General features: G+C 32.7%; 7 protein-coding genes and 1 non-coding gene across 9 annotated transcripts; 4 read left to right on the forward strand and 4 right to left on the reverse strand.

The window, feature by feature from the left end:
• Positions 1-6673: 6673 nt before the first annotated feature.
• LOC114189715 (putative mediator of RNA polymerase II transcription subunit 26) lies at positions 6674-8504 on the forward strand. The gene has a single exon (XM_028078373.1). The coding sequence runs from the start codon at positions 6971-6973 to the stop codon at positions 8393-8395; it is 1425 nt and encodes a 474-aa protein (XP_027934174.1). The 5' UTR covers positions 6674-6970; the 3' UTR covers positions 8396-8504.
• A 61-nt stretch (positions 8505-8565) lies between these two features.
• Positions 8566-8638, reverse strand: TRNAR-UCU. The gene has a single exon. It is a non-coding gene; the product is annotated as a tRNA-Arg (tRNA).
• An 826-nt stretch (positions 8639-9464) lies between these two features.
• LOC114191953 (pyruvate kinase 1, cytosolic) lies at positions 9465-16613 on the reverse strand. The gene is made up of 16 exons (XM_028081428.1): positions 16310-16613; positions 16134-16230; positions 15909-16006; positions 15456-15611; positions 14972-15049; positions 14588-14719; positions 13846-13926; positions 13649-13720; positions 13433-13522; positions 12755-12899; positions 12256-12344; positions 11438-11533; positions 11245-11312; positions 10750-10849; positions 10221-10280; positions 9465-9929 (listed from the first exon to the last, which is right to left on the reverse strand). The coding sequence occupies exons 1-16, from the start codon at positions 16376-16378 to the stop codon at positions 9777-9779; spliced, it is 1584 nt and encodes a 527-aa protein (XP_027937229.1). The 5' UTR covers positions 16379-16613; the 3' UTR covers positions 9465-9776.
• Positions 16614-28526: 11913 nt separating this feature from the next.
• On the forward strand, positions 28527-29075 carry LOC114190441. The gene has a single exon (XM_028079326.1). It carries the CDS (start codon positions 28527-28529, stop codon positions 29073-29075), a length of 549 nt encoding a protein of 182 aa, XP_027935127.1.
• Positions 29076-33902: 4827 nt separating this feature from the next.
• On the forward strand, positions 33903-38284 carry LOC114191776 (uridylate kinase). The gene is made up of 7 exons (XM_028081162.1): positions 33903-34781; positions 35568-35709; positions 35853-35906; positions 35989-36080; positions 36977-37212; positions 37362-37532; positions 37820-38284. Exons 1-7 carry the CDS (start codon positions 34129-34131, stop codon positions 37915-37917), a joined length of 1446 nt encoding a protein of 481 aa, XP_027936963.1. The 5' UTR covers positions 33903-34128; the 3' UTR covers positions 37918-38284.
• Positions 38285-38881: 597 nt separating this feature from the next.
• Positions 38882-41743, reverse strand: LOC114191684 (leucine-rich repeat receptor-like protein kinase PXC1). Its single transcript, XM_028081029.1, has 2 exons — positions 39998-41743; positions 38882-39799 (listed from the first exon to the last, which is right to left on the reverse strand). Exons 1-2 carry the CDS (start codon positions 41364-41366, stop codon positions 39120-39122), a joined length of 2049 nt encoding a protein of 682 aa, XP_027936830.1. The 5' UTR covers positions 41367-41743; the 3' UTR covers positions 38882-39119.
• Positions 41744-61546: 19803 nt separating this feature from the next.
• LOC114192818 (auxin-responsive protein SAUR50-like) lies at positions 61547-62168 on the forward strand. Its single transcript, XM_028082638.1, has one exon. The coding sequence runs from the start codon at positions 61583-61585 to the stop codon at positions 61955-61957; it is 375 nt and encodes a 124-aa protein (XP_027938439.1). The 5' UTR covers positions 61547-61582; the 3' UTR covers positions 61958-62168.
• A 685-nt stretch (positions 62169-62853) lies between these two features.
• LOC114190688 (probable 3-deoxy-D-manno-octulosonic acid transferase, mitochondrial) lies at positions 62854-67952 on the reverse strand. 2 transcript variants are annotated; one of them, XM_028079668.1, is made up of 11 exons: positions 67607-67952; positions 67386-67428; positions 66455-66577; positions 66060-66179; positions 65900-65978; positions 65599-65675; positions 64762-64827; positions 63922-64012; positions 63596-63715; positions 63458-63528; positions 62854-63375 (listed from the first exon to the last, which is right to left on the reverse strand). In XM_028079668.1, the coding sequence occupies exons 1-11, from the start codon at positions 67891-67893 to the stop codon at positions 63178-63180; spliced, it is 1275 nt and encodes a 424-aa protein (XP_027935469.1). In that variant the 5' UTR covers positions 67894-67952; the 3' UTR covers positions 62854-63177. The 2 variants fall into 2 exon arrangements, with proteins under 2 accessions (XP_027935469.1, XP_027935468.1); XM_028079667.1 differs by having other exon boundaries at positions 64762-64859; positions 65559-65675.
• Positions 67953-72089: the final 4137 nt, after the last annotated feature.

The raw sequence follows: 72089 nt of genomic DNA on the forward strand, positions 1-72089 counted from the left end.
GTCTTGAGATGAAAATTCTCCCATGAGAATTAATGCATTTGTATCCCTTATGTGAATTAATGTAACCTAGGAACACACACATAGTTGTATGAAACTGAAGTTTATTTTGGTTGTATGGTTTGAGGCAAGGGAAATAAGCATAACCAAATGGTTTTAAATTTTCATAGTCAGGTTCTTTCTTGTAGACTAGTGAGTATGGGATTTTGTTTGGGTTTATTGAGGATGGTAGTCTATTGATTAGGTAAACTGCAGTAGAGAAGGCTTCCCACCAGTAGTGTCGAGGCATTTTGGCTTGTGCTAATAGGGTTAGACCAAGCTCAACAATGTGTCTATGTTTTCTCTTAGCCCTGCCATTTTGTTGAGAGGTGTAGGGACAAAACATTCTAAAAATCGTTTCTGACTCTGAGGCAATCCTTTGGACAAGTTTATATTCACCACCTCCATCACATTGAATGACTTTAATTTTTGTGTTAAACTGATTTTCAACCATAGCTTTGAACTAAGTGAAGGCATGTGTAGTTTCAGATTTTTGTTTTAAGGGAAAAATCCATGTGAATCTACTGAAATCATCAATAAAGTGAACATAATATTTGAAACCAGATGGAGACACAATTGGGGCAGGACCCCAAACATCAATATGAATCAAATCTAAAATTTCCTTAGCATGTGAGGAAGAGTTTTTGAAAGGCAACATATGTAATTTTCCAAATTGATAAGCTTCACGGAACATGAATGAATCACTAGGTGATGTTTTCACATTGCATTCCTTCAAGACCTTTTCCAGTACTTTATTGTTGGGATGTCCAAGTTTCCTATGCCAACTTTCTTTAAGAGACATGTAGACATAGGAGTCTTTATTGTCACATAGTTGATATAAGCCATTTTTAAGTTCCCCCTTTAGAAGTGTCTTCCTTGTCAGCTTGTCCTTCACAAAGCAACAATTTTCATCAAACTCAACAAGTATATTGTTGTCAGCAGTAAACTTTGAAATACTCAATAAATTTTTGATGATTTTTGGAACATAAAGTACATCGTGCAGATTTAGATTATTCAATTTGGTTGATCCTGAAGCCATTACTTTCAGTCTTGCACCATTACCAACTAGTAAAGAATTTGTACCATTATTTTCACCAAGCGTTCAAGCGTACAGCTCCTGATCTTTAACCTAAATAGCCATGTCCTCTGCTGCCAACTAGAAAAATGACCTCCCATATGCAATCTTTGTCAAGTTGGACAGAGACAATTACACACTATGGAAATCTTTTGTCCTACCAGTAATCAAAGGCTGCAAATTTGATGGATATATGCTAGGGACAATAAAATGTCCAGAGAAATTCGTCGTGGCTGATAGCACAACAAATATAATCAATCCTACATATGAGGATTGGTAAGCTCGTGATCAAGCCATTCTAGGATGGTTGATGAATTCTATGTCAATAGACATTGCAACTCAATTGCTGCATTGTGAAACTTCCAAACAACTTTGGGATGAAGCTTAAAGCCTTGTTGGTGCACACACCAGATCCAAAATTATGTACCTGAAATCAGAATTTCACAGCTCACGGAAAGGAGACATGAAGGTGGAGCAATATCTTGTTAAGATGAAAAACCTTGTTGATAAGTTAAAACTGGCAGGTTCACCAATATCTAATTCTGATTTGACGATTCAGATCCTAAATGACTTGGATTCTGATTACAATTCAGTTGTTGTTAAGCTGTTTGACGAAATTGACATTAGTTGGGTTGAGTTGCAAACTCAATTACTAACCTTTGAAAGCAGACTAGAACAACTCAATAATTTCAGCAGCCTTAACCTGAATGCTTCTGTAAACTTTGCTACCAAGAATGAGTCCAGGGGCACCAAATTTGGATCTCAAGGTGATTGGAGAGGTTCTAACTTCAGAGGCATGAGAGGTGGCATAGGAAGAGGTAGAATGTCAAAACCAATAGGCCAAGTATGCAGAAGGAGTGGTCATACTACTATACAATGTTATTATCGATTTGATAAGTCATATATAAGAAAAATTCACTCTAGTGAAAGTGAAAAGCAAGGAACATACAGTGCATTCATAGCTTCACCTTATCAAGGTCAAGACCATGAATGGTATTTTGACAATGGAGACAACAACCATGTGACTCACCAAAGTGACAAGCTTCACAGAACATGAATGAATCACTAGGTGATGTTTTCACATTGCATTCCTTCAAGACCTTTTCCAGTACTTTATTGTTTGATGTCCAAGTTTCCTATGCCAACTTTCTTTAAGAGACATGTAGACATAGGAGTATTTATTGTCACATAGTTGATATAAGCCATTTTTAAGTTGTAGTGCTCCAATAGCTTGTTTGAACATGATTGGGTCCGGTGATTTCTCCCCTTTAGTTGTAAATTGTTTGTTGGTTATCATAGGTGTTGGGCAAGGTGAAACATTTTCCATGTTAAATTTTCTCATAATGTCCCTTATGTACTTTGATTGTTTCAAATACATACCAATTGTATCTATTTAAACTTCTATACCTAAGAAGTAGTGTAGGTGACCAAGATTCATAAGTGAGAACACAATATTTAGTTGTTTGATGAAGGACTCCAAAATTTTGGTGTTGTTTCCAATGAAAACACAATATTGAGTTGTTTTTAACTATATTATGTATTCATTGTAAAGCTCTATTCAAACCTATGCCCCCTTCCTCTCTTGTAAAGGTAACATTTGTTTTCATCTCAAGTAGGTTGGTTTGCTCTCAAATTACATCTTAAAGATGTAAATGACCATAAAGTTACGAAGATTGTAGTTCATGTACTGAATTAAATTCAATGAAAAAATTAAAAAAAATCCTTTATTGAATTGTTACGAGATCAAGGTGAATGCATTGTGTATAGAAGGGATACAATACTAAAGAATCAATAAGATTAAGAAAATAATTAAAGAATGAATATTGAGTAAATACACAATTTTTTATTTAATCATTTTATATGTGTATTTTTTTTCTTTGAATTTTGTTATTCTTCTATTCAAAATTTTCAACTCTACTACAAATTTGTTGAGGAAAAATTGAATTGCTCAACGAAAAATGCAAAATTTATATTTTTCCTTTCTTTGTCTCAGTTTGCTGCATAGTTGGTTCAAGATATTTGGATTCATCAAGCAAATAATCTTTACTACACAATTTCAATTTTTTCATGCTTCTAATTATCCTTCATAAAATTATTTTTGCCCATTCTTGCCATTTTTCTCTATATTCACCATTTTAATTAAATTGTTTATTTTCTTTATATCCTTTGTTAAAAACTAATATTAATTAGGAATAAAATTGGGTTGAACCTAACACGTGAACTAGGTATGAGCATTACCTAATTAAAAGTTAATGTGGATGGGTTTGAATTTGAAAATAGACTCAATATATGTTTTAGGACGAGTCATTTTGAGTCATTCCAACTCTTTTTGTATTAAGATACTTTTAAAAATATAATATTAAATATTTTATATCAATAATAAAAATTTTATTTAATAAAAAGTTTGTATAACATATTTTATTTATAAAATTAATTATAAAATGTAGTTTGATTTAAGTTTTATATTTCCTTTATATATAATTTAACTATACATGATCATGAAAGTTTTATATTATTTTACAAAGTAGGATTGGTTCCATTTTATTTAAGTTTTGAGTGAATCAAGTTCAAACATAAACTAAATTATTTTAAAAAAAAAAGTCAAATAAAGTTAGAACAATGATAACTTAGTCAACACTTACCTTTACTACTAACTTGATCAAACTAATTCAAGTTTATTACATTTATGAAGATTGAGTAGAAACTCAACTAATAAAATTGAATTGAGTAATGAGTTTAATAATATATTTTATACAAATATTTATAACTTTTTTTAATACCGAAAACACTTTTAATATGCTTTATTTTCAACTTTTAAGTAATTTTATTTTAGTTATAATAAAGCGAGTCTCGTGTACATAATTATATTAATTTTTTATTTTGAGCTTGTTAAGGAAAAGTCCAACACTCATTACTTTTGTTAAGTGTTGATTTCTTTTCTCTCTTGAACAAAGAACTAAAATTGTTTTTCTTTATCAATTCCTTACATTAATATTATCAACCCTAGAAAGATTATCTGGTTCGTATGACTTTGCACTTTAAACAAATTAAAGTAAAGACACATTGCCCAAAAATAGATATGTACATTTAACTATTAGGATGTTTTGTAAAAGAATAAAAGAGAATTTAATGTTATATCGAGTGCACTTAATCTATCTCCCACAAAAGCTCCTTAGATGAGAGAGAGAGAGAGACTAAAACTCTATTTATAAAAGCTTTATAGTGAACTTTGTTCATGCTCACTTAGATAACTAGAAGAAAACACATAAATCTTGTATATGTCAATAAACAATATGTCTCTCTAGTGATAAACTCCATGATATATTGATAACTACTTATATAATCTATTTATCTCAGTTAGAAGTGGTTATTTGACAAAGAATATTTCATTATTTGTCTAGAGCGACGATTGTTGAAAGGATACCTAATTAAGCCATAAATGACTTGTTAAAAGAATACTCGATTAAGACATAAATGATTTATTGAAAGAATACTTGATTAAGATAGAAGTGGCTTCTTGAAAGAATATTTTATTAAGTCATAAGTGATTTGTTGAAAGAATACTTGGATGGGGCAAATAGGAGTGGTTATGATTCAAAAGAATACTCATATAGGATAAGCCAGGAGTAACTACAACATGAAATAATACTCAAGGGGTTATCCAGGAATTGTTATGAACCCAAATTATACTCGAGGGGTTAGTCAAGAGTGGCGACGAGTTCAAAGAATACTTAATTTGTACTTCGCAACGTTAATTTGTATTGTTTATTAACAATTGTATGTAGTCTTTATGGTCAAACAAACTAGTATAAAATTATCTTAGGTATTTTTCTTTATTCTTATCTATTTACGTTGCATATCATTATTATTTGCACACTTGAGAAAGTTATTCTAAGAATACTTATCTAAAACACTTTAAGCAACTGATTTAGCTAAATTATAAATTTGTGTTTATTGTAATTCATATCCCAAAGTCTAATTGACCATTTGTCACACAAAACTATTGTTTGAGTATTCATCATCATATGACATTTAAAAAAAATTAAAAAAGATATTAAAACATAATTAAACCTTTCCTTCTTGTATTTTTTTCCTGTTTCCCACACAACTAATATGATATTTGCTTACTCTTTTGGCCATAACCTTTTCTATGAATGTTATTTTTTGTTGATTCTAGTTGTATTGCTAGATTTGGAGTCCTATGTTATTTTCTGTTGTTTTTTAAAATTGAAGATTTGTTGAAATTTCATATAAAAACTTGTATTGAATTGTTTTTCTTTGTTTTATCTTGAATTTTTGTAACTGAACTTATGGACCTGATTAGAATTGACATTTAGGTTCATGTTTAAAACAAAATAAATAGTACAAACACATATAGCCAAATGTGCTATAATTGCATAGGCCGAAATCGTTTGTTTAATTTTTCAATTTTAGAAATTGTGTCTTCCTCTATTTTTCTCTCAATTTCATAATTGTCTTATTGTTTTTCTCACTCTTTTTGTTTTCATTCTTTATCCATAAAAAAAAAAAAATCTTAAGATTCAATTCATAAAATAAAGAATATACGCTTTGAATGGAGTGTTATAATAATCATGTTTATGATAAGAGGAAGTGTATGATTTTGGAATTGACCTTTCATTTTCTTTCTTTTTTCTTTTTCTATCTTTGCATTTTTGTAATAATATAATCCTCGAATTAATTTGTAAAAAAAATAATAAAAATTAAATAAAACATATATTTATCATTTAAAAATCAACCTAATTTATGCTATATTGCAAAATTATTAAAGAAAATTTACATACTTTGATTTCAAGAACACTAAAAATCAGAATTCATAAATTTTAAATTCGATGGACCAACCCAACAATATAATGAAAAGTAGTATTTATCTCGTAATTTTGTCATAAAAAATCCTTTTATATTTTATACTATTAATAAAATTTAATGTCATCTATTATTTTTATGTATTTTATTTTAGGAAGTGCCAATTTTTTAAGATTATTTAACCCGAAGATTATTCTAACTCTATCATTTTTATGCATTTTATTTTAAGACGTGATAATTTTTAAAAACGATTTTATCCAAAGATTAATATAATTCAATCAAACTTTAATGCAATTTATTTAGACTAGATAAATCATATTAAATTAAACCCAATTAGTTACTAATATTATTTTGTTATTCTTCTAAACGCATAATAAAAAGCTCATAACTATCTAATTACTCTATTAAAATCAAATCCCTCACTCTACTTGGCCCTTTTTACACAACCAAATCCTCCTCTTTCATATGCATGAGTTAAGTTAAGATAAGAAAAAATTTATTGTATAAAATAAAATAAAATAAAATAAAAGTTAAAAGAGAAAGACAGCGCGCGCACATAGTAAGATTTTATGGTTTTAGTTTTATGGTATGATATCATTGTTGGCGCTTTGAAACGGCACATACAACATATGTCGGCGTGGCGTGGCATGGCGTGAGTCCCCAATTTTAGAACAAAACCTGTGGGTTGGTTAAACCCTCACTCCAATCCAACCCAACCCCAAAACCATGGGCAGTTTTTCTTTTTTTCTCTGTTTCATCAACAAAACCAGTTGCTTCAAAAACCAACGTATTACTACACTCTCTCTTATATTATCTTTACTCTTCTCTTTCCCCGACAACACAATCTATCATCAACTCCTATGTAATCCCATACTAAACTGCTGTTTCACTTTCTGTCCTTCCTTCCTTTTCTCTCTCACTTCATCTTCTTCCACCTTTTTCTTCAACTATTCGATTAAGGGTAAGCGCATTTATTCCAAAGTTTGTAGCTTTTGCTTGTTTTGTTGAGTTTTCAAGAGTTGGGGTTTCTTGTTGATGGAACCCAATGGGCTAGGCGCGGGAATGTTTTCTGGGTTGGTGGGAGTGGAGAACGCTTTGCCACCGCAGCAACAGCAAAACCCTCACCATTTGCAAAACCACCCCCAGATGGCTGTTCCCTATGCCTCACTCCACGACACTGATCCACATCATCAGCACCATAATCAATCGATGAAGCAAGGGTACCCTCAATATTCTTCGGTCAAGACCAAGCAGCAGCAGCAACAAAGTGCTGCCGTCAGTGACGATGATGATGACACCTCGGACCCCAAGAAGAAGGTGTCGCTGTGGCAGAGAATGAAGTGGACTGCCACCATGGTGAGGCTTTTGATAATGGCGGTTTATTGCATTGGTGATGAGGGTGGCTCGGAAGGGACCGATAAGAAGAAATCCTCGGGAATGTTGCAGAAGAAAGGGAAGTGGAAGTCGGTGTCAAGGGCTATGATGGAGAAAGGGTTTTATGTTTCTCCTCAACAGTGTGAGGACAAGTTCAATGACTTGAACAAGAGGTATAAGAGGGTGAATGATATTCTGGGGAAGGGAACTGCTTGCAGGGTTGTGGAGAATCAGAGTTTGTTGGAGACGATGGAGTTGTCACCAAAGATGAAAGAGGAGGTTAAGAAGTTGCTCAATTCCAAACATTTGTTCTTCAGGGAAATGTGTGCTTACCATAATAGTTGTGGCCATGGGAACAACAATGCTCCACAGCAAGGAGAGACCGGGGGTGAGTTGTCTCAGTCTCAGGCTCAAGTACATCAACAGCAACCTCAGCCGCAGCAGCAGCAGCAACAACAACAACCACCTCAGCAACAGCAACAACAACGTTGTTTTCATTCATCAGAGGTGGGGAATTTGGGGGGTTTGAGGATGTTGAAAGTGGGAAATGGGGAAGAGAATGATGAGGATTCGGATTCGGATGATGATGAGTCTGAGGATGATTCGGATGAGGAGGAAGATGATTCAGGAGAAGGTGGTTCAAGGGGTGATGTGGGGCATGGACATGAAGATATGGAGGATGAAAATGATGGAAGGTCAATGAGGAAGAGGGCAAGGAAAGTGAGGGGAGTTGGTGTGTCAGAAGTGATGATGCAGCTGAGTGCTGAGGTGAGTGGTGTGTTCCAAGATGGAGGTAGGAGTGGTTGGGAGAAGAAGCAATGGATGAGGAACAGGATTCTGCAGTTGGAGGAACAGCAATTGAGCTATCAGAGTCAATCATATGAGTTGGAGAAACAAAGGTTGAAATGGGCAAGGTTTAGCAGCAAGAAGGAGAGGGAAATGGAGAGAGCCAAACTTGAAAATGAACGAAGGAGGCTTCAGAATGAGAGAATGATTTTGCTCATTCGACAGAAGGAGCTTGAGCTCATGAGTTTTCAACACCAACAACTGCATCATCAACAACAACAACAACATTCTTCTACTTAGATCTTGGAGGAAACTAGTTGTTATGATTTTGTAGGGGTACTTGTGAAGTTAGTTCTTATTAACGAAAATCTAAATACCATTTTGTGTATTTTTACACATGTTTTGGTAATTTGGTATGGAACATTTTTGTTTTAGAAGAAAAAAATAAAAACAAAAAAATAAAAATAAATCACGCCCGGTGGGACTCGAACCCACAATCGCTTGATTAGAAGTCAAGCGCCTTATCCATTAGGCCACAGGCGCTTTACATTTAATTAAATACAATTATACAATAAACAACACACTGTGTGAATGTTATGTTGCTGTGCCACTTTTGCTCCTTTTGTTTTTACTTTGCGGCACTATAGAAACCCCCTTATTTACGTCTCCACAACAATCCTCTCCTAAATACATAATTCAAAATCAAATTTATGATTTTCACTCTTATATTCATTGTTTAATCCAACGTTTACCACTAACTCAATATCTATAATAGTTAGAATACAACTTTTATATATATATATATAAAAGAGCATAACAACCCAAACAAGATTTTTTTGTGATTCAATTGACTTAACCTCCACCATAGAACGTTCAATTCACTTAACCTTCACTATAAAATAATTGATTTCCCTTGCAACAATTTTTTCTCTAGGAATTATCACACTAAAAATCAAACTTTTCAATTATAACTTGATCAATTTAGCTTGTCATTATACAATTACATAACCCGACATATCACTAATTTAGGTTGTTTACTGCTATACAGCATTATAGATATTGAATTCCTCAAAGTAAGCCTAATGATTTTAGCGGAGTCCATTTGGTATCATATTTCAGTTCATTCCATAAAAAACGTTGCCATGAATAATTAGTTTGTATAAATGCTGTTTACAAGAAAACTAAGATCAAATCAACTACCGTTATACTAATTCACTAAACTCTCCTCCAAATAGTTAAAACGATACTTACCAAACCTTAATGAATCATGGCAGTTTAGGCACTTTCAGTCGTGAAAATCAGTTTAATACACACTCTGTTCATTATATACTCTTGCTCATATGATCATAAAGACAAGACAATAAAAATATGGCCATAAACAATTGTTGTCTGAAATAACATGCTATTAGCATCTCATTTGTTTGGTAATCCGATTCAATAATCACATTTTCGAGCTGTGTTCTAGTATGAATAATACTAAACCCAAAAATTGGCATCAAGGGCACATTCCCTTGATTTTATGTTTTACAGCCAGCAATAATTTGCATCCAAAATTCGTTTCATCAAAACCAAGTAGAGCTAACAACCTCTACTTGTGGCAGAATGACCTGCATCTTTGAAAAACTAGGGAAAGATGTAATACAAATAAATAACACTAAATCTGTTGTTGGTTAAATGCTCCTTAATCTTCAAGCTCAATAATCTTAACCACAGATGCATCACCAAGTTTCTGGCAAACAACTACCCTGTCGTGTGACTTTATTACTCCCAATGCTTTTCCATGATCAAGGGCAACCTTAAGTATAGACTCATTTGTTGCACTTGTTGACTCAGCCTGAAAGCATAGAGTATGTGATTAATGGGGTGCATGTTAAGTAAGATGCATAACATTATTGTACATGTTTATACATGTCAGTGCAACTATAGCACTAAGCATATCATGAATACAAAGTCCCATGTTGTGTGAAGATTATTGTAGAAAACAATCAAACCTTGGACTAAGTAGAGTTACCATGATATTGATTCAGCATCTAATGTCTACCCCAAAAGAACAATCTCGACAGAACAATGCTTATGAACTCAATAAACAATATAAATGACGAGAAATCCCACAACAAAAACTTACTGGATGTCGAGGATCTGCTAGCATAGGAAAGAGACCCCTCACAATAAGTGATTGTCTTGCCTGTGTCACAAAATTGAATAAGTATGGTAAACAAAGTAAGAAAATGTAAACACAATGCGTTTTGGTGAATAAAATTTTCTAGTAAATGGGAATAGGGGTGCCTATATCCAAGTGTAAAGTAATAACTTCCAATTACCAATACAATAAATGCTTGCATGTATTTACTTTACACAGAATAAATCAATTATGATATGCTGAGAATACTCAATAATTTAAACTATATTATGATAAATGTTATTTGAAAAATATTCAGTTTCCTTAGACATAAACCTCCAAGAACAAAGTTGGCAGTTGAACTCGGAAATGACAATAAAAACAACAGAATAGGTTGTTCTTTGGAAATAGAAGAAAAAAAAAACAGAGCACAACTTAATTAGCAATTGTTGGCACCCCAGTTACTCATACGTATACATTCAACCCAATAACAGTCAGATATTAATAGAAACAAGCAGAAAAATCAAAATTCAACCTCAAAAGCTCCACTAAAGCTCCACCGTAGCTGATTCGTCTTTAGTCGAGGTATCACGACTGATAGAACTGGCATCGTCGGCCTATATTTAGCGATCAATCTGGCAGACATATATAACATTTTTAGATAGACAGTTTTATGGATAAAGGTTAAATGAAAATGAAAGACAGAAAGAAAAAAGATACAGACATTATTAAAGGATAGTGTTAGGATACACCGAGAAGAGAAATAAGTTAAGATAGTTGGAATATTCATGAGTTAGAGGGGGGAGGAAGTGAATTTTGCAGACTGAGCATTTGAGTGCTCTCCTAATTATTGTTCTTTTCATTCTATTCAATATAAAGTTTTCTTTTCTTTCTCTTTTCAATTCTTGGTTCCTAACAGATAGTGTTTGTTAACCAAGTCTAATCCAATTTAGAGCAACTGGTTTTCTATTTCCAAAATACTAAATATGAAGACATCAATATCTAGTACTCAAAGAAATTGAGAAAGTACCTCGCAGCCCTTCCAGATGAAGTAAAACAAATAATAACAGATGCCTTCACTTTAATTGCAGCTCGTACCTAACAAGTAAAGATTAGCCTGTGAGAATCTACTTTCAAAAAATGAAATCAAATCAACAACCATGTAAAAAAGTAAATGAACAAGCATACTATTAAAGAAATGAGACAAAAGCAAATGTAACTACCGCAGAGGATGCAATAGATTCCAGGTGGGACATGGGTTCTCCAACATACTTGACAGTCTTCTTAAAATAAAGGTCTTGATTGAAAACTTTCTCAGCCTACAAGGACATGAAATAGGAGGTACAATTCAGCCAAAATTAAGACATTTCAAATAGGAGAGCATTTCGTATGGCATTTCATATAAGGAATTCCCAACAATGGATTTGCAGAATAAATGCACACTGAGTTTAAACACCAGAAGATAGAAAAGAAAAAAAATAAAATAAGTAGGGACCCAGAATAGAAAACAGGAAAAAAAAATGATTTAGTTTCTTAATATAAGATGGACAGTACAACTACAATGTCAACAGTTTCCCTTAACAACAAAGCTCATGCTCAGTTGTCAACAACAATATAAAACAGAATGTCACTCTCATCTACCTCTCCTATTTAAGCTGTATTCCTGTCTTTCCTCCCTCTAACTTATTGTTCTATCTAACTATTGATATTTGATACTCTCCATCACAAACTGTTGATATTTGAGAATCTTTAACAGACAGAATAACATACTTTTCTTGCTTTAATTCAAGATTTGATACAAAAGCACCTTAAAATTTGAATGGACTCAGATCCCCAATTTTCCTAAACCTTCCCCCAAAAACACCTTAGACAGTTGTAGGAGTCGATCACTATCAGTTTACAAGAAAGCTATCAACCCAAATTAGGATTCACCAAAGTAACAGAGGTCCAACAAATGGAGAAAGTACTTTGGCCATCACATCAATAGTTCAAATAAATGTAATGAATTGAACAAAATCAATGAGATATGAAATGAACTTACCTCGGAACAAATTCTGCCGACAGTAGAAATAGTCTCAACAGGGTACAATCCACGTAAAGTCTCAGCACCCAGAAGTATAGCATCACTTCCTGTAAATTTGTTAACAGTTTAATGGACAAACACATCAAGTAGTTCTAACTTAAACACAGTGGACAAACACTGATAAAAGAAACAACACGTCAAGTAGTTCTGAAACACGGTCGACAAGCACTCATTAAAGAAACAATCATTCAAAAAGGGGATGGGGATGGGACCTTGTCAAATACTTGCAGAAGATCTTATCAATTAAGAAGCAACCCAATATTACCAGACAGCTTCAAGACCTAGATTAGAACTACCGTAGAAAAATGACATCTCTATAATTTGAAAACCAACTAAATATATAAGAAAAGAGAAATATCCCGAATGTCTTTGATGAATAATGAATAACTATCATGTATCTAAACAGCTTGGTACTACTGGTTACCGACCTAACAAGTGGCATTATATGAAAACTTACCATCTAAAACAGCATTGGCAACATCAGTGGCTTCAGCACGGGTTGGTCTCAAGTTGTCGGTCATGCTATCCACAACACGCGTAAGCACAGCAGGCTTCCCAGCCATATTACACTTATAAAGGGCAGATTTTTGAAATAAAAACACCTACAAAAGAAAATGGAAAATAATTAATACAGATATCTGTGCAAAAGTCAGTCTTAGAACTATTCAGCATCCCCTTAATGAGGATAGTAACAAAGATATAACTGTCTTAACATAGGCAGCAATTCATTAAGCTGATTCAGCTAAAACATATTACATTTTCCTCACAGCATACTCATATTAAAGTTTAAAGTTCCAAAATTGAAATCTAGATTCCAGAATAATTTTGCAAATACCAAGTATTGGAACCAAGTAGTAAAGACTGAAAAAGTGAAATTGTATTTCTCACTCTATAAAAATGAGAGGGAGTACATTCACATAAACTCTGAGAATAATCTCGTGCAAGCTATACAAGGTGCTCAATAAGCACATATACAACAGAAATAATAAGGGTTCTCTTTCATAGAGACTACAGTAGTATTGTACAACCACTATATGTCTAACACAGAATTAGTCCTACCAAAACTAATCTTATTTTGGTAGGATCCTGCACGGCAACAAAAAACTACAAAACAAATTTTTGAAAGGAAATTTACCTTCTCTGGTGGAAGATCAATACCCAAATTTCCACGGGAAAGGATAATTCCATCAGCTTCTTGTAGAATCTCATCAAAATGGGTCAATCCCTAAGAAACAAGACAGATGCAGATGTTCATATATAAAAGAATTGGCATAGCCAGTAATAATATAAGTTTATGAAAAAAAAAAACTGAAATTGTCACAGTACATTGCCAAGATATATGCAAACTCACCTCAACATTTTCAATCTTTGCAAAAATTTGAGTCTGACTGATATCACCTAACTTTGAAAGGAATTCACGTGCCTGCATTACAGACATATAAAAGTTCGTTAACACAAAGTCTAAAAATAAAAGATTAAATTTAAATACCGAAAGAGAATTTGACTTTGAGGTGACAGATCAAAGTAAAAATTTTGAACTCAAATTACCTGGCGAACATCTTCAGCGTGTCGAGTATATGACAATGACAGAAAATCAATTTTGTTTTTAACTCCCCAGGTGCTTATAACCTGAAAACAAAACAAACTGAATAAACAAAAATAAAACCAAAACAATGTCTTGTCTATATGTCCGACATGTGTCTAAGACTGACAACCACACAACACCCATTCGACACATCAAATTTAAAAAACATTTTTGTGAGGGAAAACATGGTTCAATACAACATTAATGAGGGCAAATACAGTAACCTCTTTAAGAAGTTATAACGAAAGAACTTATGGTGTAAGTTTCTCTTTCTTCTTTAAAAAACAAACAGTCTAGTTCATATTAACATTTTGTATTTAAATTTGTCTTTGGATGAATCTAACTTAGAGGGTGTCTTTTTCAATGATGGTGATCAACAAGGGGTGAAATGTCTTATACGAATTAGACCCTCTTTTCAAATTTTGAATTTAAGATGAATGGACTGGATCTGTTTTTGTATTAGGAAATAATGTGTTCGGATTGGTATATTTGACTAACCTTTTTATAGATGATTCTGAATATAATATTGATTATCAGTTTAAATAATTCATAATAATGTTCAATATATATATATATGTGTGTGTGTGTCTTTGTCCGTGCTTCATAGAGCAAAACTAAGGAAACCCATTTCCTAGGCAAAGACAAACACTGCATGCACAATGAAAGGTAAGTTATTCAAACATGCTATTAAAAATCATAACTTACCTCCTTGTCTTTCTCAGTGAGAGTAGGCAAATCAATATGAATTTGAGAGGCATGCAAAGTGAACAGTGACCCAGCCAAGGTAGCCGTATTCTTTATAATGCAAACAACATCTTGCCCTTTGACCTCGGATACCTGAGAAGCCATCATACATATAGAAGGTTGAATATTTTTTTTATGCCTAAGGTCACACTTAGATTAAGAACATATCAATTCAGTAAATTGCAATTACAAGAAATCTCATTTTACAATATACAACACAAAACTCAAAACCCAAATGAAAAGGACCAATGTGAATCATTTAAATAGATACTGGAGAACAATGAAGTAACAATAACAAGTGACATATTGGAATAAATTTTACATCTGGGTTCAATAATAGTTTACCTCCAGCCATACAGAAGTAGTTTCACTTCCTGTGAACAAGTATTGACCAATAAAAATGGTGTCTCCCTTCTTCACAGCCTATAAACAATGAGAATGAAGATCAACAATAAGGTTCAACGTCAACACAAAACACAGGTCTGAAACAAACAAGCATTCGTCCAACAAGATTTTTACAAAATTAAGCAAGACACAAATCATAATTCAAGCAGTCACAAAAAGAAAATTTACAGGTAGGAATAAAGAAAAATCAGAGTAAACTATTACTAAGATTTAGGCAAGAGTCAAAGTACACAGATAAAATTTATAGCTAATTCAAGCAAGTCAGCTTAGAAGGAAAGAAGAAACTGACTCAAAGCATGAACTGCATATGCAGTAAAAGTGTAAAAAGTTAATTAGAAGAAACCATTTGAGTTAATTCCGGGGAAACAGTGCACGTGAAAAAAAGTCGCATCATATAACGACAACAAACAAAATATCAACGTACCTTAGCCAGCCCATCAAAATTGATTGGCAGTATTTCAGAAGAAGCTTCTTGTCCGGCATCAGGAGTTAGAACAACCTGACCATTTGCCTCGAGAGAGATAGCTTTCTCACTTTTGTTAACAACTTGCATCTCTGCACCCACTGTGTCCAGCATAACCTGAAAAATCAAATAACAAACTCTCAGCAAACATAATTCCCAACAGAAATGGAACGAAAAAAAATACAAGAACACAGAAACCAAAGATTCCTTAAGCAGTTACTAAAAAGCTCCACTGCACCTTGACAAATCAGACAGTAAACATATACAAAAAAAAAAAGTAGGTTTCAGTTTCTATTCTTTTAACCAAAGCAACCAACTTTCAAAAGGGAAAAAAAGGAAAAATTGATTTGTCACATCACCAAGGTAACAAAGCCACTACAATACACGAAACCACGGAGAGGGAAGAAAACTCACAGCACAGAGCTTCTTGGTACTCTTGATAGCAACCTTCAAATTTTCCAAAGTCTCCTGATGATACTCAGGGTCATGCCACGAAAAGTCAAATCGAGCCACTGCACCCAACAACAATAAATATCAGACCATCAACAACAACAACAACAAAAACCCACCCACAAAACCCCATACCTCCACAATCTGAGAAAAAATAAATAAAAAGGGAAAAGGTGTGAAATAACATACCAGACATGCCAGCTTTGAGACAATTAGAAATAGTTTCAACGGATCTAGATTTAGGACCCAGAGTACCAACAATCTTTGTCATTGCGGGGAAAAAACTCTGCCAAAAAAACAACCTTTTTATAATATTCATAAAATAGATCCATTGATTGAAAAGAAAACGGCGGAGAAAAACTAACAGGCTTGGATGGCTCAAGGATGGAGACCATCCTAATGGGTTCCTCGAGAAGCAAGTGACTGGAAGGCATGTTTGAAGATCGATCGACGAACACTACTTCAGCCGCAACAAAACCTTGAGAAAACCAAAACGCGAGGAACACAGTTCGAGGATTGAACAGTAGCGTTGGTTGGTTTTCCCTGGAAGACCAAACCAAACCAAAAAGGCAAACACAAACGGTGTTCTTGGAGTGAATGAATAATTTGGAAGAATATGCTTTCAGCTTTGTTCTCTCTTTAATATATTGTTGATTTTCAACTCTCGTAGTTGTGTGTGTGCGAATGTTTTTGTTTTGTTTCGTTTCGTTTTTTTATTTTCACAGTGCGTGGTGAAAAAGAAAATGGGAAAAAGGAAATGACACGTGGAGAAGCCAGCTGTCAGATGGGGCCCACCCCGTTTGAGAACCGTGCCTTTCTTGCTATGGACCCGCCGTAACGAAAAGTACTACGATGACTACGGTCTTAGGTTGTTTTTTTTTTAATTTGTTTGTTTTGTGTGTTTGTGTCGCTTTTAGAAGAGAATGAGGGGTGGGTTGGGAGCATATTAGGTGAAAGCCATGGTTACTGGTTGAGGCACGTGATGCTGAGGCTGCATTACTGTGACGGCACGTGACATAGTGGTGGCGGAGGAGTTAGGTGACGCCACTACAGCGGCGTGGAACGCATGGTGGTGTCGCGTGCGAGGTGAGGTGGTTTTTAAATTAGGTCATTGACATTGACCTTCCATTATTGATGAATTATTTTTAAAAGTTTTAAATTTAATTAATAAATCAGTAAATACTTATATAAAATGATGGAATATTTAATTTTATTTATAAAAATATAAGGAGAATCAATTAATAAACGAAAAATATTTAAATATAAAAGACGTTATACTTCAAAAACCTAAAAGTATGTGTACAGACGTAAAACACACAAAAGTACAAGTAAAACGAGTTAAAGTTATTCATCAGAGCCTAATCAATTATGTATTTGAAATATAATATAATATGTTATGTCATCGATTTTGTACTTCCTTTGTTGGTAGTAATGGGTTATGCATTTGTTTATGGGAGCAACAATATTCTATGGACTTTGTTTCCATTGTTGATTTTTTTCCCATGCAGCACACTTTTTTCAAAATATTTCCTGGTTAGTATATTGTGCACAATATTTACATGCATAGCATAATTTTATTTTTCGTTGAGAATTCGTGTAAAATATAGTTTCTAGTACTAGTGACTCTGCAAAAACAAAATTTTCTTATTTGACAATAAATTTCATGATGAATAACATTCAGAAATATATTGGTAGTTACAGTTGTAATCTCATTAATGTTTTAATGATATATGTTTGTTGGAGTTTTATTTCATTAATTTAATATTTAAAATTAATTTAATTAATTGAATACGTGACAAAGATAATAAGCAAAGAAAGTTTATAGTAATTTATATTAGTAAGAATGTTAGGATTAATTGACGAATTAATTCTATTAGTGACTCATTTTAAATATTATGATGGACACAACTGTGATTTAATAAAAAAAATATAAAGACTTATTGGTTATTATTATGGGAAGTGATAATAAAATAAAATAAAGATAAAGATAAAATAAAACCAACTTGATGGACGTTGGTATAAAAGGATTTTGGGGTTCTGTCTCTGGCCATAAGGTTATTTTCACGGTAACCCATCAAGAACGTGTGAGAAGAGAAAGAAAGGCAAAGAGATAGATTGGGAAACGGTGGTTGAAGAGCACACAAGATTACAAATTTGAAGAACGCATATTCACAGGATCTCTCATGGATCAAGGTTAGTGCTCTATTATGTTTTACGGAGTGAGAATCATAACTCTTAAAGATCCTTAATTATTTTACATGTGGTATCAGAGCAAGATTGTAGGATTTATGATTCTCCTATTATGTGATCCCTTATGATGTTTTCCCCTAATGTTATAAACCCTAATTAAAGATTTAAGGGTTTAATTGTTTTTTGTTGCGTTCATGTAAATTATAATCGTTTCTCTTTTTGATGGGATAAAGCAGCGTGTTAAAACGTTGTCACTGTTTTTGGATCAAGCTTCTCCATTACGTGCGTATGTCAAAGGAGATTTATCTTTTTCCATGATTTGAATAGTGCATGCGTGGAGTCACATGATATGGTTTTTACGTGAATGCATCAGTTGTTTTTTCTTTTGGAATCAAATATAATAAATGGAATAATATGTGAACGTGAATGGGTAATGTGTGAATGTGAATGTGAATGGAATGAACTGCCAATGTGTGCATCGTGCATCAGTTAAGTTGCAATAATATTTATTTTAATTATTTTATTTATATAAATAATATTAATTATTTTATTTATATAAATAATTAATAATTTATTTTAATTTGCAATAATATTTATGTTTGTTATTGTTAAATTAAAATTAATGAAGATGCTATATAAAGTTTATAGCAATTAAATGTGTATTTATTTATTTGAAATTAAGTATGATAAATTTTGTTAGTCACCAAAGTGGCCAAAATTTTAAAGTTTATATGATTTCAAATTATTAATGTTTTTTATTTTAGTTACCCATAGTATGGATGCTAAATTATGAATAATTAAATTTATGGGTTAATTAAAATTCATTAATTATAAGACATTTAAGGATCGCCCAAAGGTTGATTAATTGTTCTCATAATTAATGAACATGATTGTAGATAATTTTGTATGTGTCACTAGTTTTATTTATATACCCAAAGGTAGTAGGTGATTCTAGTTGATGCATATTTTAATTATCAATAATGTTATAATGTGATTAACATCATTATGTTTATGTTTGTGTATTAGTGGATCTCCCAAAGGAGAACATTAGTATACATAGAATGATTGTTTATATTTGAATCTGTTTTTTTTTACGTTTAGTTTTATGACTCAAAGCATTGATGTTAGGCATGTGTTAATTGCAGTCTCTGTTCCGGTATCTTTACACTCGCATGCTTCATCTGTTCTAGTCTTTAATGGGTTGAATTTCCCTGACTTGAGTGAGCAAGTCCAATTTCACTTAGGTGTGTTGGATCTTGATCTAGCTCTTCTAGTTGAAAAGTCGGCTGCTATCACGGATGCTAGTAGCAATGAAGAGAAAGCCCATTAAAAAGTTTGGGCAAGATCAAACAGACTTAGCTTAATGTTTATGAGAATGAGCATAGCAAGCAATATAAAGTCAGCTCTTCCCAAAACTGATGACGCAAAAGAATTTATGAAATTTGTGGAAGAGTGCTCCCAAACTGCTGATAAGTCTCTCGTTGGGACACTGATGAGTACGTTGACCACTATGAAGTTTGACGGTTCGCGTACTATGCAAAACTTAAGTCTTTAGGAATGGTAGTGGATGAAGGTTTTCTCGTGCAGTTCATTCTGAACTCATTACCGTATGAGTATGGTATGTTCCAGATGAACTATAACACCATGAAAGACAAATGAAATGTGCATGAGTTGCACAGTATGCTAGTTCAGGAGGAGACCCGACTGAAGAACTTAGGAACCCACTCTATTCAGTATGTGAAGAATCAAAGAGCTGTTGGAAAGAAAGTTGCTAAGAAACATGGAAAGGGTAAAGGACCACTGAAGATTGACGAGTCCTCAACCAAAATCCAGAAGAAAAATGACAAAGGTCATTTCTGCGGGAAGTCTGGACATTTCCAGAAGGACTGCATAAAGCGTAAGGCTTGGTTCGAAAAGAAAGGTGAGCATAATGCTTAAGTATGTTTTGAATCAAACTTAACTGAAGTTCCCCATAATACGTGGTGGATTGATTCTGGATGTACGACTCATGTTTCTAATGTGATGCAGGGATTTCTTACAACCCGAACCATAAACTTATGACTTTGCATCACAATGTTGGCACTAAACGTAGTTTAATGGATGAACGATCTGCTTACTTGTGGCATAAACCTTTGGGACATATTTCCAAAGAAAGAATGCAAAGATTAGTAAAGAATGAAATCCTTCCGGATTTAGATTTTACTGATCTGAATGTGTGTGTGGATTGTATTAAAGGCAAACAAACTAAACACACAAAGAAAGGAGCCACGAGAAGTACTCAGCTTCTTGAAATCATACACACCGATATATGTGGTCTGTTTGATATAAATTCTTTCAATAAAGAAAAGTACTTCATCACCTTTATTGATGATTTTTCGCGTTATGGATGTCTATCTACTGCATGAGAAATCTCAGTCAGTAAATGCCTTGGAAGTTTATATAAATGAAGTAGAAAGGTAATTAGACACAAAGGTGAAAATCATAAGGTCTGATAGAGGTGGTGAGTATTATGGAAGATATGATGAAAGTGGACAACACCCTGGTCCGTTCGCTAAGTTCCTTGAGAAACGTGGTATTTGTGCTCAATACACAATGTCAGGCACACCACAACAAAATGGTGTATCAGAAAGGCGTAATCGAACCTTAATGGATATGGTTAGGAGTATGTTAAGTAATTCATGTTTACCTGTATCATTATGGATGTATGCTTTAAAAACTGTCATGTATTTGTTGAACAAAGTTCCTAGTAAAGCTATTCAAAAGACTCCTTTTGAGTTATGGACGAATAGGAAACCTAGTTTGAGACACTTGCATGTTTGAGGTTGTTAGGCAGAAGTAAGAATATACAATCCGCAAGAAAAGAAACTGGATGAAAGAACAATTAGTGGATTTTTCATTGATTATCCAGAAAAATCAAAAGGGTATATGTTTTACTGTCCTACCCATAGTACAAGAATCGTTGAAACTGGAAATGCTCGGTTCATTGAAAATGGTGAAACCAGTGGGAGTGAAGCTTCACGAAATGTGGAGATCAAGGAAGTTAGAGTACAAGTTCCTATAACTAGTACTTCTTTATCAAGAGTAGTTGTTCCACATGTTGTAGAAACTCAGAACAATCAAGAAGAACAACAAATTAATGATCCCGAGGTTAATAATGAACCGATAGTAGAACAACCACAAGAAATAGTATTAAGAAGATCTCACAGAGATAGAAAGTCTGTTATTTCGAATGACTATGTGGTTTATCTACAAGAGTCAGAAAATGAATTAAGCATTCATAATGATCCAATTTCTTTTTCAGAAGCCATTAATGGTGATAATTCTAATAAGTGGTTAGATGCCATGAAAGATGAGCTTAAATCAATGACACATAATGACGTATGGGACCTTGTGGAATTGCCAGAAGGATGCAAGAGAGTTGGGTGTAAATGGGTCTTTAAGACTAAGCGTGACTCTCAAGGCAATATTGAACGTTACAAGGCCCGTCTTGTTGCCAAAGGTTTTACTCAAAATGATGGCATTGACTATAAGGAAACATTTTCGCCTGTTTCTAAGAAAGATTCTTTTAGAATTATCATGGCATTAGTAGCTCATTATGATCTTGAGTTGCATCAAATGAATGTTAAAACTACTTTTCTGAATGGGGATTTAGAAGAGGATGTCTATATGGACCAACCGGTGGGGTTCGCTGAAGAAGGAAAGGAGCACATGGTGTGTAAACTTAAGAGATCGATATATGGACTTAAACAAGCTTCTCGGCAATGGTATCTTAAGTTCAATGATACTATTATGTCCTTTGGATTTAAGGAAAACACCGTTGATCGGTGTATATATCTGAAGGTCAGTGGGAGTAAGTTTATATTTCTGATTCTGTATGTTGATGACATCTTGCTTGCGACTAGTGATCTTGGTCTATTAATTGAGACTAAGGTTTCTCTCTAATAACTTTGAAATGAAAGATATGGGTGAGGCATACTATGTGATAGGAATAGAAATATTCTGTGACAGATCACAAGGACTGTTAGGTTTGTCTCAGAATGCATATATTAATAAAGTTTTAAAGAGATTCAGAATGGATAAATGTTTAGCATCTCCTGCCAATACATAAAGGAGACAAGTTTAGTCTCATGCAATGTTCAAAGAATGATTTGGAACGAAAACAGATGGAAAATATCCCTTATGCATCTGTTGTTGGGATTTTGATGTATGCTCAAACCTGTACGAGGTCAAATATTAGCTTTGCAGTTGGTATGCTTGGTAGATACCAAAGTAATCCAGGTCTCGGCAATGGTATCTTAAGTTCAATGATACTATTATGTCCTTTGGATTTAAGGAAAACACCGTTGATCGGTGTATATATCTGAAGGTCAGTGGGAGTAAGTTTATATTTCTGATTCTGTATGTTGATGACATCTTGCTTGCGACTAGTGATCTTGGTCTATTAATTGAGACTAAGGTTTCTCTCTAATAACTTTGAAATGAAAGATATGGGTGAGGCATACTATGTGATAGGAATAGAAATATTCTGTGACAGATCACAAGGACTGTTAGGTTTGTCTCAGAATGCATATATTAATAAAGTTTTAAAGAGATTCAGAATGGATAAATGTTTAGCATCTCCTGCCAATACATAAAGGAGACAAGTTTAGTCTCATGCAATGTTCAAAGAATGATTTGGAACGAAAACAGATGGAAAATATCCCTTATGCATCTGTTGTTGGGATTTTGATGTATGCTCAAACCTGTACGAGGTCAAATATTAGCTTTGCAGTTGGTATGCTTGGTAGATACCAAAGTAATCCAGGTCTGGAGCATTGGAAAGCTGCAAAGAAAGTTTTAAGATACTTACAAGGAACAAAGAATCACATGCTTACTTATAGAAAATCTGATCACCTTGAGGTGATAGGTTATACAGATTTAGACTTTGCCGGCTGTGTGGATACAAGAAAGTATACATTTGGTTATGTGTATCTTTTAGTCGGAGGAGCGATTTCATGGAAAAGTGCGAAGCAGTCTGTCATTGTTGCATCCACCATTAAAGTTGAATTTGTGGCATGCTTTGAGACCACAGTTCAGGCTAATTGGTTGAGGAACTTTATTTCAGGACTTGGAGTAGTCGACAGTATTTCCAAGCCGCTGAAAATTTATTGTGATAATTTCGCAGCAGTCTTCTTTTCTAAAAACGACAAGTATTCTAAAGGTGCTAAACATATGGAGTTGAAATACTTTGCCGTTAAGGAAGAAGTTCAAAAACGTAAATTGTCAATAGAACATATTAGCACAGATCTTATGATTGCTGACCCTTTAACAAAAGGGTTACCGCCCAAATTGTATGTTGGTCGTGTAAAGAATATGGGCTTTATGTCTACTAGTGAATGTTAAATGTTAAATGTTAATGTTTTTTAATGTTTATGTGACACTCTAAGCTCCCTAATGTATAAATTTCTGAAATCTGTGTTTTCTTCTTTATGTTTATGCATGCAAATTATGATGAAGAAAACAAATTATGTTATGTTATTGCTTTGTAAAATGACATTATGTTTGAACCCATTATGGACTTCTCATTTTTTAAGGTTATGTTAAGGAGAAAGGGATGATATAGTAGTACATGGAAGGGATCATGTCGATCAAATTATGTGTGACCGTCATAACTCTTATTATTTCTGTATCTTTAATTATGAATAATGATGGAACCAATTTATGCAAGGTCTTTTATTACGCATTATGTTTATGTATTAAATCATATAATGTTATATGAGTCAAGTGGGAGAATGTTAGAATTAATTGACGAATTAATTCTATTAGTGACTCATTTGAAATATTATGATGGACCCAACTGTGATTTAATAAAAAAATATAAAGACTTATTGGTTATTATTATTGGAAGTGATAATAAAATAAAATAAAGATAAAGATAAAATAAAACCAACTTGATGGACGTTGGTATAAAAGGATTTTGGGGTTCTGTCTCTGGCCATAAGGTTCTTTTCACGGTAACCCATCAAGAATGTGTGAGAAGAGAAAGAAAGGCAAAGAGATAGATTGAGAAACGGTGGTTGAAGAGCACACAAGATTACAAATTTGAAGAACGCATATTCACAGGATCTCTCATGGATCAAGGTTAGTGCTCTATTATATTTTATGGAGTGAGAATCATAACTCTTAAAGATCCTTAATTAATTTTACAAAAGCATCCTTCCATTGGAAACTGGTCACGTCACCAACATTCAAAATAGGCTTCCTCCGATTCCAAATAAAACTCACAGAATCATAAAAACATGTACCAACTAAAATCACATCCATCCAAAAACACCAAATTCGAACAATTATGAAACAAAATGGTAAGCAGCGAATCTGATAGAGACTAGACTATAAAGATAAAGGGATTAAAACAGGGGATAGAGAGCAAGGCCAGGAGAGGATCGGGCTTACCTGAGAACGGAGGCGGATTGTTCTCATCGACGCCGGAAACGGTAGAGGCAGGCCCGAGCTCCGACGCTTTATAGCGACGCCGAGAGGAGAAGCGAACGGGCTAAGGCAAGGGTGACGCGCGGTGGCTTTCGTCGGGAAGTAGCCACTCCGGCAAGGGTTAGGCGGTGCGGAGAAGACGAACCTTGATGGTGGAGTGTATGAAGAGTGAAAATGGAGTGGATCTTGGATCTGTGTTCTGGTACGTTATAAGAAGAGAAAACTGAAAAGGCGTTAGAGTGTAATGATAAGAAGTTATGTATGGTCTCTGATTATGAGTGATGGTGCCCATGTGTTGTGCCCGTGACAAATTTCACAATTGCGGGAAGAAGAAAGAAAAAGTAAAAGAAAGATTGTTCCCCCAAAATTAGCTTATATCTCTTTCTTTCTGATTTTTTCCCATGTAGCACACTTTTTCCAAAATATTCCCTGGATAGCATACTGTGCACAATATTTACATGCATAGCACAGTTTTATTTTTCGTTGAGAATTCGGTTTCCGGACAACTGAATTCTAAATTCAATTTTGCAATTTTTTTTTCTTATACCAGTATGAATTCGGTCCTAGGGACCCGAATTCTGTACTGTTTTTTTTTTAAATGATGAAAACATAAAGTTTTTTTAAAATAAATATAATTAATTTTTATTTTTGTTATTAATAAAATAGAAATAATTAAATAAATTATTTAATATATAATGTTTAATGCGGTGTTGTATTATTTATTTTTTAATGTTTATTAAATATTTTAAATTAAAAAATTTGTTTGAAGTACGAATTATTTTTTATTTATATCTTTATATTTTGATTTGTTTATAAGAATTTTATTGATAAAATATTTATTTTTACACAAAAATAAATAATGTAAAATTTATTGTTAGAATTTATAGTAGGTATTAAGTTTAAGGAAAATGATATATTAACATCCATTTATTGAGAACTTCACTCACAACTTGACGTTTTATTGTCACTTTCTATTTTTTTTTTAATTTTTTTTAATTTTCACGTTGGTTTTCTTTGGAAGCAAGCAAAAAGAGAAAAAACAAAAGGTGGAAATGCAAATTGGAAGGGAAAAAGCAGAAAGTGTGAAAGGATGTGTGAAACCACTGTGCAATATTTTTGGTTACCCATGGCTACATAAGTGCTAACCTATGGTATACATTTTGAACATGTGTGAAAGGATGTACAAAACTTATTTCAATTTTCACTCTCTTCATTATCAGTGGTGAGTATATGTTGGTGAGTCAAGGAATAAAATTTTTGTAATTTAATTAACAACATATGAATTCATTCCCTATGTGCCAACCCGTGACTTAATAAATGGTAACCCAGGTGCAATGTTTTGCACATGAATTTTTTCTGTCTTCAATAACTTCAATAGTGGCACTTTCATGCCTTGAGTTCATATGATAAAGTTAAATCTTCATACTCATATTCCTTCAAGTGAGTCTAGTTTGCCCCTATTTGTTGTTTGGAAAAGGAAAATAAAGGTGTATATATTTCTTCTTCACTACCAGTGTGTAGTATTTTTGGTTACCCATTGCTACATAAGTGCTAACTTGTGGTATACATTTTGAACATGTGTGAAATGATGTACAAAACTTATTTCAATCTTCACTCTCGTCATTACCAGTGAGGAGTATATGTTGGTGAGTTAAGGAATAAAATTTTTGTAATTTAATTAACAACATATGAATTCATTCCCTATGTGTCAACCCGTGACTTAGTAAATGGTAACCCAAGTGCAATGTTTTGCACATGAACTTCAATAGTGGCACTTTCATGCCTTGAGAAGTGTGACAACTTTTTTCATATTTAGTTTTCTTTTATATGTTTTAACATTGTACTTTAAGATGGTTGAACTTGTTCACTTTATCTAAAGAAGTTGTTGTTCACTATTTAGTAATGAAGCATTTCACTACAAAAAAAAATTGAAATTACCGACGAAATTTTACCGACGGATATACTTCTGTCGGTAAATTTGAATTACCGACGAATTTTATCGACGGATTCTCAAATTTTAATTACCGACGGAAAAATTCGTCGGTAAAAAAAATTTTCATTTACCGACAAAAAAATCTGTCGGTAAAATCAGTCGATAATTCAAATTTTTTTTACCGACAAAATTACCGACGGATTTTTCCGTCGATAAAAGAAGCGGAAAATTTCTCGCCCAAATTTCAATTACCGACGGATTTACAGACGGAAAAATCCGTCGATAAAGAAGCGGAAAATTTCTCGCCAAATTTGAATTACCAACGGATTTTTCCGTCGGTAAATCCATCGATACTTACATAACTCAAAATCCGTCGGTAAAATCCGTCGATAATTTAAATTTTTTTTTATCGATGAAATTACCGACGAAATTATCCGTTGGTAAAAGAAGCGGGAATTTTCCCGCCCAAATCTGACCTTATAAGAAGACGAGGAGAAGAAGAAAAGAAGAAAAAGAAGGAGAAGAAGAAGAAGAAGAGAAGAAGGAGAAGAAGAAGAAAAAGAAGGAGAAAGAGAAGAAGAAGGAGAAGAAAAGAAGGAGAAGAAGAAGAAGAAGAGAGGAAGAAGGAGAAGAAGAAGAGGAAGAAGGAGAAGATGAAGGAGAAGAAGAAGAAGAAAGAGGAAGAAGAAGACGACGGTGGCGGCGACGACGATGGTGGCAGGGGCGACGACGATGGCGACGGCGACGACAACATTGACGGCGACGGGGACGGCGACCACGAAAAAAAAACGAAAAGAAAAATTGAAAGAGGTAGGAAGAAGAAGATGAATAGTGTAACAAATTTACCGACGGATTTTTGGTAATTACCGACGGATATTTTGGTCGATAATTAACGACGGATTTTTCCGTCGGTAATTACTGACAGATTTACCGACGGATTTTTTTGTCGATAATTACCGACAAATTTATCGACGGATTTATCCGTCGGTAATTACCGACAGAACATGATTTTCGTCGGTAAAATTTTACAGACAAGCATTTTACTGACGAATTTTTGACTGTCGATGATCCGTCGGTAATGTTGATTTAGCGACAGATTTTGGCCATTATCGACAGATTTTGACCGTCGGTAATAATGGTTTTTCTTGTAGTGATTTGGAATGATTAAGTTCTTGCATTACTGATATGCGAATTTGTGTTAAACATGGCAAACTCTTACAAACACATAAATACGACCTAATACATATGTAATACAATATTAAAGTACATATTTGTCCTTTTAATCACCGTAGTGGTGTCTAGTTCCACACCGAGGTCGACGCCTGTTTCTGGTGGGGTTCCTCCTATGCACTTCAGGTCTAGGTTCTTCAACCAGTGAAGATTGTCGTTCATGTTCCTCATCAGGTTCATGATCATCATTTGCAGCAGATGATGATGCTTGTGTGTAAGGATTGTGGACGTAGTAAACTGAGTCTTGTTGTGGCTGATGCAGACCTTCAAAGAAATTTGGACTTTGGGAATATGTATGCAACCACGGTTGTGCAGAAGGTGGAGTTTCATCATAAGTTGCAAACATACTTGGTATGCCTAGTTCTGAGTTTGGTGAAACTGAATTCCTTGTTCCCTCCATACCTTGTGGTAGAGGAGGAGTGTTTAAGTCATTCGTAGTTTGTGGTGGTGGAGGGACATTTGTCGATGTTGATTGACGATGCATTCTAGGATCATTTAACATTTGTGGAACTGATAAATATAAAAATGAGTTTGAAGTATACCATGACATGTACTCCATTGTGTGTTGAAGTGGCCCAAGGGAACAATGGTGTCTTGCATATGATCAAGGAAGAAGGTAGGGTCACGTAACAACAAATTTGGCTGAAGCAATAAATTATGTCTTGAAGAAGACAAGAAATTTGCCAATTTCATCCATAGTATTGGCCACGTACACCAGGTGCAACACATACTTTACCAAAAGAGGTAGACAAATAACTGCAATGCTTAGTGCTGGTCATGTGTATTCTGAATATGCGACGAACTTCCTACAAGATGCAGACTCCAAGTCCAACACGCACCACGTCCTTGAATTTGATAGAAATACCACAAGATTTAGAGTGGAGGAGATGGTCAATCCCAGAGAGGTTCGTCCGGTAGGAAAATTTGTAGTCAGGTTAGATGAAAGGTGGTGCGATTGTGGAAAGTTTCAAAAACTACATCTACCATGTTCACATGTTATTGCAGCTTGCAAGCATGCACATCACGACTTCAGCATGTACATAAGTCCACATTACAGGTTGGATGTCATCGTCAAAGTATATGGCAATTTATTTGGCGAGTTAAGACATGAAGAATATTGGCCACCATACCAAGGGCCACAGGTTTGGCCTCATCCTGTCACAAAAAGGACTGAGAAGGGTCGTCCTAAATCAAGTAGAATTAGGACTGAGATGGACATTAGGGAAGGAAGACAATCAAGAAAGTGTTCCTATTGTAGAACTGAAGGACACACAAGAAATCATTATCCTAATAACCCTCTACTTTCATGATTTGCATCAAACCACTTAGTTTATGTTGTACTTTGATTTGTTTTCAATAAATATAAACTTCATTCAATTCAATGGCACATCTTTTCTTATTATCTTTTATTCTTACTTATTTTACATAAACCAAAAACATATAAAAAATTAATTTCATATACAATAATAAAATCGTTTTAAATTATTTTAATTATTTCCTTCATTTCTAAATTAATTTAGACAAATTTACAATGTTTAAAATATAAAATTTTTAACAATTATCCAAAATTAAAAGAAGCTTATAATTCCAATTTTTGTTAACACATATTAAAAAAAAAAATTCATACTTCACAAATTATGAAACAAAATTTAAAATTAAATTGAATTTTATATTTTGAAATTACACATAAAATCACTTACTATACAATACAAATTCATTTTTTTAATTTACAAATTCATAAACACAATAAATTATTCTTTATTTTACTATTTTTTCAAATAACACCTCAAATAACTAATAAAACATTACTAATTCGATTTTTTTAATTTTTTTTACTCTTATCTATTTTAAAAAAAAATAATTATATCAATTTTAAAATCAACAAATTCAAAAACAAATAAAATTATTATTTTTTCTAATAACTAATAACACATTTATAATTCTATTATTTAAAATAATTTATTTAATTATTTCTATTTTATTGATAACAAAAATAAAAATTAATTATATTTATTTTAAAAAAACTTTATGTTTCCATCATTTAAAAAAAAAAAAACCAGTACAGAATTCGGGTCCCTGGGACCGAATTCAGACTGGTATAAGAAAAAATATTGCAAAATTGAATTTAGAATTCAGTTGCCCGGAAACCGAATTCTCAAAGTAAAATAAAACTGTGCTATGAATGTAAATATTATGCACAGTATGCTATCCGGGAAATATTTTGGAAAAAGTGTGCTACATGGGAAAAAAAATCTCCCATTGTTTTCCCTGTTAAATAGTATTGTTTTTTTTTTATTGAAGTTAATACTTTATTTAATTTTTATTTTCAGCACGAAAGAATTATAATTTTTAATTTAAAAGTTTAGATTTTTGGATAAATTTTATATAATTTTAGAAAATAAAATACTATTATTATTATTATTAAGTTTATAATACAAATCTACAATTACTACGCAAGAACTATGTTTGATATTTATTTTTTAAGCATTAAATGAAATTCCCTCTGTCAAATAAAGAAAAAATAATTAATATAATTTTATATTATTGTATAATTTAAAAAGTATATAAGCATAAAATAAAATTTTATTAAGCCTTTTAATTATTTATATTATTTATCCAATCATTTATATTTTAGTCATTATGCAATATTAGGATAAAATGATGTGAATAATTTAAGTAAGTAAACTATATGTGTTATGTAGAAAATAAACTATGTGAATTAAAATTATTTTTATTTAAAGATTTAATTACTTCATAACTATTCACTTTACAATATTTTTTATACGTATTTAATTTATTTTTAAATTATCTTCATTAAAAAAATTAATTACTTTATAATTAATATTTTTAATTTAAGTTTATATTTCATCTTCTTAAAATATAAGCAGGAACATTTTGGTTGTTGATAATATAATTCAATTTAATTTAATTTTTCTCCTTTAAACATCAATTAAATATATCATAGCTTTTTTATTAATTTTCACTTGCTCTATCTTAATCAAAACAACATTACCTTTCATTTATTTAATTTTCTCCTTTCTTTCCCCTTTCCTCCCCACTCTAATTCAAACAAGATATTTGGTTAAAAGAATAAAAATAGGTCAAAGAAAAAGTAAAGTGAAATTTCTACTTTTTTTTTCTTTTTCTTACAAAAGACTAACAAAATTAAGATGGGAGAGTAAGGACAAACGAATGGTCTAAGGATGTCAAGGAAAGAGAAGATTCACCGGTTAAGATAGAAGCAAAGGCACTGAACTAGCTTGCGAAGACAAAGACACCTTCAATCAACCATGAAATGTACAACAACAACCAACGAACTAGGGGTTTTGTTGTATGTGAAATAAAGATGAGAGAGTGGTTTGTTATGAAGTGAACGAAAGAGGGCAACGATGGTGGTAATACTAGGGTTAGAAAAGGAGTGTTTTCAATCTTACAAAATAAGATAGTTTAATGTTATGGGTCGAGTCGGGTTTTTCTATTTTTATTTTTCATATCCATACCTGATCGTTAATATCTATTTAACCCGCTTTTGTTTATCCATTTATACTTGCCTCCATAGAAACTTGACCGTCATCAAAAAAATTTATCGGTTCATTCGAGGTCGATTTGGGACATTTTGCTCACCCATAGTTTTTATAAATTAGGTTCTTATCTAATCACATGTGTGAAAGTTATATAATGTAAGGATAGTTTGTTCTCATTTTTGCTAGAATAGTTATGCCAATATTTTACAACCAATATGGGTGAATTGGTTTCTCTAAAAATGTTGTTTGTTCTTTCACTTTAAAACAATTTTTAAAAGATATTTAATCAATTGACATGGTGTATACAAGAATGCATAGTTTTTAACCTTTTCAATTAACAAGATAGTAAAAGATGATGAAAGAAAAGCATAAGACACACCAAATTTTATACTGGTTTGATTCTAATGAATATATATTAAGTCTTTAGCAACCCTAGATAGAAAATCCACTAAAACATCAAGAGTTAGGAGTACAATATCCACCTATATAACACATACACTATAGATATACAAAACATTGAAAAACCCTTCAAGAAATTCAACCAAGGTAATGCTACATGCAAATACCTAATCTTGTCACTAACATAGTGACAAAAATACAGAAAAACAATACCAAAAAGATATGAAACGAATCCACCTGGACATTATGCAGAATTTTACATCACGATCCTAGGCCAAGCAAGGAAAACCTTAGAACCAATTCAGTCTTCTTTTAGTCTCGATGGAAACTTGAAAAACGGTGAAGAACAATGATGAACTCTCCAATAACCCTCTAGTTTATCTTTCTCTAATCGTTGATAGAAAAAAAACGTTAATTGAGAATTGATGTAGAGGTTTAATTTGTATGCTAAATAGTTTTTTGACAAAATTAATATATTAGGTTATCTATCTAATCAATTAACCTGATTGTAGTGTTAATGTTCATTTCTAGACTTAATTTAATTGATTAGATTAACAGCCTAATCAGTTAATGTGTTTGCAGAATCATCAGTGATCACTTCCAGAACTTAACATAATTGATTAGATTAACATAATTGATTAGATTAATGGTCTAATCAATTAATATGAAAACAAAATTAATGATCACTCTCTAGACTTAGCCTAATTGATTAGATTAACAGCCTAATAAATTAATATGACAATTTTAACATCTTTAGCATCCATTACATTTGGAAATGATCTAGTTCATGTCATACTGTCTCTGCAAGGATTGTAGCTTGACCTTCTTGATCTTTTCATAATTCCCATACACATTCGTCAAAATGTCCCATGTCTCCTTCAATGTAGCGGCCTTGGATATTTTCTGGAAAATGGTCGCTGACACACTAATGCAGATGCACTTTGGCTTTACAATCCAATCGTCTTTTCTCCTTGTAAGCATTTTTCACCTCATCTGTTGCATCCTTGGAAGGTTCTTGAAACCCTTTCTTTACAATTTCATCCACTTCTTGGAAGCCCAAATCCGTTTCCATTTTTACGCACCAATCATCATTATTCTTTCCATCAAACTTGGTAGATTTCCAGGAACCAATCCTCCAACAACCATGGAAGTAGCTTCACACGCAACAAGCTTCTCCTTGGTGGTTTCTTTCTAATACTAACCACAACACACGGTCCTCCTAAGAACCTGTCGTTCTCGATACCACTGTTAGTCTGGAAAGATTACACAGAGAAAGAGAGAAAGTAGGAATTGAGAAATAGAGCAATTTCTCATTATTGACATAAAGGTGTTTTATATAAGTGTTAATGTAAACAACTCAGGGACAATTAACTAAATTAAGCTGACCATTGTAAACAATTATACAAAATAACAAACATAACAAAACAATTGAATTTATACAATACATATAACCCATAGATTAAGTGAGATGAACTTGTTTAGATCCGTAATCAACAAAAAAAATTAAACTTTCAAAACCTGACCCAATTCAAATCCTGTAGTGAGCCAAATTAACTCACATCTATCTCATTTTAATTTTAACATCTCTACTCATAAACACTGAATGTTTACTCAAATAGAGAAATAAGCATATTATATATACATCATCACTTTACAAAACCAATACCATCTTACAGTTTATCGTACAATTTTATAGTCTTGATTGGTTGTCTAATACGGAGTTATTAATGTTTTTAATGTCCTCATGTACTATAATTGCCGCTTTTACTTTTTTACATTTAATATTTTCACCTTGTTAAAGAGTTGAAGTAAATAACACTTTTCTTTTTAACTTTTTAAAACACTTATTAAATTTTATATTTTGAAATATAATATTCATTAATAAAACCGATAAACTAAATACTAATTGATAAACTGTAAAAACACAACCAAAATACATATTCGTTAATAAAAGCGTGATAAAATAACATTATTAACTTGTTAATCTTATTTTTGTAATGATTTTAACCTTAGAAAAGAGTATTTTATAATTTATAAGGATTATAAACATTTTTTAGAATTTATGAAGATTATATATATTTTAATAGAAGAAGTAAAACTGAGAACAATAATTATTAAATGAATTAAAAATGTTTATTTATTTAGAAATATATTTAACTTTCGTACCAAACTTATGAATTTGGCCCAAACAAAGATTTGGGTTGGATAAACATGGCCTGTCACCAGTTGATCCAAATTCCCCCCACTCCAGGACTAGTAAAAGTGCGTGTAATGCACTCGCTCTTGGCACTTAACGGGACCGTCACCCGCGTGACGGCAGATACCAGACCCACTCACGGAAGGCACGCTCCGTCAAACCCTCCCACACACACCTTCTCTCAACGCTCCATTCTCTTTCCCTAACGTCCCCGACGACGCCGTAACGTCCTCCCTCACCGTTATGGCCTCTTGCGACGACGACGACGACTTCTCTCTACTCCGTGACGATAACCACCACCTCCACCAACCTTACGCCCCGCACCACCACTTCTCCCCCTCCGCCGTCGCCGTCGCTCCTGTCCCACCCAAATCCGTTGCCGACGACGCCGACGACTATGGAAACCCCTTCGACGACGACGGTGGTAGCGAGAAGCGCAAGGACCGGGAAGAGATCGGCGAGGGAGCCACGTCGTACGGATTCAACAAGAGATCTAAGGCTCCGCAGTCGAGTGCAGGTAGCGCGGAGTACCGGAAGGACAGGGAGGAGTGGAGCGACACGGCCATCGTGTGCCTCCTCGAGGCGTACACGGAGAAGTTCACACAGCTGAATCGGGGAAACCTGAGAGGAAGGGATTGGGAGGAGGTTGCGTTTGTGGTGAGCGAACGGTGCGAGAACCAATCGAAAAGCGTGGAACAGTGTAAGAACAAGGTAGATAACCTAAAAAAGAGGTACAAATTGGAGCGACAAAGAATGAGCAGTGGCTGCATTTCTACCAGTCACTGGCCTTGGTTCAAACAATTGGAGCAGATCGTCGGGAATTCTCTTCCAGCCAAATTCTCAGATGAGGATAAAGCGGTTGTTTCTGCCGGAACTTCGCCCAGACAATCGAAGAGGTATTCTATTCAGCATGCAGCGCAGAAATATTTAATAGTTGTGTCACTGCTTTTGCTAACGAGTATTAGTAGTTCATGTTGATAGTTATTGCCTTATTATATTCACCATAGGCTTTGTTTCTTTTTTTTTTTGTTTGTTTTCTGATTTGGTTTGGTACTCTAGTGCCCGAATCTGTTTGTTGGCTGCATCATAAATACTTAGTTTAACCGAGATGCTTGAAGACTGGAATATTGTATAGCTTTATGATATTACTTTGCGGTACAACTATGCAGATGTTATAGTTAGTAGAATGTAGAATGTTTGCTTTTACATCAAGTAGTTTTTTTTTTTTTCATTTTTTTCGTGGACTAGACTTTAGAATTGGTTCTTGTAATAAATATGGTTGTTGTTTGAATTGAATCAGAACTTTGGAGGTATTGCTGCATTTTAACAAGTGTTACTGATACGCTTTTAGTTTAGAAATCACATGGAAACTTAAAATGGTCATGGCGTTACTTTAGTTACTGTATTGTGTTATTGTCTCGATGTAGTGTCCGTTGGTAACTCAAGTTTTGTTTGAAGTTATCTTCAGTGTTGTTGCAAATAAGCTAATGCTATCTTCACTCACACACTTCTGAATCAGAAATCATACGGGGATGACATTTCCAATTTATAATGCGGTGGTGTTACTATGATGGGATTTTTTCTGTTGAATCTCATTCAAAATGAATTGTTTTTCCCTTTTCTTTTCATTTTTTTTGTGATAATGACTAGTGAGTGTTGAGCTTTCCCCTGCTTTGTGTTAGATATGGAGTGGCAACACCCAGCACAGGTCAAGCGAATAGCATTAGGTCAAAAGCACTGACAAACCTTAGATGGCGGAGGGTAGTCTTCAAAATTAGTGGAGCAGCTCTCACTGGATCTGATACCTGCAACATGGACCCTAAGGTTTGTGGTTTGGTTACTCTATGTGGGAAGTTTTATAATATTATTTGACTCATGACCTAAGTTCTTTACTGTGTACTAATTCATATCTAGATCTTGTGACAATACTTATACATTTGTTTGTTCAAATTTAAATTAATTATCAGGTGGCTATGTTAGTTTCAAGAGAAGTTGCCATAGCTTCCCGCCTTGGTGTTGAGGTATCAGTTCTCTTCATTGTTCTCTGAAGTCTATCGTTCTGCTACCCTTTCAGTTTAGCTGAAGCAGCTTCTGATATTTCAGGTTGCGATTGTTGTTGGAGGATGTAATTTCTTCTCTGGAGATGCATGGGTAAATGCAACAGGTTTAGAAAGATGTACTGCATACCAAGTTGGGTAAGGTTAATCACCAAATTTTAATGCAAGTTCTATTTGCACCACTGTAATTTTACTAGAGTTCAATACCAAAGAAAATAAATTGAAAATAGATTTAGGTATCTGTGCAACCATCCATATCCTGATAAAAAATAGACAATCCCAACCAAAGAAAATATGTTTGTGAAGTGGTATAGAAAGTACCTTAGGGGTAGAGCTGGAGGAGAAGGCCACATCTGTGAACTGAACTTTGACTTACTAGTATCGGGTATTGGTTGTCAATGTAGGGCACATACCTTACCCAGGTCATAAGGCTACAAATGTTAGAGGACAAATATTTTTGTCATTATAGAAATCTAAATTGGAGATCTGATATTTGAAGATCTGAATGGGGCTAGGTTAGACTCACCATGAGAAATTTTTTATTCAGTTTCTTCTGTGATGATACTTATCATTCTTAACTGTATGTGCCTCTGCCGACTGTATAAACCCATTTCCCCCTTAGAGTTGCACTTCCGACCTTTCACATTTAGTCCCATATTCAAATATGGTGAAGTTTTGATCTGCGATGAATGAATTTATATTGAAATATGCTTAACGATTATTTCTGTTGTAACAGTTTAAGCTTCCAACTTATGTTATTCTTATCTTTGATTTCTCTGTTTCTTTTTATTGAAAAACATGTCTTTTGATGCTTTAACTTTGAGACATTCCATTACGCTCTGGCAAGTATCTTATTGATGCCTTGCACCTGGGTAGTGGCCATCACTTTGTTGCTTAGGTACATACGCTGCCATGAGATATTTTTAATTGTTCTGGTTAATACATTAGCTTTAGAAGTGATTTACTGTTGTTTATACTTTTCTTAAAAATACTGACCTGAATAAGTACGGTTTTCTTGAACTTCAATTTGCCAGCATGATGGCAACAGTGATGAATTCAATATTGCTCCAATCGACTCTAGAGAAGATGGGTGTTCAGACTCGTGTACAAACTTCAATTGCCATGCAGGAGTTTGCTGAACTATACAATAGGCAGCGGGCTATAAGACATCTTGAGAAAGGAAGAGTTATTATATTTGGTGGCATCAGTTTTGGTGCTGGCAATCCACTTTTCTCAACTGACATAGCTGCAGCTCTTCGTGCTTCTGAGAGTATGCTGTTCTCCTTTGTTTTTAAATTAAATGTCTAATTACCTATTTTTCTGCGTTATCTGTAGTTTATGCAAAGGGACAACGCATGCACATTTGTTTTGGGTTTTTGGTTTTGCTATCATCAGCATATATCTCCTTCAACCTTGCAGTTAATGCTGAAGCAGTCCTCAAGGGTACCAATGTAGACGGTGTGTATGACTGCAACTCACGAGATAACAATTTCACTTTTGAGCACATATCCTTCAGAGAGCTGGGGTCAAGAGGAATCACTTCTATGGATGCGTCAGCGCTGAGTTTCTGCAAGGAAAATGCCATTCCTGGTTAGTAAGTTGTTGCATTTGATCTCTTTATGAACATGTTTCAGGTTTTAGTGCCTTTGGTTCTTGCACAGACAATGGGTTCCAAAATTGTACCTGTTGCATACTTAATCTCTACTAGATACTGTCTCTTCAAGAAAAACTGTTGTTCCTTTCGTGGTTTTCCTCCTATAGTTAATATATTTGCTTTTATGTTCAGGTTTATGAATATGCATTGAAGTTTTCTATAAAGTGGTCATTTTATTAACAGATTTTATTTGACAATTTTCTTTGGCCATTTTCTTATACAGTCGTGGTTTTTAATCTACTGGAGCCTGGGAACATCTCTAAAGCTTTATGTGGAGAACAAGTTGGCACACTAATTGATCAAACTGGAGCAGTAAGCTAACAGTTAATTCAGCTTATTCAATTATTGTTAGCCACACTGTCGACATCAAGTTGAGTGGGATCTTTGCCATGGCTAAGATTTTTTAAGAAGAAAATATCAAATCCAGACAGATTCTGTGGCAAGATTGTAGAAATCGTACTTTGGAACTGTAATCACAAATTCCCTTTCACTAATTTTAGGTGGTGGTTGTAATTTTAATAAGCTTCTGTAAAAAAAAAAAAGAAAAAAAAGAGAGAATGTTTTTGTATATTATTCCTAGGTGAATTGTAGAATAGTAGTAATGAATTAGCAGTAGTCCCCCTTTATAGCCGATGTAAACAGATGCAGAGTAATTCAACTTTATTTATTATTGCAACAGTACTAATAATTTCCCCTTGTGTCAAAAGATGAAAAATAAAGAGAAGAGATATAAACAACTTTTATTTTGGTTCACGGAGCACCTATCCCTTGGGGATAAGCTCTTGAAAGAAGGATGTAGACTGCAAAATTTGAATTCACACGCTTCCTTAGCATGCCCAATAGCTTTATTTAGATAGAGCTATTTCATTTTATAATTAAAATGAGATTTTCAAGAAATAGTTCAAGGCTTTCGTTGCTTGAATACTATATATGATTTCACCATGAAACGTGGAATCTTGAGGTTTGAATTCGCATGTTTAATATTTTTAATTTTTAAGATGTACTCATTCATTATTTGTAAGCTGCAATCTTTATTTCTGGCACGCGGTTCATTCATCACGAGCTTCCTTCGAAACAGTGTGTCGCATGCGTGGCATTTGGCGCAATTTTATTCTCATTGGTTTCCTTAACACGATTCCATGATTTCAGGGTCGCATGAGATTTAATTCATGACAATACCATTCAAGTGTTACAAGATTAATAGTTGCGGATTCACGTTGCTTTCAAGAAATGCGATTGAACTGTACCAATATCCACTGATGCAAACTCCAGATGTACAACATTATACAATTCAACAAGACAATAGTTATTAAGAGCATCGATAATTCAGATTTGTGTCACGTTCAACAATGGAATTCCACAGAACTCACAAATTTTACAAAGAACACTTATAAAACAGCAAAAGGTAATGTGCACTGAGACAGTGCAACCAGAAAGAGGAGCTAATCACTGCAGTGAAAGTAAGTAGCATATGACATTAATCAATCTTGTATATACCGTACAATAAGATTTGAACATCACTCCTAAGCTAGACCATCTTCAGTGGTGGGAATGGAAGGTGAAAGCGAATTGCGCGATTCATCATAGTCCTCCCCAAGAGGCGATTGCTCCACCCTGATCTCCTCAACCATCTTCACAACTTCTTCCATAGTTGGCCTCTTCTCCGGCTGCGCCACCACACAGGCCAACCCCACATGCAGCATGGACACAAGCTCTTCCTCGATGTTCTTGTAGCGCAAAAGCTCCTGGTCAAACACCTCTGCGGTCCACTCTTCCTTCACGACGGAGCGAACCCATTTCGGAAGGTCCACCACCGCCTGTTCCTCTTCCTCCATTCTGGGACGAGCCGGTGAAGGGTACTGCGACGAAGGAGCTCTTCCTGTGAGAACTTCCAACAGCAACACCCCGAAGCTGTACACGTCAGCCTGCTGAGACAACCTCTTGTGCTGTTCCTGTTCGGGGGCCCTGTACCCTCCCAATCGTGCAATGGCGTGAACCGGGTTCAACAGGAGTGATAGCCCGAAGTCCGAGATGCAGGCCACGCCGTTCTTGTCCAGAAGCACGTTCGAAGATTTCACGTTCCCGTGAGGCACTTTGGCTGCACTGTACTCTGCGTGGATCTTCGCAAGACCTCTTGCTGCTCCCAACACCAGGCTTATTCTTGTAGTCCAATCCAATGGAATCCTCCCCGGACCACGGTTCCCTATCATCGGTATCCACAAAAACAAAATTTAAATCACCTTAAACTGTCAAATTTCATTTTCACCTAAATTACACTCGTATAAGTTTCTTTTGCTGCAACGCAGAGGTATCTGAAGTTTGTTTAGCTCAATCACTTTCCGTGATAAATGCAAAGAATAAAGATAAAGGAAGAAAGTGATTAGCAAGAAGAGTGACTGACCATGAAGAAGAGCATGCAAGCTTCCATTAGAGAGATAGTCATAGACAAGAAGCTTTTCCTCCTTGGCATAGTAATAGGCTTTGAGTCTCACAACATTGGGGTGCTTAAGCTTCCCAATCACATCCATGTACTGCTCAAACTCATGCCTGGGGCAAGGGTTGGCATCCTTCAGCCTCTTCACCGCCACGGTGCACCCATCATCAAGCACTGCCCTATAAACCGTCCCCAAACTACCCTTCCCAAGCATCTCCGCCGAGGCTCGCAGCAGATCCTCCAACTCGAACTCACTCCTCCGATCAAAAAACACAAGCCTACTCCTATCAGTCCCAGTAGTCCCATCACTCTCACCACCACCACTTCCATACACCTTCTTCTCACTCCCATTGTAACTGCTCCCACTCTTCCTCTTCCCATAACTCTCCCCACTCCCCACCAAACTAGACCCTCTCCCCCTCGCGCAACAATGCGCCACGAGAAATGATGTCATCACAAGCAACGCCACACAATTCCCCACAACAATTGCCACAATGGCACCGGGGCTTAAACCCTTATGACGCTCCTTCCCCGGTCGAGCTATTATGCTGGTTTCCGGGAAGGAACTGGGGTTTGAAGGAACTGTCTGGGACGGTTCGTTTTCATTGTTATTCTCATTATCGTTAGGAGGGTTCGTGGTGAAGGAACACACAGGTAACGGCGTTGCACCACATAAACCCTCGTTACCCGAGAAGGCCGTGACACCGAATTTCTTCAGCATGGGGTTTGGTAAACGACCGTAGAAGGCATTGTTTGTCATGTTGACTTCTGTGAGGTTTTGCATGGAGGCAGATAGGTCAGGGATTTCACCGGAGAGAAGGTTGTTCTGGAGTCTCAGTGTGATTAGTTGTGTTAAGTTGGAGAGGAAGTCAACCTTGCCGCGAATGTTGTTGTCGGAGAGGTCGAGGCGGATAAGGGATTTGAGGGAGGATATCTCCGGCTGGATCTCGCCGGAGAAGTCGTTGCCGGCGAGGTAGAGCAGTTGGATGTTGGTGCAGTTGGAGAGGAGCGACGAAACGGTGCCGTTCAAGCGATTGTCGTGGAGGTCAAGGAGGCGTAGGTGGGTGAGGGGAGTGAGAGGGTCGAGGGTGCCGCGGAGGTTGAGGGAAGGCAGGGAGAGGGCGGTGACGCGGCCGTTCGGGGAGCAGAGGACGCCGCGCCAGGCGGCGGCGCAGGCGTCTCCGGCGGTCCAGTTGGAAAGAAGGTAGCCGTGAAGGTCGCTTTGGCGGCGGAAGAGGGTGAGTGCATGAGTATCATTGTGGTGGAGACTGAAGGTGAAAAACGGTAAGAAAAATAAAAAGAGCAGGAAGATGACATGGTGATGCTTCATCATCATGGGATGAATCCTTGGACGCGGGAAGTGGAAACAAATTGAAACAACGTTAGTGTTTTAAAATTAGAATAAAGATTTTGATGGGACAAAATTTGAAGCATTTTGATGTGGCAATGGCATGATTAGGACAGAGGGAATATATATGATGATTAAAGGTAGGGAATGGTTGTGTGAATGATTGCTGTTGTCGATTTCTCTAAAGAAAAAGATGAGACTTTTCTTTTCTCTTCTTTTTCTTTTTCTTGGTCTGTTCTGCAAAAGGGAAAAGAGAAGTAATGTGTATGTTTTGTTGTGGTTCTTGATTCTTGAGATCTGAAATCATGGTCCCTGTTGCATCTTTATAGTACCATACAATCAAAGTGGAGGTGGAGTTCTACATATGTTAACACAACAACAAATAATCATTCATGCTATATATGAATGAGAATTTTTGTTTCTTATTTTTATTAATGACTCACTGCTACTTTATTATTACCTTTAGGAGTACAAAAATGATGTACTTTTGCTCTATTATTTTGGTCTAGATGAGCTTGGAGCCCAAACTACCAATTTCTTTCTCTCTTTAATGTAGCAACATTATTCAAGTAACTCAAGTGCTATTCATTCAAGGAATTAAAATTTAGTTTTCAAAGTAAAGTTTAAGGGTTAATTTGAAAAAAAAAATACCATTTAAATAACCATTTGAAAACTTTTATTATTTATTTGTGTGGCATTTGAAAATGATTTATGCTACTTCTATGTTGTATCCGACAGCATTACGTGTCTTCGCTCCTCAAACCCTATATTTCCACTTTGACTTTTAAATGAAGTATACATATGAATGAGGCAATAGCATGCGCAAGATTAATTTATATATAATATGCTAGGTGTGAGCAACTATAGCCATTATGTATATATCTCAATTTGATCTTGGAGGACGTTTGAATTTTGAAAACTCCAATTTTGAAGGACAAATAATGAAAACTAGAGTTTTTCTTTTTTTTCTTTTTATGGCCGACCAAGAAAGGATTTTTTTTTTCATAATCCATCATCAATGCAATAAACTATTTTTATTGATTTTGATATATTAATAACTTATTATAAATAAAATCATATCACTATAACATAGCCATTAGTTACACTTCTCAATTTTGATGCTACTTTAAGTAAACATGATGGAGCTAATACCATTAATATTTCTTAAGATAGTATGTACATATATGAAAATTATAAACCTTTATACTTTCTAGCACTTAATAAAATATTAATATTTTAATTTTCTACTTGATTCATCTTAATTTATTTTATATTTTAAAATAAAAATATCATTGTATTGATGTTAAATAGGTATAGAGTATGAACTATGTAATGTAAAACCAGTATACATTTACTTGCAATGATGCTTTTGACAATATTCTATTAATCTATTAAGTTTGAATATACTAACTCTCGGTGCCTAGCTACTCTCATAAATGTCAATTTTTTGGTTATTAGGTACTGTAAAGTAGGTTGACTAAAATATCCCCTTCTCCAACTCTTTTTTTTCATTGATTAATATATTCATGTAAAATCAATCTTAAAGATTACCTTTATATCCACACATGATATAATTTTTTTAAACTTGTATGTTATTGGTATTATTGATACCAAGTTCCATGACTCTTTGTTAATAACTAATCTATATCCCCAAAATTTGACTGATTAACTTAAATGAGTCTCTTCTCTCAACCACTTTTTTTCTTTCCACAATGTTGGTATCCAATACATTTTTAGAGTTCAATTTCAGTACTGCTCTGACCAGTGACATGTTATTCCACATGATATAATTTAAGTATTAATTTTTTTATTATATATTATGTAGAAATTTTCTGATATCAATATGTTAGTATTTTTTTTCATTGATTAATATATATATATATATATATATATATATATATATATATATATCACTATTAAAAATTCTCATACTACATGGGATTTTTGTGCAAATTTATTAAAAAAATTTGCAAGAAAAGACTTTTTTTACTACTTTTTCTAAGAATCTTAATTGGCAAGTAATTCTTTCGTAGATAATTATTTCCTACAAAATTATAAAATTTGTAAATATTTTTTACAAAATTTATTGTGAAAAGTGTTTTACAAATTATTTTATAAATAAATTGGGAGCAATTTCCTACAAAATTTTTTTCATAACAAAATTTATAAATTTTTACAAAAGAAATTTTAAACAAAATTTACATGAAATATGAATTTTGCAAAGTTTTAGTGGTTATGGTTATTGTAGACATCTTTAATTAAATATAATTTTTTTTAAACATTTTGAAATCCAATGGTCCACAATTTTCTGTGTGATGTTGAGCTGTGGAACACTAAGGCATGGAGTGTGTGAATTTAGTCTATATGTAACTTTTTGTGCTCATATATCTAACCCCCGAATGAAAAATGATTAATTTTAATTTGCAAACTTTTGAGGGTTTGATGAAAAGAGTGTGGTTCATTATTTGATTTCCTTGATGCTCCTCTTTTCTTGGTTGTGGAAGAAAAAAAGTTAAGCACTTTATGTCAAGAGGAAGCAAAGCTTTTTCTAGCACCAACCTGAAATTGAAGTGATTCATTTTAATATTTTAATGCATGTTGGTACAAACACTGAACATGACTTAATTTTAAATAGATAATAGCAATATTTTCATGGCTATTTAATTCAAACAACGGGGCTGTTTAAATCACGCTAAGTCAAACTAATATTTGAATGGCCTCAAAAGAATATTCATAATATTCTATAGTGCTATATTGTGTTTCCAAACGAAGGTTGAATATATGTTATTTTCGAATAAACATCAACATCTTGAAAATAATCACCGACGCCTATAATCTGGTCTTTGAAGAAAAACAGTGAATACATAATCTCTTAAAAATTTAGGGATTGTACTGTTTCTTCTGCTCTCATTACGGTTAATATCTGATAATTAAAGGCACACGAAAGATAACTAATTACAAATCCACAGAATACGTTATCTACGAAAATGACAGACAAACTTATCAATTTAAGTTAATTAAACTAAAATTTAATGTAAAATCCTAGAAAATGGTATTTTAAGAGTGATAGTGGTTTAAAATAGAGATGACAAATAAATCTGTCCATGTGGGTATTGTCCGAACCTGTCCCTGTTTTGAGAGAGAATTCTCGATTTTTTCAATTAGGTATGAGGATGAATATGGGGATATACATATTCCCGCCATAATACCCGTCTTCGTTTAAATTATTAAAATATTCACAATTGAAAAATATATTGGAGATGCGAATGAGTTTCATGACAAACCAAATAATTAGAAGAAATAATATATATATATATATATATATATATATTTTATTTCTTCTAATTATTTGGTTTGTCATGAAACTCATTCGCATCTTCAATATATTTTTCATCTTATCATAACCTTTATGTAATTATGTCAAAATGATGTATGTCAATTAAAATTTTTTTATGTCTTACATTTGAATATTTCTATTATTTTTTAATATTTTTATTTATTGTATATTTTTCTTTCACATGAAAATGTTTAATACTCTCAATTTAAGTGTTTAATAGTCTAAATCTTTCATTTACTAGGTAATAAAAAAAAATCTTTACTTATTATTATTCATTTTTATTTCATTTAAAGAACTCTTTTATTTCGCTAAAACAATTTTCATTCTTTCTCAACCATATAGTTTATAAGTTGATATTTGAAATGTTTGCTTACATCTCTAAGGTATTTTTTTATCTTATCACACTCTTAATTATACATTTGCTTTTCTTTGTACGATTTCTTTCAATAGTCTCTCAAATTGTTTATAAGACACACATTTGTTAATTTTTTAATATTTTCATTTGTTGTTTATTTTCATCATGTAAAATACTATTTTGATATATTTTATCTAATTATTTTTTATTTTCTAACTCATTATTAATCATACTTTAATTTTCTTTTTCAGTATAATTGTATAAATAAATTTTATTTACTACAATATAAAGATTTAATGTAATTGTCATGAATATTTTTTTATCACCATCCAACCTATATTGGAGATAGGGATGAATTTTTTTCTACGGGGATGGGTATGTGATAGCGAAACCCGTCCCGCCCCGCCCTGTTGCCATCCCTAGTTTAAAATAGTGAGACTCGATTATTTTAATATTAAAAGGTTTTAGTATAAATAGAATTGTTATAAACGAGTTTCATTATTTTAAAACACACAATCTCTCTAGAAACCACTTTTCTATAGCTCTCTGACTTTTCTCTAAGAGTTCTGTTTTTCTGGTCGTCTAATTGAAGAACTGAGATCGTAAGATTGATCCTCTCGGTGAGCTCTTCAATTTGGACCAACCAGTTTCTCCATTTGTGTAAGTTAAGTTTTCCCTCTATTTTTTGGTCTTTTCTGCTTTTTGTTGCATGTAAGTCCTCTAATGCTTGCATGTGTCATTTTATTTATCAGTATGAGTCTTTGCTGATTAATGATCATAATGGTATGTCTTGATCGTTCTTGTGATGTTTCTATGTATAGATATAACATCTTGTGGAGTTAGAGACGTTTGACGTTTGACATTTATAGAGTTGTTTAAGCAAAATACCATGTAAGGGAAGCTAATATCTTGCTATTATATCATTTATGTTTGAAAATGATAAATACTTAGGTTTTATCTGTTGTTTGAGAATAACTATATGCTATAGGTGCAATTGGATGCAATTGGTGTGATAGAATTAATGTTCAATACTTGAATGGTCTTTGTAGAGGTTTTGGAGTTGTATGGATTGGTTGAATAAGTATAATTTTGCTTAAATCAGATTTTGTAGAATTGTTCAGATTTGCTTACTCGCTGGGCGAATGAGTTGATTTGCAGAATTATGTAGAACATTGATCTGCAGAATTATGCAGATTTGCAAACTCATTGGGCGAGTGCCACTCACTAGGTGAGCATGGGCCAATGGTTGGGCTAGTGCTACTCGCTAGGCGAATTTCCAAGTTAGGAATTTCCAGACCTGGGACTAGTGGTTGGGTGAGTGCTACTAGTTAGGCGAGTAAGTACGAACCTGAAACTGGCATTCTTGAGTGATTTGAATGATATTTTTTTTTTTGTGGTTATAAAAGCTTTCTAATTATTATGAATGATGAGTATATGATATGAGATTGTTGATATGAGACTAAGTTGAGATTGGTTGATGCTAACCCAAGGAGGATTAGTAGTGATTGTGGTAGTGTATGCATTGAGGTAGGGATTGTCTTGGCAATTATCCTAACGCTTTAATAACCATTCAAATTCACAAGTAGAGAGGAATGGGGTATGTGGTGAGAGGAGCAGGAGGTCCTAGCCTAGGGGTTTTTCCTTGACCATAGGTGTTAACAGACTAACCTTATATGTGGTAGAGTTTTCACTCTTAATATGTCGCTCTTCAGAGCATGAGATGCCACTACAAGTGTATAACTGACTGGATCCGACCTCAATGCATGTATCCGGATTAGTTGAGTTGTAGTCTATAAATATATGTATGTGAATATCTGTTTGTTTGTAGTTGTTATATATATATATATATATATATATATATATATATATATATATATATATATATATATATATATATATATCAATATTATATCTTTGAGAAAATTCTTTAAAAGTCATTAGCTTACCCTTCTTCTGTGTTTCTGTCTTGTGTTGCATGTTTTCCTTTTGCGATGATCACCTATTCGGTGGGAGCAGTGGTGGTTACAGTTTCAGAGGCACCTCTGTATGTTGAGGAGCCATCTTTTAGGTCGGAAGGAGGTCTCTGTGGGAAGCTATTGTAAGTGGTTAGCTTGTGTTTAGAGTTAGAAATGTTTGGTTTGTATAATTGATATATTTATATAGTCTGATCATTTATAAGACTGTATTAATATACTTTATACATTTGTTTATCTGTTTTGAACACTAAGGTGGAACATCCTATTTTATTAGTTTTAAGCTGCTAAAACTGGGATGTTACACTTAAACTCATCATTCAAACCATATAATTATCTTAAACTTAAATTTAAGTTAATTTTGACATCAATTTACTTTTAAACAAAGTTGTGTTGATCAAATTGTTTAAATTCTCTAATTTTACTATACCATACAATATAATTCAACATATATTTATTCACAATAGTGATTAAAGATATAATACAAAATAAATAACATCATCTAGTTCAACAACCCAACAATCATCATATTCTTTCAACATTTTGAGTTAGGGTCAATTGTGCATTTTGAGAAAGAGAAATGGAGAGATTTATAGGAATGAAACTTCTATTCACAACTTTGTCACGGCTAATATTAGAGAAAAATTCCTTCCAAGTATCATTTGCAACTTGGTCCTCACACCCAACACTATGTTTATTATTGAAAACTGGACTTAATAATGAGAGTTTTTGATGTTATGCAGCTAGACATGTATAACACCCTAGAGAAGATTTGGGTATAATATAAATAATAAAATTTGGATAATAAAATTTATATAAAGGAATATTTACGTAAGATAATATTTGTTATACATTGATGTTCCAAGTCAGCGATATATAACATCTAAAAGATAATATACATAACTATACATATGAATTTACATAAGGAAGAAAAATACTAAAAATATATTTATGAAAGGATAACTAAGCAACTAACTAGTTGTACAAAACTCAAAAGACACTCCATGTCACATTGTATAATTTACTTTTGAACCTATACATTTGAAATATGTAAGACTAACTTAGCGAGTGGTAAAATACCATAAAATAAATGAACTTATGATTAAACACTTCATAAGTTATCTGGAAAGCAATAAAAGTAATCATATCTCAAATATATCTAAGTAACTATCAAGAAATAGTAATGTGTCTTGAATCTAAAAATCTCTTTAACTTTTTTTTTTCAATTAGCAAATATATCTAAGTGCACCGCCATCACAAACAATTCTTCATCAAACACTATTCTTTAGAAAATTTGCTTGATAGTGTGTCTGTCAAGCATAAACTTCATTTGTTTATGTTTATTAGATAAAAAATTTTCTAAATTTTTTGAAAAATATTAAATACAAAGTTCAACCTTCCATTCTTGTATATGTCACCTGTTTTCTATAAAGACTTCATTTGGTCATGATATGTATCTAGTGCTTTATCCAGTCTTCAAAGTCTTCAACTAAGCTACTTCAACAAAGTATATTATACTTCATAATACTTGTTTCACACTTATGAAATTATTAGACACATGAAAACATGTTATTTTGTTATTATAGATACATGAGTGTCTTAGATATGATATTTAGATTAAGACATGTATTTTATCATAAAATCTCGTATATGCCTACAGAGGATGCACCCATTAACAAATCATGAATCTAGCATGATGTCATATCTAATGGTTATATCTTATGTACATCACATTTCAATTTGTCTTACCATATTAAAACACATTATATTTTTATTCTGATAAATGATGTCTTACCTCCTGATTTATTAATTGTTTTATTGTTATAAAGTTTTCATGCAACTACAATCTAGTATACAAAACAAGAAAAATATTGTAATTATTTTAAAGAACAAAAAATATTGTGTTTGGAATGAAAATAAATTCAAAAGTTAAAAATTAACTCTTACGAGATATAGTTCACTGTAAAAAAATCGTGTATTACCGATGACAATTTCCATCTGTAAATGATGATATTCGTCGGTAAATAATAATTTCTAACGGATTTTTAACGACCAAAATTTTGTCAGTAAACAGCTTGTCTGTAAAATTTACCGACGGATCTTTCGTCCATCGGTAATTACCAATAGACGAAATATTCGTCGGTAAAGTGACTAAGACTATTACCAACAGATATATCTATTGGTAATGTCGTTGGTAAATAGTGAGCAGACTGTAAAGTCTGTTTTGCATGTTTGCTTACCACACACAACAAACCAAACCTGCAAACCATAAATATTCAGAAACAGACCTACCAATAATAAAATTTGATCCATTCTAAACAAATATATATCCAATTCAACTCCAACATTAAAAGTAAACATATATCACAATATTAATTAAACATAATATGTATGTAAACTTAAAGTGAAGTAATATCAAATTCTTATTATTCAATCAAACTAAAAGCTAGTCTTTAATAACTCTGATATATGGTCCTAATAGTCTACATAGTCATCAAAATTAGATTCCTCTCCCAGAGTTTGTGGTGGCTCTGGTAATGGATTAGGTTGGGTTGGGCTGGGTTGGACTACTGTAGGCTGAACTGGGCTGGACTGTGAGGGTTGCTGCTGGGACTGTGTTAAGTTGGACTGAGGTTGTTGAAGGGCTTGGTGGTCAGGAGGCAACAATGTCAATACTAGATTGTGTAATGATTGAAATTGACCTTTCAATTCCTCATAAGCTTGATCAAGAGCTTCTAGTCTTTGTCTGAGGTACGTAACGTCCTCAACACTGGAAGTGGAAGAAAATGGTTAGTGCTTGAGGTTACCGCTTCCACCTGTGTTTGCAGCAAGTTGTGCTGCCCTATATAGTCTTCCTTTATTATTTCCACCAACAACCTCAACCAAACACTAAGTCCTAACCGTGTCTTCTGTTGTAGGATCAACATTGGGATTTGATGGACCAAGAGAAGAGCCTTGCTCAGATCTGACCTGTGAAATTCTAATTTCAAATTCTTCATGTTAAGTAAAGAAGGTATTAGTTAAATATGGTAAAAAATATACTTTTATGGGAAACACATGAAAATGTTTGCTTACATGTGTCCTCCGAGATCTTTCATCAACAAACTCACTAGATCACTTGTGGAGTTGAGTTTGTTGAAATACCTATGCACATGTCGTCAAAGCTCATGTGCTTGTAAAACAAAATATGGTGTTACTTTTTAAGCAAAAAATTTAAAAATTCCAAGTTATATCACAATATATGAATTACTTAAGAGATAAGGTTTTTACAGCTTATCGGGTAAAGGTCATACAACTTACTGATGACATTACTAATGGATAATTGGTCTCACCGAATTACCAACGAATACATCCGTCGATAAATTCAACAATTATATCCGCTGGTAAATCCGTCGATAACAACAAATTTTCGAAGGCTTTTACTCTGTCGGTAAATATCCACTAGTAATGTTAATTTTTTTTGTAGGGGTTGTTGGCTAGGTTGAGTTAGAATTTTATATAAGGAATTATGTTATCCCAAGCAATGAATCAAGTTTGCTAGGTTTTTTATAACTATAATCTTTTCATTCATTTCTCATCTCTTTTTCTTAATCCAAAAAACTTTACTTCTTCTCTTTTCCTTCATTTTTTCACTGTCCCACCAACAAATGTTTGAAAAATGTTTAGTGTTCCTACTACGCCCAATAATTTCACATCGCTTAGAAGCCGATGTCTAAGCGATTTAAATACCTCTTCCTCTTTCCACCATCAAAGGCATCTTTTAAGGACAAAACCATCACGAAGTCCACGCTCCAAAGCGAACAATACTTCAGATGTATGGTGATTGACAATAATTCTATCACCAGAGTTGAGATCGGAACATTGGCGTCCACCATGGACCGATAACGGAACCATTAGTCCTTTAAGACCACTTCATTGGGGATGATCCGTCATTCCCCGTAGACCTTGATTGGGGGGCATATGTTCCTACCACGCCCAATAGTTTCACATTACTTTAAAGTCGAGGCCTAAGGCGGTTTAAATACTCCTTCCTCTTTCCACCTCCCAAGGTGTCTTTTAAGAACAAAATCGTGATGGAACACAAGCTCCAAAGCGAATAATACCTTAGATGTATAGTGATTAACAACGATTCTATCATCAAACTTGAGATGGGAACATTGGCACCCACCGTGGGGTGGGGGCTTATGTTCCTATCGCGCCTAATAGTCTCACATTGCTTAGAGGTCGAGGTCTAAGGCGATTTAAATACCTTAGAGTATGGTGATTAACATCGATTCTATCATCAAGCTTGATATCAGAACATTGGCGCCCACCGTGGAATGGGGGGCTTATGTTCCTACCGAGCCTAATAATCCCACATCCTTCGACTTAGAAGCCAAGGTCTAACGGTTTAAATAAAATTTAATAAATTAATAATTATTCATAATTTAATTAAATGTTATTTTCAAAATAATTTTATATTAATACTATTTTTTTCACATATTTTCCTTGTGTTAAAATGATATGATAAATCTTCTCAAACCAAAAGGGGAGGGAAGGAGGAATTGGCAATTTAGCTTGATTTGATATTTTTAAAACCAGTTTTTTTAAAAGAAAACTTGTTAACACAATGTAATTGGATGCTCAAATGTTGGATTGTTTATGCCATAACAAAGTAAGGTGAAGGAAAGATAAAATACACAAATACAAGGATTTTTATATTGGTTTGATTCCTTAGAATCTACATCTAGTGTACCTTAGTAAACTTAGCTAGAATTTTTTTTAGTATGTCTCAAAATAATTTCAAGATTGACAGAACACTTAGTCAATCTTAACTATAATCAAGAAAAATTCTTATGCAAGGCTACACACACTTGTAGTAGCACAATCACAAACTTAGTGATTTTCATATAACAAATATGAAATTTAACAATAATAACCAGATTGAATACATCTCTTCAATCAGATCTCACACCAACTTGCTAAGCCAAGATCCATTTGATTCACTCTAATATAGAAGAATCTTGAGAAAATCCAGTTGTTTCCTTCACTGTACTCCAAGAAAGCTTTCACATAATCTTTTCCAGAATGAGTTACACACCTTGTGAAGTCAGAGAAACCAATTTTTAATAATCAAAGTCCTGTTTTGATACATTTAATCAATTCTATTATTAGCATAATAGATTAGCCTTCTAATCTATTAGATTATTTATCTAATGGATTAATTTGACAGTTTTGAGATACTTTTAAAAATTTTGCGCCATATTTGTTCATAATGGATATTATGCACAAATTAAGTTGTTTTTAATGAATTTTAGCTTGACCTTATACTAGACTCAGTTTGACCTTATACTAGACTCAACTGGACTTCTATCCTATACTTTGAAAGACATACATGGCATATATACTTTGTCATTTTGGACATCTCAAAAATAAATTTCTACCCAATGTTTTTCTCTAGGATAAGATCTTGGAGGCTTAAAACATTGACTTTACATGCATGAACCTTAAGCTGTATATAGGTGTGTGGTAGATGTGTATGAAGTAAAAGTAAACATTGGTCAGATTGGATTGGATTCAGATCTAATCTGATTAATCCAGTATAATTCGAATTTAATATTTTAAAATTTATATTCAATCATTTAATTTATCAGATTAATTGGATTCTGGTCGTAGATTAATTTGGTTGAGTTTTACGGATTGCTGATTTATACTAAATTACTTTTTTAATAAAAAAATTTATTTTTCTTCTGAGTAAATAAATAACGTAAATATAGTAAAAAAATTAATTAAAAGAAACTACACGTATAATTTTAATAATAATAATTATAATGAACTCTAATTTTATATAACTTAGTACTAATCGTAACAAAATGGTATCATATTAAAAATAAAATTTAAAAGAATCAAAAGAATTATCTAATCAAACTTGATTGTATGCTCAAATTTATTTCGGATTTTTTGAATTGAATCAGATACGAATTTTTTGAGAGCAGGAAGGAGAGTTTTGGTTCTTGATCTGTATTTGAATGTGTTATGCAGTGTAATATAAGTAATAGGTAGGGTGAGTAATGAGACATTGGAAGGTGAAAAAGAAAATGTTTGATGGAGGTGTGCATGTGATAATGCTTCAAAAAGTGATGCTTATGTTTCAGCTTTTCTCTGTTTTAATCACTGCAAAAAAGCAAAACATCAGAGATAGAAGCCGAAATTGGCGCTCCAAACGCATGCACTGCCACTACGGAATCTTTCTTTCAATCGCTTTATCTCATTGGAAAATGGACCAACAACTTTTATTCTAACAACATTCTACTCACATAAAAGATACGTGTGAGATTAATGTAATTATTAATACAATTAAATATATTTTTAATTCTTAAATTTAAATATAAAATTTTACATGTTTTAGTTCTTAAATTTTAAAAATGATGATATAATTTTGGTAATATAGTTTTGTTTGACTTTTTTTTAACGTATCAGAGATATTTTATATTAGTATTTAAATTACTGACATATTTTTATTTTAATATTAATAAAAAAACTTATTTAATACATCAAACCAATTCAAAGTGATTAGATTAGAAAAATTATATTAATTTATTTTTTAATAATTTATAGATTAAAATATATCAAATTTTTTGATAGAGATAAATTCTAATTTTATATCAAAATTCAGAAACTAACAAATACTTAATGTTTGTTAATAAGTTCATGTGTAATTTATTTATCTATTAATTTAAAGTAAATGGCCACTTATAACAACAAAAATTGATATATTTCATTTTTAGTTTAACATAAAATATTATAGCTTTAATAAAACTGTTTATATTTTTTCATTTTTTAAAATTGTATTAATAATTAAAGTAATTGAATATGTATTTGGTTTTTAGTAATCAGTAAGTATGTCTATTAGAAAACAATTAACGTTAATACATGATTAACGTGAACCTTTCATTTTTTCTTTGTAAACTTAAAATTTATTTAATCACTAATTATTTTTTATAAAATTAAAATCCATTAATACTTAGTAACTTTTTAAGGTTAATTACGTATTAAAGTGATTCCGATATAATAAACATATTTGACAAATACTAAAGATTAAGTATGTGTTGAATTAACTTAATTATTAACATAGTTTAAACTAGATTAACATAGATTTAATACTACACTATAATTTTTTCCTTATTATTGAAAATGAAACATGCCACTTACTCGACAGACTAATATAATTTATTATATATTTTTTCTTATATACACGATCAAAATGTTTTAATAAACATGTTTGAGTTCATCTCAAGAATCTATATCGAGAATGAATAAGTTTACTTATAGAATACATCATCAATAAATTATGTTAAAACAATAATTGATTATTAAGAAACATTACCCATAATAATTTAGACCCATGCATAAGTGTCATGTGAATAGACATTATTTAAGTAAATAAGGTCTAACACGCATTTTTAAGTCTTAATTTTACATTTTTAATTAAAAAGGCTTTCTAAAAAGTAAATTTAGTTTTTTTTTCTTAAAAAAAAAACAATTTGGGTAGGCTCTCTCCATTTATTTCCAATTTTTCCATTAACAACGTAATCGTTTAACACAATATTTTCTTAAGAAGTTATTAGAAATTATACAAATTTAATAGTTAGAAAAGTCATTAAATAAACTGTGAATCTATACTTTGTTTAATAAGTTTAAACATTAGAAAATAAAATATTTTTGGACAATACTGGTGCCAAGCCTGTGACCAACATTTGTGACTATGTGACTTAGTTCTTCTTTTTATGGTACATTGCAACTTTAGCTGGTAATTTCACATATTTCATGAATTTCTTTTCATAGATATTTATATATAGCTTTACAAAATTCATAAAACATTAGTAAAGAAAACATTTTTGTTTTTATAAAATTCGCAATAAAAAAATGAAAACTTTTAATAATCCAGAGACAAAAAGAATGAAACTCTAAAAATATATTTAACGTGATTTTTATTATTTAAAATTGATTAAAAGTAAAGGATTTTTGCAGGCTCTATCATATCTTCTTTCAATTTCTATTAAGCTTAAGTAATAAAGTCAATGCTAAAAAAGGAATTAAACCTCGTACGTTTTTTCTTATGAATGATACATATTTGAATAAATGTATGACTATCAAATAATACTGCATAGCAGTGAATTTTGCTGTTATAAATAATAAATCAGTGTCAGATCCTGTCTGTATTACTGATATTTTTTTTCTTAAAAAGAAAAATTCCTAGCACACAATTCACTAAAAAGAAAAATTCAAACCCTCAATATATTTACGGTTAATAAGCCATTAAATGTTTCTTGCACACAAATAAATTAAATAATTAAAACATTATACTAGTCATATAATTCAAATTCAATACACAATCCAACACACTCAACCACTTAAGTTATTGTTATTCCTTTGTTATAATTTTTCGTATTAATTAATTTATTGATTCATTCCTTTATATTTTTTAAATAAATATTTATTTAATTTTTGCGAATCTTACCGTGTTAGACTCTTTGTGTATAAAACCTTCTGGTGATAATAAAGTGTTTCCTTTCGATAATGTTCTTGCTTCTTGTTGTTGAGAATTCAAAAACCACTTAGGTGACGGATGGTGACACGATGAGGATACGACCAAGAGAAAGGAGTTTGAAGCACTTAAAGGTCTTGGTTAGAGATGGCAAAAATATCTATGCCTCTAGGTATCTGCGGATAAAATCGACGAGGAATAGTTGATATTTGCGAGTAACGGGTAGTGGGTATTTTAATACCCGTTTATAAATAGATCGGATGCGGGCAACATACTATTCATACTTGCGAGTACCCATTGCCCACAAAAAATTAAAATTAAATTAAATTTGTTTTATTAATTTAAATTTAATTAGATTAAATTAAATTTAAATTAAATTAAAATTAAATTAAAATTAAATTTATATTTATATTTTCTTTTGTGTTTTTATTTAAATTTTATTTAAATTTTATTTTAAAAAGTTATAAAATAGTTTTTTTAAATATTTGCGAGTATCCATGGGTACTCGCGAATATCTTAAAACTCACGGGTATTTTTTAATGGATACCTGACATGTAAACCGACGTGTAGCGGGTGACTTTTTTTGTTACCGGTAGACACTATTTGTGCCCGACCCGTTGTCATTCCTAGTCTTAGTGATCTTACAATAAGAGTAAGAACATGAAAAGCGAAGGAAGTTTTACAAAAACGGTTGAGACTTACTAAAATAAGTCTTGAATAATTAAAAGTCACATTAATCAATTGCCTCATGATTGAAGAAGAGGTTGTTTGACCTTAATGGGAGGATAACTTATCATATTCAACTTAAGAACAACTTACGTTTTCTAAACAGGGTGTTCAACATCTTTGAATTATTTGGTTGAATTTCAAATATAAATTGGATTGTTACAAGTGTATTGAAAAATGTGGCTAACTAGTGTGGCTCTAGAGGAGAGGGAGTGGGGGTGGGCATGAATAGAGCCTGAAAACAAATTCAAAAACTACATGCACAAATATACAATTGTAAACAAGTTTACCAATTAAATTAAAAGTGTAATGATAGAGAAAATGCAAGCAACAAGTTTATACTGGTTCACCTCTATTTGAGACTACGTCCAATCTCTTAAGCAACATGCATAAGGAATTCTTCTAATCAACACCTTTGATCAGTAACAAGTTTCAACCTCTCTAGGTACACAAATACAAACCTATCTAGGCTATGCCGAATATCAACCTCTCTAGGTATCATTCTCAATCTTTCCATGATTTCTACAACTCTCAATTACAATGAACAATCCAATGATCTCTCGTGTGGAAGAGTTACAATCACACTCACAAAATACAACTTCACTCATTAAAAGATATTATGATATTCAAGCTCTCAACCTAATTTCTCTAAGTACAAGTGATATGACAATTTCTCATAACTTTTCTCTTGTTTGTGTCTTTCTTGTATGACTTAACATCCATTATATAGATGTTGTTTTAGGTAGCCATTGAGACTTTGATTTGCAACTCTTCATTGCAATCTTCTTGATATGAAATGGCTTGATCAATTTCTTCAATTTGATTTTTAGTTTAAATCTTCAACGTCATTCTTCAAGACTTGAATTCTGAATCAATTGGTGCTTTTTAGGAAATCTTCTTTCTTTTTGTCATTGAGCTTGAACTTTATTTAAATTATGCTCTCTTTGGCATTCACAATTTGTCCTTTTAAGGAAACTTTATGCAACTTGATTATGTATTTTAATCCTTAGAGCAATAATACTCTTCAATCAATCAAACAATTCATTCACCAATCACATATATTCCCTTAATGCTTATGTTATTTGATCGTTTGATTTTGAAAATTTCTTCTTTTAGTGTGCAATTATCATACGAAAAATTTTCTTGAACATTGCAATTCATATAATCTAATATCTATTTCAAACATTTAGATTAGTATATGAATACTAATAGATCAAAACATATATCATACCATCAAAGTGCATTATAAAGGTTTCAACTGTTAAGGTCGTCTAACATCTTGGTTGTCTAATGACTTAAGATCATCTAACCCATTGGTTATCTAATACCTTAATCATCTAACACACTAACTTAGGTTATCTAAAGACTTGGATCATATAATGCTTTAAATCTAGTGATTACTATTCGCTGAACTCATTTAATACCTAGATTTGATCCTTAGACTCGTTTAATGTTAAGACTAGGCCTTTGCATAAACCAAACTTCTTGCTTTCATTGATACACATTTGTATGAATATTAATCATTTTAAGAATACGCAAGCAACAATACATATCACATATTTTTATCTTCAAATCATATTGATCAATTTTTTAACCTCATTACATCTATTAGACGTTCTCTCTTAGTCGTCTAACACAACTTTACTTCTAATAAGAGATTTAATTGTTTTGTAGAGTGTTTTGTTATCATCAAACTTTACTCATTATTGGGGCTCGTCTAATTCAACAATTAATATTTTTTTTGGAGAACTTTGCTAATTAATAATTAGTTTTTTTTTGGAGAGGTTACCTTTTGCTAACTATGGATGGTTATTTGAGTTATTTATCTTGTAACCTTTGTGAATAACAAAGGGTTGTATGTAGTGCCTAAACAAGGCAAAGAAAGACAAATTTTCACTATATGAAAATAAAACTTAATTTTTTAGTGTGGCTTTCTCTTGGGTTCTTTTTGTAGAATTCAAACATATTTATCAAAGAAATTTTTTCCTTTTGTGTGTGTAACCTCTTAGACATATCTTCCATCCTTGAAGTATGTCATCCTCCTCAATTTATACATATGTGTTTTTCTTCTTTTCATAATCATATAATTATGATTCTTTGCATATGAAATTAAGTTTTGATTGTTTGTAGAACTCAATAAGTTAATTTTAAACAATTTTGATTCTTGCTAAGTTTCATAATTTCTCTTCTTTTCTTATCCTTATTTGTTGTGTCCAAATTTTAGTCGTATTTATTTTACTTAATATTGTTTATTTGTTTCAGTTCTAACAAGTTTACAACTGTTTTACATGTCTTAATTCAAAATCTTGACAAAATCTTGACAAATAGGAAGAATCATATCATCAAGGGAGAGCTAGTGTTGATTATCTTTTCTCTAGATCAAATATCCTTTAAATACTATATGAACATTCAAGTCTAAGTTACATTGATCAAGAGATAGATTTAAGTAGGGACAAGGACAATCACATTTTTCATCCTCTTAAGACATATTAGTGAAGCGATAAGATCTCACTCAAATGATATTGCGTTGATGATTAATGCTTGTTTTGATATAAATACGATAATATTCTTAATATTGTATCTTTCTCGATTTATTTTTATTTTTAAAATTATAATATACATTATTAAATTATAAATAGAAATATAATTTATATTTGAATGCATTAATTTATTATGAATTTTATATATGATTAATATAATTATATATTAAAAACTATTTATGGTATAAAAGCAAGTAATTATATTATAAAATGTACATGTTAATGTGATATCTATTAGGTCTAACGTGAACTGAATGCACGGTCTAGCTATTCAGCATTAGTGGACCAAGAAGTTAGTTTAGAAGATTTAATCAGAAGAGTGGACCAAAGAGTTAGATTATAATTAAGATATTTCAGCTTTAGTGGACAAGTTAGGATATGGTCATGTTTGTAGCAAGTTACATTATGGTGTTCTGGTATAGTAATAAATGTAAATTAAATGAGATTAATAAAACAAAGAATGAATGCAAATTCCACGTGAATAAGAAAGCTATAGCTATCCCAAATTTGACACTAAGGCAGCAAAAAGTTATTTGTCATTTTCATGTTCACAAAATTATATTTTTTATGAGAAAAAAAATCATTTATTACCTACAAATACACAAATTATAACATAAAATCCTTCCTAAAATGATGCATATTAAAAAGATTAAGCTAACAAAAGTTTTCATCAATGACATTTATTGTTCCGGTTAAGAAGGGTAAAATACTACTAAAGAAAAAAATTATCTTATTTTTTCATTTCTAAAATTTTACCAAGATATGAGAAAATCAAAACTTCATCCCTAGTTTCATATTAAATTAGTTATTACTAATAGTCTTGTTGTTTTGTTTAAGAATCGAGACTAAAAATAATTTAAATATATTTTTTTATTAATTATTAAAGGGATTTCTAAAAGATAAAATCGTAAAAGAATTTTATAGATTTCAAAACAGATAATATTTTAAATATGATGATTGACCTTAATAATATTATATAATATTATATGAATATATTTAAGATTAGAATAATTTTATGTTTGTTATGAAATTTTTCGATGTATAATCATTTCAAAAAAGATAATAAAATTTTTGGAGAGTTCCAACAAAACCAAACAAAAATTAGGAGGAGAAAATGAAAACACATATATGGAAAGTGCTTGGGGGTACCATATATACCTGAGTGTTTTTCTTAATCCTCCTAATTAATTGTGCTTATTATTCATCATCAAAATGGAAAAAAGCTATTGGTAACCACTATCACTGAAATTTCCTCTTAAATAACAAAGAAATATGCACATTTTCTGGTATGTATCTAATCTTCATCCCTAAACCTAAAAGTGAAGAAAGTTCATAAATATCCACATGTAGATTGGTCCCAACATCCATGGCTGAGGGTTGCCACTAATCAGGGCCACTTTTCTAATCCCTATTTCATAGTTGCAGAGTTTCCTGCACGTGATTTTCTATTTCTAATTTTTGCTTTTTATATAAAAACTAACGTACATTGCAGAACATTAAACCATTTTTATGCTTCAATTTCCTGCACAATGTGATGAATCATGTTATATTGTATTAATCACATCAATTTCAATATGGTAATCCCAAAAGTTTGGCACTTTTGTTTGTACATAATAAAATTTACCTTATTATAATTAATTGCCCAATGATTTACTAAAAGAAATTGTAATTATTAGAGAAAAACAAAGTGCTTGTTGCAGTAAAAATAAAACATAAATACTTCGTATTGTATGAAAAACAATTATGAAAAATAATATATCTTGCTGCACATTAATATTATGTTAATACAATATATTACAGATGACATTACTTGTTATCTGGTAAAAATCAAATAACTCGAATCACACTTGAATTGAATCGTGACACTTCGACTATTATTATAATTTTGAGTAAAAAAGTTGACCCTAACATAATATCATGTTTTATTTATTAATTATCATTGTAATTTTTACTTTTTAATAATAAAACTGTTTAATTAATATTTAAAATTGGAGATGAAATACTCATTGCAGACTAAAATAGGTATGAAATAAAAATTCCAAATCGTTGAGTATAAACCTGAACATACACGAAACACAAATTTCATAAAATGAGAACAAAAACTGAAGATAAAAATAAAGAATAATTTTTCACTTGATGATAACATAATCACACATATCTCTATCTCTGACATCACTAATAAAAAGCATGCAGCATTGGTGGCATCACTGCACCAAATATCAAACTTCATTTCATCTAATCTTTAACATCATATTTAAAACTATATTAATACAATATTTTATTAACATAAAAGACTTTTCATATTTACTCCTGAATAAATGTTAAATAGCAAAAGTTCAGCCTTTGAGGTTGTTTATGTGATAGGAAAGGAAATGTGGTAATAGCACTAAGCATGCAGTTTTGCACACAGACACCATTAAAGGCAACCAAATCCTCCTCTTTTTTTTTTTTATCCATAACACCTTCGAGGCATCACAATAAATAAATAACAGAAAAACAAAAACGTTAATGCGGAACTGAGACAAGGACAACACCAAACTGCCATACCAAACCTTTGTCAACACACTTCGGAGTTTCCTTCAGTCGTTTTCCAAAGCACACACTGTGTCTCACTTTCTTCACAACATGGAAAGTAAGACTCTTGCACCACAACGCACCACACATATATATACATAAATATAACATAATATCATAACATTACATAGTCAAAAAACCTCATCGAAACCACAAGATCAAAAAATTGAACATGGCTTCTTGCATGTGGCTGAAGAGTGCCAGTGGTGGTGGCAGTGGGAAGAAGCCGCCGCCGAGGGACGTGCCGCCGGGGCACTTGGCGGTGATGGTGGGAGAAGAAGCAAAGAGAAGGTTTGTGATAAGGGCTGATTACCTTAACCATCCCTTGCTTCAAAAACTTTTAGACCAATATGAAGGTTATGGCTTCAACAAGAGTGGTCCTCTTGCTATACCTTGTGATGAGTACCTTTTCCAAGATATTATTCAGGCCCTTCGAGAGGGATCATCCTCTCCCCATGTGCCCCTCAAGAAGCTCCATTTCAAGGACTTTGTGCCCTTACTTCAGGACAATCATCATGGCAGAGGGAGCAGCAGCAGCAGCAACTAAATGCATTTTCATTAAGTATAGTATTTATATATTGATGTGCTTGTAGCAGTTTACGGGGAACAAGTGTTAACTCTTTCATTTCCTGCATTTGCTCACCTTCACTATTAGTTCTCAATAACCACAACCATGTTATTTATCTTCACAGATGATTTCACAAGTTATTCTCCAATGATTTCCGTATATGCTATGTGAGTTATTTGTATTTATCCAAGATTTCTCCTTGTACTTTCTTCATAGCAGAAAAAATGGATAAGTTGAGTAGCTAAAGCTCGATCATTCTCACAATTCAGAAACAAAAGTTATGACAGGTTCTTGGAAATATCCAACAATGTCTTTGCAGTTATCAAATTTGACCTTACTTTCTCGAAACTAAGACTTTTTTTGCACGTACTTGACACGTTACTATGATGCACGTGTTTATATTTCTCCTTTTTTATACATGATATGTGTGATATTTGATGATGCACGTATACATCCAAATTACGGTTCGATATAGTAGAATTAGTGATAGTCTTTATGCCGAAAAAGGAAAAAGGAAGAAGGAAAACCACCAGCAAATTCCTAAATGATGACAGAAATCATTAATTGATCGACAGTTGACTCAAAGCACGAATTTGGATACTTCAAATCGGCCAAATTATTGTATTATATCCTCACCAGATGTCCAAAACGTCAAGAAAATTACTTCTGAAAGAATCAGCACTCCTTTTGGTCAAGAAAATAATATTTCAGATATTTTTAACCGTCTTGCTGTGAACTTGTGATTCATAATTGTTATTTAATCGAACAATAAATGTATTTTAAGTTGATTGTGACGAGCTAAATGATTAATTGCAATTTTCTAGCACGAGTCAACAAGAATTCAAACCCACCAACAAACCTATAAGAGCCTACAGATAGGTTAGTGTTCATGTGAGCTCATAAACCATTATTCTTGTTCTTGAAAAACAGAAGCATATGGCAACTACACTCTTCAAGCTTTAAAGCCAATAATAGGAAACAAGATTGATGTTAAAGTAATACATAAAATTAATTTACAGCATTTCTTTAATATAAAATAAACATTTTATTTTACTTGATTTTGTCTATATTCAGACAACCATCAATGTGAAATGGGGTTGCAACTTGAGTGTGCTTCTGCCTTCTATCGCTCGGTAAATGAATCCAATAAATGGTTTCTGTCCGAAAGAAAATTGGTTGAGAATATGAAACTTCATTTCTCATAGTCTTAGACTCTTGGATTCCTCTGCAGAGAATCTACCAAAAATATGAAAATTTAGCAAACTCCATGTTTTCTCAACAATGCCACATGACAAACTGCAAAACACTTCCTTAGAGGCTCTTCCACGTTCTTCCAGAAGTGTTGCATTGGTGAAGAGCTCAAGGAGAGCCTTTTCAAGCTCCGGTTTACCAGAAACCTAGAAGAAAACGACCACAGAGAACACTAAGAACATTTTATGCTGAAGAACAATGTTGATTAATTATGAGTTGTCACCTCACCTGAAGAACTGACAAAGGATTTGATCGTTGCATTTCCAGTACCATGTGGGAGAAATGCCCAACGTGACAACCTGAAATAAATTATGAGTTCCAAATACACATAATATGCTGAGATTTGAGAATTGCATTAACATGCACCTGTCAGAACAGCACATCCAGCTGCAGCAGCTTCTGAGATGTTATGGCCAGATAAACCAGGAAGTAATGAACCCCCAATCACAGCTATTGGTGTTAATGTGTACAATTGTCTTAATTCACCTACCATAGAAGATGGATGACAGTGAGTATCATGATGATGTCCCTATTAACCCTAATCATTCTAATCCTAGAAGGTACCCATTTTCTAATAATTAGTAAAGGCCTGTTAAACTCAGCAGCTCTAGAAATTCTCTGGTCTCAATTCTCAGCAAAAGTATATTTTCATGCATGACGCATTTCATGTCAGTCAAGAAAAGAAGTTGTACCCAATGTGTCTACCACATAAATGTTAGTTCCGGGCTTAAACTTCTCACATTGAGACCTCAAAATCACATTTTGTCCTTCTTTCTCCAATTTCTGCACTAAATCAAACAGAAATACCATGAATTTCAGAGATGGTAGAAACGTAAAAGTGCTTAGAATTCAGAATAATTTTTGAATGAGTATCATTTTTGTTGAATGCAAATTACTCTAAAAGGAGATGTATAGACTGATTGTCATTTGATACGAGCACATCCATACGTAAACACAATAATTTTGGTAATTCGTTAACCTATATTTAAGATTCTCTTCACTTCAAAAAAACAAGCCAAGGAAAAAAATTCTAAGAAAACCTCTTGAAAATGAAAGTTACATTTCTCAATGTACGAAAGCCCAAAAACACTAACACGTGTTTGGGCTGGCAGTAGGGACTGGTGCCTTGCAAACTAGTGAACAACGGTTTGAGTTTCTGCCAGGCAGGGGAGTTACTAACATTTAGTATCTGTTAGTAACTGGATCAAAACACCCAAAACTGGGGTGGTAACTTTTCCGCATTATTCTTCAACTGCTTCCTTTCCTATAGTTCTACGAGTCAACTTCCTCCCTTGATTCCTTTATAAATCCTCCTAAAAATCACTCAATTGTTTCCTTCTATAAATCATTGATTGCTGCACACGAAATCTGTTACATTAAGTATTCAATTCCCCTCTGCCATTTCCTAATATACATCTTATTAGGTGGTTTCGTTAACAGTATCAGACTGTCTTGGTTACAAGTTCTTCCTGTGGGAGATAGCCATTGAACCAAAAGAACATGTTTTCAAAGGATATAGGATAAAAGCTTACTCTGGCAATCTCTCTTCCTTGTTGTAGATGCCGAGGGACAATAATAGTCAGTATGTTAGGTTGTTGCTGCATAAGGGCAAAGTGAACACCTAATATTACTGCAGAGAAAGGAATCAAATCTAGACATATTAAAGAAAAGAGTATAAAATTAAGGAGTGTGGCAAACTAATTTCATCTAATTATAAAGTATTCTTGAAACTAATAAGTAGGACAATATGTAAAAGACAAGAAACATACATTCTAGCACTAGAAACTTAAAAAAAAAAAATCAATTGCATGAATCTAATAATCAAACAAAATGAGACAAAAACAATAACATATCATATTTCTTTGAATTGCCAATTTAGGGGAAAAAAAGGAAAATAGAATGTGCTATGTTAGAAAAAAAATATATGTAACTTGGCCAACATTTACAAAACATAAAATGTTAACATCTTTACTGACTGTGCAATAAATCTCAGAACAATTAAACCACCTACATTGTGTCAATTTTCTCATATTATTGGCTTCCCTTTTTTTCATGTTAAGCAAACTAATCAGGTGGCTCCAAGCAACAAACATAAAATGTTTGTTAGAAAAAGACTTTTTCATAACTCAAGGCCAGCATTGTCAAAACATAAAATGTTAACATCTTTACTGAGTAGTGTACACCAAATCTCCGAACAATCAAACCACCTACATTGTGTCAATTGCTTCCCTCCCATTTTTTTTTTATGTTAAGCAAACTAATCAGGTGGATCCAAAGAACAAATAAGTATTTGCAAAATAATGCCAGAGGTATAGAAGATGGAACTGACTTTCTTCTTCTCCCCTATGAATGGAAGAAGCCATCCAAACCTGCTTTTCAGTAAGCTGTACTCTGAGATTTTCTATATTATTTCGGCCTCTTTCGTTGACTCCAAAATCTTCTATTACTGAATGAAAAGAATGATAAGATGAGCTTAGTACAGAGCACTTTATCACTTCGAAAATTCAACATTCCAAGAAGAACCAAGAACAAAAAATTTTCAGTTTCTATAACTACATTTGTAAACATAGCGGCAACAACATGGCTGTGAGCTAAACAGCTACTTTTGTTTTAAAAGAACAGCTACTTTCATTTAGTTTAAATATTAAGTAAATAAAAGAAATGGCATACCATATTTTAAATCACCAGAAAAGTTAATGATATAAGGAGGGGCCTGTAGCAGCTGTAACCGGATACCCTGCTCTGTACTCTATGACATTCAAAATATTCAATGGTGGCATAATAAAAGACTTGAACTACTGAGAAGGTAAAAAGATCCAGGAGATCGTACCAACGGGACAATCAATGAAAACTTTGATAACATCAATGAAATTAATGGTAGAAGCACTGATCCTGACCAATATTTAAAGGACTTCTCAGACATCCGAGCATTTAAAAGCGCCAGTGTTATCTGATGCAAGTAATGTGTTATAACATGTTAGAATCAATATAATCAATTGATATGACGCACGTCCAACACACATAAATGAAGCAGATGTATGAACAAAGAAATTAAATGGCTTACCATTTAAAATTAAAAAGGTCAGCCTCAACTATTGCTAGCTTATGTACTACATTATCTTGTTTCAGTTCAGATGCATGAAGTGAACATTCGACTATCTTTCCCTCCCTTACATGCTCTAAAGATGGATGTAGTTCACAAACTAATGAGAAAGAATGACTTACACCATTTCTAGAAGCATCCATGATAAGATTTGGCCAGAGTTCACTTTCCATTAGCACAATAGCGTTTGGTTTCCAATAATCAAGGAAAGAATGGATGGAAGTAGGGGTATCAACAGGCGAAAACTGCCAAATTTGAAAGTTTCAGCAAACCAAAACAATTGTGTTAAGCGTCATCTAAAATTCAAAAAATGTAGGCCACCCATAACTGAAAAATATGTTAAGCCTCCGTTCAAACTGATAAAGAAATGGTAAGTAAATAACAAGCAAGCTAGAATACAAAAGTCAACCCAGAATTCCATTTCAAGGGTATGTGTGCGTGCTTGATCATTTATCCTGAAGCAAGATATACGGCCCTAAGAGCCTAGAGATCGGTTGAAAACATGATAACAAATTCAGTTTTAAACAACCATTGAAGAAATAAATTGCCTTAAGAAACAAAAACATTTCTCTTTTTCAATTCTTTTCAGAAATAAATTTATTTTGGAAAAGATGCATAGCTATTGCCAATCCGCGTTTTCAAAAATTAAGAAATGACTGCACCATCCTTATGAGTTGTATGCCCACCAATTAACACAAAAACCAGTAATTTCTCATTATAAGAAATAACAGCACGTCATCCTCATAACTACAAGATTTACTGCTGAAAAATGATCAGACTCAGTAAAGGCAACAGTTTTATGCAATAGCTTTCCTGCATGAGCGCATCACGAAAATGACCTAGGCAATAAACCTAATTGAGGAATGCCAATGAGTAATAATACATTTTTTGATACACCAATTTATTGCCTGCTAGTGACAAAAACACAAGAGCCTTCTTATTTAACTAGTGTAGGTAAAGTAAAGGTTATATGTTAAAATAGTATTTTAGGCATTTCTTAACTTATTTTGAGAAAAGATGCAAGCGGATAGAGAAATTACTCAATCAACACACCTGCAAAATTATTTCACTCGGAAGCGACTTGCTTAGTACTTCACTGCGTTAAACCAAAAACGAAAAAATAAGAACAACGTCACAAATGAGTTCAATAGTGTCTGATTCTCTTTTCAGAAAAAGGATTCGGAAAACATATAAACCGTTTGAACTTTGAACTACAGCTTCTAGTGTTCAGAAATTCGGAGCAAGGAATTATAGTGCGAATTTGAGAGTCTTACAAAGCAGACATAGTGGTGATGGTCAAGAGCACGTTCAAATGAGGCATTTTTCGAATGCAGTGTTTGATTACGGGAATGGCGATCATTCCTTCGCCTAAGGAAACGGCATGGAACCAGAGGAGTGGGCCCGGTCGCCGAGGCTGAGAAGGGTGGCCGAGGCGCTCCGGCCACCGGTGAGGGTGTTCTAGGCCGAGAAACCTGCGCCACCGCAGGTGGAGGCGGATTAACGGCGAGACGCCGTAGCTCAGGGCTCTGTATAGCTTGTACACCACCAACCCCTTCTTCATCGTTCAATTCTCTTCCGCGCCACCTTCTGCCACTTCACACCAGAGTGTGAGCCCGCCCAACCACCACCCACCTCCGTATGGGCCTACTGCCCCAATTACAAATAAAGTGGGCCTTCTCTTGTGGGCCGTTCAATCGAAAATGACAACTACACTTTTCTAATATGTCTTTAAAAAAAATAACTGATTTGATGACTGAGAAATTTAATCAATTTAAATTTAATAATTAATTTTTATTCAAATCATAATATTTAGGCTTATTTATAATTTTTGATCCCTATGTTTTTTCAAAATTTGTCATTTTAGTCCTAGACTTTTCTATTCAATTTTGGCCATTTCATTTTGCTAAATGCATAATTTTGGCCCTACTTTTTTTTACGCCACCGTTACACCATACGTTGAATTGGTTGAGAAATAGAAAACTAAATTAATAGATACTTTAATTCATTGAATTGTAAAAAATAATTTTCAAGAATTGTATTATTAATTTTCTTATTATTTTTCTTCAACTGGTTTACTACATTTTTTCCTTCTCGTTTAATATGACACAACTATATTAAAAAATAAACTCATTGATCTCAAATTCGTATGTTAAATGCTTACAAAGACAATTCATTAATAATCTATACTTAAAAAATGAAGCTTCTCAGGAACCGGGCCATGGCAAGCATTCCATGAAAGGAAACATTTAACAAGAAATATTTTTATACATACTATAAGATTACCCAATCAAATTTTAAACTTATGTTAATATGTAAAGTGATAAATGCACTAGGTTGAACAATATGCAACAAAATTAAAGATATCTTCCATGATTTATTGAAGTAAATATTTTATTGTGTGTGAAATCAAGAATTTGTTGCTTTGTGCAATGTAGCGATGTAACATCCTTGTGATGTTATCTTGTTATTATTGACATGCATGAAATAATTTTTTAGAACTTTTACTATGATAATATATGCTTTGTTTTGTTCAAGATATTGGATATATGCTATGATAATATTTGCTTGGTTATGTGTTTAAATAAAATAAAAAACCTTAATTTTCATGGTTTGGATTTTTAGTAAATTTGTATTTGAAGTGATTTTTATTTCAATTTCTGAAAATGTTTTTTTATTGATAGAGATTATCTAAGTAGTTCTTCAATAAAATTCGAGATTTATATGTAGTATGCATCATAAGCGGAACGTTAACCCTTACTTAAATACTCAAAACACCATCAAAATAAGTGATCAAGACTATGTCTCAATTATTTAGCTAGTTTTTGTTCTTTTACGTTCTTTCGATTATTAGTTTGTACCTTAAAATTTGTCACATTGTTTTGCATGAGAAGACTCTCTTACTTATATGAATTAAAATTCACCTGCTCTAATTTTACAATAGATTAATAATATTAAAGCATTCTTTTTACTTAAAAAATTATGGTAATGAATATAAATCATAATTGAAATGGTTTATAAAAATTTATTTTTATTACGATAGTGTGTTAAATATTTATGTATTTATATTTATATCTTTTAATAAAATTAATAAGTAATTATGTTTTTTAAAAAAATATACTTGAATAAAAACAAATGACCGGTCGGTCTAGTTAATAAAAAATATAATGTAATTAATCTTATTTTTAGTTAATAAATTAACTTTTGATTGTAATTACATTATTTTACTTAAACAACAAGTAAAGGCAACAAAAAATTATATCATTCTATAATAAATTGAGTATATTTAAATGATTTTGTTTATTTAATCAGTGGTATAAAAGCTCATGGTTCCTCTTGGTAATCAGCTTAGATCGTTGTGACAACAACATAACATAACTACATTATAATCAAAATAACAATTTAGGTTAGAACTGTCAAAATAAGTTGGAACCCACGACTCAACTCGGCTCACCACGGGTTCGGGTCGGGTTAGGTTGAAATTTTTTTACAAATTTCAATACGGGTTGATTTTTGACCCGGCTCATCCGGGTTGAACCCGTGTCGGGTTGGCTCACCAACCTGCAGATAAAAGGGTTACACAAGTGTTTTTTATTAAGTTGGGTTTTACATTTGGGTCATGTTAGGTTTTTTTTTTAACTAACACATAAATAATTTGTATTTTTTTTTATTTCGGTTTGTATTTGGATTGTATTAAAGTTTATTTAGATTTTAATTAGAATTATAATTTAGTTTTGATTTAAAATAAAATAAAAAAAAATTGTATTTTTTTAATTAAGTGAACCCATGAGCCAACCTGTTTAACCTGCTAACCCGTGGTGGGTCGGGCTGGGTTCGATTTTTTTGGCTCGCTAAAATCACTTATGCGGGTTGGGTTCAAGTCACATTTATGTAATCTCTCCCTTATAAAACTCCTCTCAAAAATAGACTCATATGTGATATCAAAGTCGAAGGTTCGTCTTGGTGATTGGCTTAGACCGTTGTGATAATAATAACAAGACAATAACACCACAACCATAATGACAACTATTTAAGTGAAAGTCACATGTACTTGAAGGAGAATATATTATATGAAATGGACTTACTCTTGAGGGAAAGATTGTTAAAAATAATTCAAGTATGCATCTAAGTCCCACATTGGATAGAAATGACAAATTTAAACACCATATAAGAAAAAAAAGACTCATAAACCCAGAGCCTTGAGGTATTAGATTAAAAGTGGTGCCAAGTGACCTATTTACTTACTTTGTAATTAATGGAAGCCTATAATAGTTTCATAAAGGAGAATTGGACATAGATGAAGCTTTGAGGAAGACTTATAAATCTTTTGTATTATTCTTATTCATTAGATGACTTATAACAAGATCTTGTTTTTAAGTTTGCTTTAGGTCTCTCACATCCTTCAGCCACTTCTATCAACATGTTAGTTGGATAATGAAAACTACATTCCATGTCACATGAATAAAAAACCCTTACCTAGACATATTTGGATAGATGAGTTAAAATACAAGTATTAGATAAATGTATATTCTAGAAATGCTCTCGTGTATAATATTTGAGGATAAATATTGTAAGGTACACACTATTAAAGGTGTTAAAGAGATGTGGAACATTCTTGCCATCTCCTGTTAACGATCCATTGAAGTCAAGAGAAACAATCTTATTCTCTTGTCTTGCCACTACAACTTGTTTAGTATGAAAGATGGTGAAAACATCATGTTCAATTAGTTTCAAACCGTCCTAAATGAGTTAGACTCATTAGGAAAAAACTAAGAGAGATATCATGATGTTGAAAAAAGCCTTTGAAGTTTTCCTAAAACACGAAGACCACATGTAAGCTACAACTTGATACGCACCATTACATTCTAGATTAATAAAGTACATAAGCATTCTCCTATCAGAATTAGAAAATTTGTCAAATGCGTAACAATTGCTAACTAGGAATTGAACTCGTGACCTTGACTCTAATACCAATTGTAGGATTGAGCACTTACCACTAGGCCAAAAGTTATAGCTATTAGTTAGGGTGCAACTCCTTTTATTTAAGAACGTAACAACCCAAGTGTCATGGTTCGATTATGACTTGACCCACTTAGCCTCCACCACAAAACAATTGATGCCACCTGCAACAATCTCCGCCTTAGAAATTGTGCTACAAGGAATCCCATTCTTGAATTGTGACATGATCCACATGACTTCTGCCATGGGATAATTGTGCAACCTGCAACAATATGACATTATATTCATTTAACATTCCAACCTTTTTTGCATGTAAAGTGATTTGTATGTTCTTTCTTACATGTTGTTGGGCGTTTGTAGCTCTTGCAGCTGTTGAAGGCATCAACAAAATTCAGAGAAATAAATTGTTTGTGTTGTCCATACAACAACTACTGGACTATGACATAATAATTAATCGAGGACACAAAAGTGAACTACCTTTATATTCTTTTGAGTATGTCCTCAATAATTTAGGCATAACAACCCAAAAGAATTATCCTTACATAGGAATAAGGAGAATCTATGATAAATGCAAGGTACATGGCCAAACCTTTTTTTCAAACTTTTCTTCTAATCATAATAACTTGATAAACTTAAGATTTCAAAAAATAAATAAATAAATTGTGTAGACGAAGAAATAATCATGTCTATTGATGACTTTAAGACAATTCATCCGTTTAATGAAAATGCGTTGCTTAAGACGATTGCCAACCGTCCTGTTTGTACATCTATATATACTTTTTCAAAGGTTTGTTAACACTG

This window comes from Vigna unguiculata, chromosome 7 (genome assembly GCF_004118075.2).
Source record: "Vigna unguiculata cultivar IT97K-499-35 chromosome 7, ASM411807v1, whole genome shotgun sequence".
NCBI lineage: Eukaryota > Viridiplantae > Streptophyta > Magnoliopsida > Fabales > Fabaceae > Vigna > Vigna unguiculata.

Coding starts and splice junctions, on each gene's coding strand:
- LOC114190688 (XM_028079667.1), bottom strand. CDS start 67,893: ATGAAGAAGGGGTTGGTGGTGTACAAGCTATACAGAGCCCTGAGCTAC. Junction 66,578..67,385: donor CGAGTGAAATAATTTTGCAG/GTGTGTTGATTG, acceptor CAAATTTGGCAG/TTTTCGCCTGTTGATACCCC. Junction 65,979..66,059: donor TTTCATTGATTGTCCCGTTG/GTACGATCTCCT, acceptor TGAATGTCATAG/AGTACAGAGCAGGGTATCCG.
- LOC114191953 (XM_028081428.1), bottom strand. CDS start 16,378: ATGCCTTCCAGTCACTTGCTTCTCGAGGAACCCATTAGGATGGTCTCC. Junction 15,612..15,908: donor GTACCAAGAAGCTCTGTGCT/GTGAGTTTTCTT, acceptor TTGATTTTTCAG/GTTATGCTGGACACAGTGGG. Junction 13,523..13,648: donor CAAAGATTGAAAATGTTGAG/GTGAGTTTGCAT, acceptor CTTGTTTCTTAG/GGATTGACCCATTTTGATGA.
- LOC114190441 (XM_028079326.1), top strand. CDS start 28,527: ATGCTTAGTGCTGGTCATGTGTATTCTGAATATGCGACGAACTTCCTA.
- LOC114192818 (XM_028082638.1), top strand. CDS start 61,583: ATGGCTTCTTGCATGTGGCTGAAGAGTGCCAGTGGTGGTGGCAGTGGG.
- LOC114191776 (XM_028081162.1), top strand. CDS start 34,129: ATGGCCTCTTGCGACGACGACGACGACTTCTCTCTACTCCGTGACGAT. Junction 34,782..35,567: donor TCGCCCAGACAATCGAAGAG/GTATTCTATTCA, acceptor GCTTTGTGTTAG/ATATGGAGTGGCAACACCCA. Junction 36,081..36,976: donor TGTACTGCATACCAAGTTGG/GTAAGGTTAATC, acceptor TCAATTTGCCAG/CATGATGGCAACAGTGATGA.
- LOC114189715 (XM_028078373.1), top strand. CDS start 6,971: ATGGAACCCAATGGGCTAGGCGCGGGAATGTTTTCTGGGTTGGTGGGA.
- LOC114191684 (XM_028081029.1), bottom strand. CDS start 41,366: ATGATGATGAAGCATCACCATGTCATCTTCCTGCTCTTTTTATTTTTC. Junction 39,800..39,997: donor CTTGCATGCTCTTCTTCATG/GTCAGTCACTCT, acceptor TACCGATGATAG/GGAACCGTGGTCCGGGGAGG.